At 41.8% G+C, this 72089-nt stretch overlaps 2 protein-coding genes and 1 long non-coding RNA gene across 5 annotated transcripts in view; 2 read left to right on the forward strand and 1 right to left on the reverse strand.

The window, feature by feature from the left end:
- Nucleotides 1-4942: 4942 nt before the first annotated feature.
- LOC109424461 (sodium- and chloride-dependent glycine transporter 1-like) lies at nucleotides 4943-35256 on the forward strand. The gene is made up of 7 exons (XM_019699594.3): nucleotides 4943-5362; nucleotides 5438-5678; nucleotides 23864-24281; nucleotides 24401-25139; nucleotides 34591-34800; nucleotides 34860-35033; nucleotides 35100-35256. The coding sequence occupies exons 1-7, from the start codon at nucleotides 5246-5248 to the stop codon at nucleotides 35193-35195; spliced, it is 1995 nt and encodes a 664-aa protein (XP_019555139.3). The 5' UTR covers nucleotides 4943-5245; the 3' UTR covers nucleotides 35196-35256.
- A 26178-nt stretch (nucleotides 35257-61434) lies between these two features.
- LOC109422366 (uncharacterized) overlaps nucleotides 61435-72089 on the reverse strand; it is a 144247-nt gene continuing 133592 nt past the window's right edge. For all 3 annotated transcript variants that reach the window (XM_029873717.2, XM_029860989.2, XM_062860377.1), the window contains 2 exons: nucleotides 63499-63880; nucleotides 61435-63156 (listed from right to left, as the gene is read on the reverse strand). In XM_029873717.2, the coding sequence (XP_029729577.2) occupies nucleotides 61896-63156; nucleotides 63499-63880 (1643 nt within the window). In that variant the 3' untranslated portion in view covers nucleotides 61435-61895. The remainder of the gene's footprint in view (nucleotides 63157-63498; nucleotides 63881-72089) is intronic.
- Nucleotides 63887-72089, forward strand: part of LOC134291925 (uncharacterized) — a 9399-nt gene continuing 1196 nt past the window's right edge. The window contains exons 1-2 of the long non-coding RNA XR_009999350.1: nucleotides 63887-70133; nucleotides 70513-72089. The exon at nucleotides 70513-72089 is cut by the window's right edge and continues 1196 nt beyond it. This is a non-coding gene — a long non-coding RNA (uncharacterized LOC134291925). The remainder of the gene's footprint in view (nucleotides 70134-70512) is intronic.

Here is a 72089-nt window from a genome sequence, read left to right on the forward strand (position 1 = left end):
TACAAATACCCTGTTGCAGCAAACATGCGAATTTCCAAAATTGTAACATGATGTCACTCGCGCCACTCTCCCTTCGATTCATTCTACTCTACGACATGATAAAAAACGTTCCGAAGTGACAACAATAATTTCTAAATCCGTATTAAAACATGAAACACTGACAAATTCAATTCTACCATCAACCTTCATATCACCTCAATATTTGGGGAATCGCGCTACTTGGGCGGTGGCTTCTATATTCGTCTGTTTTCCACTATAACTCAGTCAATCTTGAACCAATTGACACAATTCTTGGAATGCGGTGAGATAGGTATAGTATCTACCCGTGTACAAAATTTCAAGTCAATCGGTTCAAAATTGACCGAGTTACAGTGGAAAACAGACGAAAATAACAGACGAAGAAAACCACCGCCCAAGTAGCGCGATACCCTATAAACATGTATTACCGTGCATTCAGTCAAGTTTATCAAATTCGTACCGGCTGCGCCATGTCGTGTTCTCACGTTTTTTTAAACGGCAATGAAGATTCAGTACTATAGGTTCAGTACTATTCGTTCATAAACTGACTCGTCCGCAGTGCCAGTCACTTTCGCATCGTCATCGTCATTCGTCTTCTTCCCGTTCATCCTCGCCTTTCTTGTTCTTTCCACAATGAGGTCGAGCAGCCATCGCAGCGCGGATGAGCTTTTCGAATACGTCTTGATAGTGTGCGTAGTATTCACTCCGTCGAAGCCCAAAGCTCGTGATCGATAGGGCTGTGCAGTTTTTTTTACGGTACACTCAGATAAATAAGAGTGTGTAAATTAAGTGACTTTGAATCAAAACTTTTCAACACCTCATCCGTATCACTACAGGGACGTAGAGCCATAAAAGAAGAAGAAGAAGGTTGTTGGCCTAAGGTTCTATGTCCACCGTGGTGGGGCTGCCACCTTAAGCTAAGTTTCCGGATCCCAAGTAGAGCACTCAAGTAGAATTCCTTCTTTTTCTGCAAGTAATTTTGACAACTGATCTATATTGGGAGAAATGTCACTTTTCCTTACGGAATAATAACACGGTCTATCTGATTTGCACGGGAGGCGTTACGAGCGTTACACTTTATTCCTTACTTGCCAGCTGCGAACTGCTCAAGTAATTTCGATACGGATACTTGACCATTACTTGTCCTATCTTTTTACACAGCACGTATGATGTGCACACTAAGATCAGCTCGGTATTTTTCCCATCTTTTTACTGAGTTCTCAACAGCAGATTTAACTCGGTACGCTCGGTTGTTTCTTTTGCGGATATTCTGTAAATGAGTTACCGAGCTCAGATAATAAACTGTCAAAAGTTACTGATACACGGTAAATATCGTTACTGGTGAACGGTAAATACGATAACCGAGTGTACCGAGATAAATCTGCTGTTGAAAACTTAGTAAAAAGATGAAAAAAAACTGAACTCAGTGAAAAAAATACTGAGCTGGAACATCTAAATCTAAGTGTGTGGAAACTAGCCATTAGCTGTAGCTTCCGGTGGAGGAGCATTTCATACTCAGCCGCTGGATGCCAGAACTAACGCTGTTTGAGCCGCACCTCCTTGGTGAACAGACGCTTGGGTCGTACCTCCTCAATCTAGATGAAGTCAGAAGGACAACAGTGCCCTGGCTGCACTATCAACTAAGCACACAACTTTTAGCTGGGGGTCTTTGTCATCGCTTGAGCCGTGGAAGCATCAGGTAGGAACTTGTGATGACCAGAGCTATGTTGGACGCTCTCCTTATTGACTCACCGTTGCAGCCCCTATCATATAACGCCTACAAGTTATGCAACTAAGCGAACTGTGCCGCTTCTCCTTCAGAGTAATGAACACACAATCTATCACCTAAATATACCCCCAATCCATGGATTATATCACCGACCAAAGGTGACTCTCAGATCTCTCACATCTTACCCCACTTACTAGCAAATACCCCATCCGTGCTGGTTTTGGAGACGCAGAGTGCTCTCGGTCTCTAGTAGCAATAATCATCACACTCTAACAATCCTTTCCCTTTCCAACTGACTGTAAGGACTTGGCCGGCACCGGTATTGATCCAAAATGTATGAGCTGCTCGAGCTTCTTGAATTGCACTCTGAGAATAAGTGGATTCAGGGTGTCGAATACCTGGAAAAATCTGGAAAGTCAGGGAATGTCAGGGAATTTATTTTTGGACCTGGAAAATCAGGGAAAGTCAGGGAATTTTGTTGATGGTCAGGGAAAATTTTTCCCGATAATCATAAAACGATGTATTCGAGTTATACAACCTGTTTCAAACTGTAAAGTCCATGAATCTGATTTACGATCAAATCAATGTATGTATTAACTTCATCGTGATTTTTATAGCATTCAGTTGAAGTAATGCTATTCTGAATTTTATCATGAACCTTATTTCATAACAAAATTATAAATTCGGTTAATAAGCTAAAAACTATAAGTACATGACACTCAATGTAATGTTTGGCGAATTTTTGGTCCATCCTTTGGTGGTATCGTTTTGAGATGCCTGCATCTTGATGGGTTTCTAATGAATTTATTGGCGGGTAAAGTCTTGCGATGCCCAGAAGTTTGTTGTTCAATTCAGACCACTAGTGATTTTTATTATTTTCTGGAGATATCTTTGTTGAAACTTGAGTTATTATCCCGAGATTGTTGCGTAGTGCTTCGTCTGATTCATGCTAGATCTACGCTCCCAGTAGAGCTTGGTCTGCCTCTTCAACTTAGTGTTCTTTAAGCACTTCAAGGCAATTAAAACCTTATGCACTAGAGAACTGGATATCCAAGTTACTTCACACCTTTTTAATACATTTTTAACTCATGGTGATATTTGAACCCTAAAAACATCTAAAATATTTTACCCAGATTTTTGAAGTAGTCTTCTTTTGCAAAACACAAATACAATTTCTAATGAATTTTCTAAAACTATTTAGCAAACTTTCATTGACAAATCCTTACCAGACTTTTCGCATGTCTTTCACAAATTTTCTCAAGTTTTATTTTGTATCAAAACGTCATCTTTAATGGTATCCTAGCATAGTCCTTACAGGATTCAAATGATTTTTTTTTTAGATTACTCGTGACATGATTTGGTGACATCGTGAAACAGAATTCTTTAGTTTTTTTTTTCCAAAATTCATAATAGTTTTCTACCGTGTTCTCGAACAGAACACTATTTAAATTTATATAAATTTAAAATTTAGGTGAACTTTTGAAGTGTTTCTTGGTACGGCAAAATATCTGTGTTGATAACTCACGAATACATCTGATATTATCAATGATGCGTACCAGATTATATGCAGATCTAATTGTTTGATAAAAATACCTAAGTCTACAGTAAAAAATCCCTCGAGAATATGGAAAGAATCAAGTGACTAGTTTACCAAACATCTCAATAAAATTACAAGTTAATTAAGACTGAAGAAGATAAAAACACAATAAAACAAAAAAGACATTCTCTTTTATATGTTATATTCCTGAAAAGCATTTGAAAAGTTTCAGCTATTTCAAGATGATAACTATGTAACGAAGACAGAATAAGGCCTTGTCGATAAACTACGTAGACTCTGAGGAGGGGGAATTTTACATGGAAGGTGTTTTTGATAAATTAGGAAAGATTTCAAGTGCATTCAGAGGCGAAACTGGAAGCATTTCCTCACTTTTTGGTTTTTGATTTTTTATTAAATAACGAAGAAATATTTTCAAAATCGGTTTTCGTGCACATGTAGAGTAGGCCGTCCCTTATTTTGCAAAATTTAGAAATGTTATAAGTTCGTTAGTGGAAAATGATCGTTTTAGCTAAAAAATGATCGTGTCAAAATTTGAAGTCCGTATCTCAAGGCTAAGTGGTCCCTCAAGGGGCCTAAAGTTGTCAAAAATTGTATGGGACCAAAAAAACATGAAATTTTTTTCGACCAAACAAATACGCTATTCCACTAAAACCGGTGATTTTAGGACCCTTAAGGGCCAAAAATATGCTTAGATTTGCGATATCTCTACTCGTTTCTAAGATATTGACAAAAAAACAACTGAAAAATCAGCATTTTTGACCATTTTTTTAGATTCCGAAGGAAACTTACCCTATTTTGTTCAATAACTCAATAACGAGTAGAGATATCGCAAATCTAAGCACATTTTTGGCCCTTAAGGGTCCTAAAATCATCGGTTTTAATAGAATAGCGTATCTTTTTGTCGAAAAAAATTTCATGTTTTTTTTTGGTCCCATACAATTTTTGACAACTTTAGGCCCCTTGAGGGACCACTTAGCCTTGAGATACGGACTTCAAATTTTGACATGATCATTTTTTAGCTAAAACGATCATTTTCCACTAACGAACTTATAACATTTCTAAATTTTGCAAAATAAGGGACGGCCAAGGGGACGGCCTAATGTAGAGTATGGATCAAGGTATCTTCTGATTTTTTTTTTGTAGTGGAAAATGTTTTTCGATTTTGCAGAAACCATTTTTGAGCAAAATTTCACAAAAAATGGTTTCTGCAAAAATGGTAAACATTTTCCACCTCAAAAAAAATCAGAAGATACCTTGATCCATACTCTACATGTGCACGAAAACCGATTTTGAAAATATTGATTCGTTATTTAATAAAAAATCAAAAACCGAAAAAATGAGAAAATGCTTCCAGTTTCGCCTTAAGCTTAGATTTACATGACCTGGAATTTTCAGTGAACGTGACTGGAAAGTCAGGGAAAGTCAGGGAATTTGATTTTCAAAATTGAGTCGACACCCTGATTGTCCCAGCCCCTAATCCAGTTGGATATCAGCGCAATTAATCAGTTCAGGTCAATCACGAAGGAGCGAGCAACCATTGGCATGTGCAGTCAGTCTAAGCCTAAGGTCTAAGCTAAGCTTATTACTCCACTTTTGCAAGAAAATTGTATAGTACAGCTAGCTATCATGAAATCCTGAGAAAACACTTAACTGTAAAACAAGCTTTGTCACAGTGGGAAGTAATGCCAGCAAAGAAAAATGTACTCGACCCGATACAATCTGGAAAACGCAACACAGTGTTATTTTCCATGAACGAATATTACCACCTGATTGATAAATCTGCCTCGCGAGGAATGACGTCCTCCTACAACTTAAGCAAGGTATGGCCGATCGGTGAGCGCGGTGTATCTATAGACTCCATAAAGTAAACGAGGATCGGAAATTCATGCGCACATGTAAGATGTTTAACATGTGCTTGCCAAAAACACGCTTTTCCAACGATGCATCATCTCTCGGCTTACCGACCGCGATCTCATCAATCAGTAACAAGTCCGCAGTGTTCTTATTGTTCTCGGGCGAAGCATTGCAATCGACCAATGGATGATTCTCCATTCGAGGTAATTAATGTCCCAGAAAATTTCTTAACGCTTACGGAAATTAATACGCATGACTTCCTTAACTATTTATCATAGAGGAAACCACGTCGGATCAACACACTGACCGGATCTTGGCTGGACAACAGTGTGGCAGTGCAGCAAAGTCGCAACCGGATGGGAACGTATGAGGACGATTGCGAAGAAGAGCAGGACGAAGTGCTGACAAAACGTGGCTCCTGGACGGGGCGGTTCGATTTCTTGCTCTCGCTCCTGGGGTACTCAGTTGGGCTGGGCAATGTGTGGCGATTTCCATATTTGTGCTACAACAATGGAGGAGGTAGGTGGAAAATGGATTTACCTATGCAGTGAGAGTTTCAATGGATCAATGAAGCAAAGTTTGTTGGGTTTCGCCGCATAAAAAAAGGCGCCACCGTATGTGGACTTTGACATTGTGACAGCAACCGAGTTATGTCAAACACTCAAGGCTACCGTGGCGCTATCTATTCATTCCATAGCGGTCGTTTTAGTTATTTTAGTGATCCATTTATGTGATATGCTGCAGTGTATTTAATGGATTGATTCAACATATTTACTGATTCATTATGCCAGGAGTTTCCAAATCATGAATCAGAAAGGTGCTCCGTGGCACTTATTGGTGGTTTTGTTGGCCGCCACCTATAAATCTGAAAACTGAAGTGATTGATATACCAGTTCTGCCAAATCCTGCTTCCCACCTATAGTTCACAGTCATACGTATCTACAGGGGGTGGCCAAAATATTTGGGATAGGCAACTTTTTTTTCTCTCACGAAAAAGTTCAACATGCTATAACTTTTCATAGAGTGCATCAAAAAATCTTAAATTTTGACTGTTTGTCAACTTATTATAAGGTCTGTGTGCCATCAGTAATCTCATGCTCGGGATGCAGAACACTAAGTTGGAGCGAGACAGGCCAAGTTCCTGTGAGAACGTCGAGCCACAAAAAAGAAGAAGAAGGAGTTGATCTTACCCTCGGGCTTCTAGACGCGATAATCCTTCTGCATGAGGCCTTGTTTGCCGCGACGATGACACTTGCCGGGAAACTTCTTAGATTTCTTGCTTCCTCCTCCGACAAACGCAGCGCTTCGATCCTGACAAGAATCTTCCATCCGACTAGACCTCTTGGATTCTTCTGACAGCAATCGTTGCTTTTGTTGGAGCTAGTCCACCATGGCCACGCAGGCCATAGCGAGGCTAGCTCCGTCGATGCCTGTTTCTAAATTACAATGAAAATAAAACGCTAGACATCTTCCATCAAACTAGACGGCTGCCGACTGATACCTCAATCAACAACCGCCACACTCTTTATTCATTCCAGGTATATACAATTTGACTATCTTCTTTAATAACATCATACCTACGCCAACAAATCTACCTCGCTCCAACACTCCAAACTCGTACCTGAAGGTTCGACGCTACCCGAGCGCTCAACGCTACCTAACTTCCAACAGCTTTACGGTCTCAAACGTCAGGTCGTTTTCATCGATTTTCTCCAAAGCCGTTACAAAAGAGTCGTAGCCGTCGGGAAGGGCGCGGTGTACAGAAGGTGATATTTATATTCGCGAAATCTGACAGTTTTTTGATGACGTAATTCAAATCGTTCATAGGCGATCTAGTACTCCACACCAATTTATCAACGTGAAAGACGATAAGAACGACGTCACATGTTTACATCCAAAATAGATGTTTACATAGGGTACTAGCCTGCCTTGTGATTTTTATACCGTGGGGAAGGGTAAAAAATAACTGCGACACCGTATCGTTCTCCTCGAGTTTCGCGCCAGCGGTCTTGAGTTGCCGTACGATGTCGTCGAACTGCTGGAAATAATGCCGCATTGAAGTTCCCTCCTTCATCCGAAGTCTCGCCAGCTATTTTCATAGCAGTGTCTGCCCAAGTAACCACAAGCATTATATCATTGCACGAATTAGACTGAATATCAACATCTGCAATGCGAAATGCAGTAATTCCACACTTCTCATGCATTAATCCTTTAGATTGGCATTATCAATGTAATGATGCATTGCATTTTTCTTAACATTAGGGTTCAATAAAAGGTAATATAAGATAATTCAATAATTCAGCACTGCAAAAACTGAATAAATGAAATGTACGAACTAGCAAAGTTTGCTCTAAAAATACAATTATAAAAGCTTGACTCTAATGGTAAACAAATCAAATCAAAAAGATTCAACAACTTTACGGTCAACTCCATCAGTATTCAACATTTCTGATTCGACTCCCGACCAACTTAATCCCCATTTGAGCCACCGATCGACGACAGCAAAATCATTTTGTAGATGACCTTTTCTCTTTTCTGTAGGCTGCTATCACATGCCAATAATGATGGAAATCAAAATTAGCATATGAGCAGTGTGCGAAGGGTGTTTTAATTTTCTTATTGATTGAATATCTTCTAAAATGCATTATGTATTTATCAGTAATTTATCAGAATGTGATAAATTACCGTATTCTATTACATTTGACATAGTCGTTTTGGCTTCTACTGCAATGATGTCTCAATCAATCAAAGATCAGTTTCCTTTTAGTTAATGAAAAATCTGTTGTTATCACTGCAGCAGAAACGGTCCAAGGCGCCAGCGCGATGGAACTCATCTAGCGGTTTTCAACACTTCTGGTTCGACTCCCGACCCGGCGACAAAAAAATAATGGTTAAAACAGTCATGTGTGGGGGGGGGGGGGGGGGGTGGTCATCGTACCGTCGATAACGAAACGGTGCTAAAAATAGATTTTTGTTTTGGTTTTTCGTGTTGCACGTATTAAGCATGTGAAATGCAAATGTACAGCACATGCATTTATGTTACTTTAGCAATGGCTGTCAGCGTGCTGCAATATGTGGCACTAATTTGATTTTAGTGGGGCCCTTTTCGACTTTAATATTGCTTCAATGAGGGGTTTAAAGCAATGCAGCATTATATTCACAATTTTAATTATCAATATATGGCAAAATTGATGCACTTATATACGGCTTCGTGGTTACTTGGGTGACTTGCAACAGACTTCTTTGCGTAGATATCTTCAAGGGCATTCCACATATCGCGAGCCGTCTCCTTTTCCCGGACTATACCGAGACACTCCTTGGAAAGTGTGGTAGCCGCGTGTGATAAGCACAAGAGTGTATAACGAACTAAATCAAGCATAACTTTTCAATCCGACGTAACTCGAGAATGTAAACAAATCCGGGTTAACTGCTGCATGCATGATTCATAAAGCAAATTGAAGAATCCACATCACTGTTTGATGATTTATTGCTTAATTTGTTTAACTAAGCATATTATTCGAAACGACGTATCTAACTATTTTGATGTTTACAACTTTACTGATAGATACACCGTTTTGATATATGAGAAAACCAAACGACGTATCTAGCCAAAATCAAAAGTAACAGATACACCAAACTGGCACCATACAAAAGCGACGTATCTGGCATGACGTATCTCTAACCAACCCGGTGTATGTGTATTTTTATCAAAATTCATTGTGAAAATGATATGAAATGAGTAGGTTTTGTTTCTTACCTAGTGCGTGCTATATCCCTGGTGATGTTAAGCACGAAAAAACTTATGAAAAGTCTTTTTAAAAAAAACTATTTTAGTGAAAATGGTCGTCAACATTGACCATGAATTTACTCAGATCAGTGAAAAAGTTAGATACGTCGATTTGAAAAATTATGCTTGAAATGTTCGGCTGCTGCACAGCAGAGCGTGGACCGTCTGTCGCCACCGCACGGCTGCATGTATGTAGACGAATGCACTGTATAAATGTGAACGGATAAGACACTCGTCACCACATCCCCCTTTCTTTATTCTAAATTTGTCAATTAGTTCAAACTGTTTTCAAATGAATACGTATTTTAAAACTTAAGTGATCTGAACACGTTTCTGAATAACACAACGACATTTAGACTAATCAAAAATTGAATAGAATGATCCAACGCAATGTTGTAACAGTAGATGGTTGGTACTGTATGTACCACTCAGCACTTTATACTACTTATCCGGACAATTGTTAAGCATTCATTTACTTATGCTGTTACTGAGGTAACTCTCCTCCTACATATTTCCCAAAAAAAATCTCCATCATGTTCGGAGCACTGGACCTATGTTTTGATTATTCTTGTGGAGCTGCTGCATTGCAATCAGCCCAACGACTTGATATATAACCCAAGTGTGTTGAATTTGACAATAATACTTGCTCATCTCCACAGCATTCATGCAGGCATCCTTGCTGATGCATATTCTGGAATTTTATTTTCGTGCTATGTCTACAAAATCAGCATTCCTACAATCGTTTTTTTTTGAATTCGTAATATTGCTTGACATTGAAACGCCTTGCTTGTGACTAAGGAGAATGATTTTGAATACAAAACATTCGCATTTTGAGAAATGAACTTTTCATTCGACTTGAGACAAATTCACGCGATACCCCCTCTCAGTAAATCAATTTCTATTTCGTGCTTCAAATATTAATGAATACATTCGTCCGGACTTATACAATTTGAGTGATCTGCTTTTCACATCATTTTGTTATATACAGTGAAATCATTTACAGCACTTTCTGTATGCTTTCAGTATTCTTCATACTCTCAGCGAGTGAATTTAATCACAACTCATCTACGCTGCACGGATGAATACTTTTTCCCTTTTTTATCCATTCTCTCACCGGAAGCTGACCAGTCTCTCTTCCACTTAGTGTTCTAACCTTTCGAAACCGGATTATTTCGCCACTGCTGCCGCAGCCTCGCTTGTGTCGAGCATGTTTATTTTCATGCTTATTGTCAGGGTCGTATATGACCCTTCCGGTTCCAAAGGGCTAAACTTTGCCTGCCTGCATTTGTGTGTCCAGAACAATATTATACAATGTCCAGGATGATCCCACCATATTTGGATTGACAATTCAGAACCTCATCTACTAGGCTTCCGAGAGACCTCGGACATATACCCGAAGTATTTATGTTCCTTAGAAAAAATCTTTTTGGAACTCGTGACTAATGAAGAAGCTTTTTCATACCAAGCTTTGAAACTTATTTTTGTTTTACTCAACACTTAGTTTGCTCTGTATTTAAATTTGCATTACATGTTTCATTAATTCTAAAGGAATTACAATTTTTTTTGTCGTGAATAACACAATGCTCGACGCTTTTCGTCATAGTAGTGGTTGATATAAATACAAAACTTGGGAATGGAGTGAGTATATTTTTAAATGCTCAAAATTGCCTCATCAAATTTCAATACGAAAATACAGTTGTAATATGAAAAGCAAATTCGAGGCTGGCGTACAACTGCTCTATTTACTGCAAAATGAAATAAATAAAATTGTGAGAATTGGTAGGCTTCTTTAGAAACTTTTGTGAATAGTGGCATCACTATTATCTAACACAATATATTGTTGACGGAACCATCCCTATCTTATTTCTGTCTCCACGTAACAGTGAATTCAAACACAACCTTCTATATGTCCTCAGTGAATTTAATCACAGTTCGTGCAGTACCCTCTACGTAAGTACAATCACGCTCTTTTTTTCGCACTAGTATTCTTTCTCTGTGTTTAAGTGAATTTAATCACAACATTCTATGTACTCTATCAGTCAGACAGTTAATCAGTGAATTTAATCACAATTGCTTTCACGTACTTTCATTTATTTAATCAATTCCTTTTCACCATTAGTGAATTAAATCACTTGTATTCTTGTCCGTTTTAAGTGAATTTAATCACGTTATCTTCCACGTACTCTCAGTGAATTTAATCACAGCTCAATGTGCTCTCTGTGAATTTTTCACATTCTGTTCCTCGCATTATCGGCGAATTTAACCACATATTTAACCGTAGTTTCCAAGTGAGTTCAATTACAATACACTACAAGTGGCTTCGGTGTATAGTAGAAGTTCGATAACTGCAACATGTTTACGTTTTACTTCATGAATGCAATTTTGATAACTGCAACAACTGGCAGGCGTCAAAGGACTGCCAGTTTCTGTAAAATGCAACCAATGTTCGTTCACAAAACATCGCACTGCAACAACAGTGTATATGACAAACATCGCATCGCTATTTACAGATAGCGTTGTGATAACTGCGAAATTGTTGCACTTAGCGGACTTTCAGTTAAAACATTGCAGTTCAAGCATTTACACCGAGCGAACGTTTACTGTTACTGTTACTGTTACTGTTACTGTTTACTGTTACACGTCACAGCAGTCTACGTGAGCAGTGAATTTGATCACAGTCCAAACAAAATCCATTCTATGCACTGTTGAAGTTTCGAAATTCATCATAATGACTAACCAAACACCAGTACTATGTACAGGTCAATATGGCAAAATGAAAGTCGGTAAACTGGAAGGCGCGTCCAACATAGCTTTGGTCTTTACAAGTCCCTACTTCGAGTCAACACATAAAAATGATTACCCGCTAAGGGCTTCCTGGATACTTAGCTGATTGTGCAGCTTATCTTTAACAGTCCCACCAACATAGTGCCGTGAGGACTCGGTAACGTGGCTTACACATTTTTCAATTACCACGAAACAGATTGGAGAAACCCATTTTTTTTTTGTAACCAATTCAGATATGAAAGAAGGATTTTATTTTTGGAATCTCTCTCTAAGTCGGTAAATAAAATAACACAATACAACAGATCCTTTAAGAAGAATGTTTTAGGAATACCGTAAATATCAGGCCTCAAAACACCTCCTCATGTATGGCGTTAGACAATATTGACCTAAAGGCTTTGGAAAACGTGAATGAAACCGGTTTTACTTGGGCGCTAAAAGATTTAATTGTGCAACCATGGATACATTACCGCACAGCAACCAAATGACAAACTTTTGGGGAATTTTGACTGTTAACCCTAATTGATTAGCATTCCGAACAATGGAATTCGTTCGATGAAACAATACATTTAGCGGTTGTACGAATTATAATCTTCAGAAAAAAAAACAGCGATTCAAAAGAGGTTTTCAGTTAACCTAGCATCAAATGCGCTACATGCAACACAAATTTGTCAACGCTCGAAGTCAATACAAATAACTACCATATGCTTTTGACCATCTGGTATGCAAGAGATCGGCACGCTATCGCTGAGCGGCACGATGAACACAGCGTCCAGTAAACATCGAAACTGCTAGGATACATACAATGGCTTGAATAATCTGTGAGAACATTCGCAAACATTGCGAGTCAGTAGCAGTAATTATTAATCTACTTTCCAGCCAAGTTACTGATGTCATCAGTGAATTCAATCACAACACCTCACATTGACGTTTTTTTTTCTTTTCCTAAGTGAATTTAATCGCAATACGAAGCTATCTGACTACGTCACTAAGTCCATTGCAAATACAATCTGCATTTCTTTCATGGTGCAAAAATTAATAACCGCATAACAGAAATTCGCATTTCTAAAATTTTTAGTTTTTCAAAAACATTCCAAGCACATTTACTGCCGTGAATCGCATATCAGTCCCATCTTTGCTGGATTTCCTATGCAAATGGGACAGATATGCGATTCACGGTAGTTTATCTAATCTCGATGATTACTTTGGAAATCCAGCAGTAGTCAAATCAATCAATATTTAAATGGTTTTGCATACACTCACCTTTCCATTTACACATTGCCACATCGCTATCCTATTACATCACTTTGCCATTACCTGCAATCCACATATAACAAACATCCGCTTTTTCTCCGCTCACCGCCACACAATCACTATGAAACGCTTTCTTTCGGCACCGCAGAAAACAATGTGCAGTCAAGGTCGTCTCCTTCGCACAAAGCGCTCGCTTTTGCGCGGCGTCGCATCACCACCTTTTTTTCCGCTGTTCACTGTGAAACACATCAAAATCTTCTGTGTATTCAAATGATTGAGGTTTTCTCTCTTGTTCTATTCACATTTTTGCAACTGAAATCAATTACCAAGAGAAACATTCACCACCGCATTAACACCAGTAGGTACATCATTCTTCATTTATGCATTAGATTTTTTCCCGCTTCCATTTAACAAAACACAAAATATTACGAAAATAATTAAATTCACTTATGCATAGACCGTTACTTAAACGGAATCAAATCCACTTTATAAAATCTACTTTATTCGCAAATTATTAAACTTTTTTTTTTTTATCCTCGTCGCCACTTGTGGTAGCCGCGTGTGATAAGCACAAGAGTGTATAACGAACTAAATGTTCGGCTGCTGCACAGCAGAGCGTGGACCGTCTGTCGCCACCGCACGGCTGCATGTATGGGGCCGTCCATATACCACGTGGACAGAAAATTCATATTTTTTGACCCCCTCCCCCCTCCCCGTGGACAAGCGTGGACTTTTCATTGACCCCTACCCCCCTCCCCCAATGTCCACGTGGACATCCGAAAAAAGTTTTTTTCATATTTCTAAAATAAATGGAAAAAGTGGGCTTCGTGGCCGTGCGGCTAGAGGCGTCAGTCATCTAGACGTTTCGTAAGCCTCGGAGTGTGGGTTCGATTCCCGCTCCAGTCGGGGAAAACTTTTCGTCAAACGGAAAATTCTCCACTGGGCCACTGGGTGTTATGTGTGTTGTTCGTTGTCATATGTTAGTGCTTGTTCAGTCTGTACAACCTCTGGTTGAAGACGGTGTAGTGTCTTTTTTAAAAAAAGTGATTTTGCAAGGCTTTTTTTAATATTGTTTTTTTTTTTGTAAACAATGTCTTAAATATAATTGAAAACTTTATAAAATACAAATATTCTAGAGCTTTACGTAGAATACAAACAAGTAGCACAAAATAGGTACCTACAAGTTCAACAACGTTGTTTTTATTTCAGCTTAATGTTTTTGAGAGTGGGTTCGATTCTTGCTCCAGTTGGTGAAAAATTTCCGTCAAACGGAAAATTCTTCACTGGGTGTTTTTCGTGTGATGTCCATCGCTTAATTTTAGTGATTGTTCAATGTTTAGTCTGTACAACCTCTGGTTGAAGACGGTGTTTTTCAGAATGTTTGTTCAATCTATGATTGTCTGATTGTTTTGTGGAGATAAGGTAATTTTAAATCTTAGATTTTTGTTGAGATAAGACTTTATTTCTTAGACTCTTACAAAAAACAAGATTTACAGCAACTAAATTGTTCTGCTGAGGTTTAGACTTTAATATCCATTAGAAACATCTTAAATTTTAAAGGAACCTACAAAACGAAGTTTTTGAGATAAGCCTGCAAATCCCTACATGTATTTTGAAACTTTGAAGTAGTTTCAAAATTTGATATGAAACTTCGAAAAATCCATACAGAACTTCAATGAAAATTGTCTGACTGAAACACCAACATTTGCATGGTCTACACTCCATTTTAAATCTCCAGAATATTCCTCGATGAAGAAAACTAAGTAATTAAAAATTCTGATAATTTAAATCAAATTAGTCAGTTTATCAATACCAAGTATTTTTTTCCATGAACAAGTAACTTAAAATAAATTGCATGAAAGAACTGTTGAAGAGAATTTCATTAATAATGCGACATAATTTGTTTTGTTTGTAGATTCTTGTTTCCTAATTTATATGTCAATGTTGTCCACGTGGACAATTGACGAACCCCACCCCCCTCTCCGTGGACAAGCGTGGACTTTTCGCTAACCCCCTCCCCCCTCCAAGCTGTCCACGTGGAATATGGACGGCCCCTGTAGACGAATGCACTGTATAAATGTGAACGGATAAGACACTCGTCACCACAGAAAGGAATCCAACCAAGAGAGATTTCGCCTTCCGATCTGTCTGCAGGAACTTCGCGCTTCCAGCATCCGCTTCACTGGGGACTGGCTTCGTTGGGACATCCAAAACTTCCGCTGGATTCAGATAGAGTTGAACACGAAAACGCCAATTCTCGAAATTTGTTACATTCAGCTACGGAATTCCGGAACCTTCCTTCGTTGACGAGCCCATAACCTGAAGGAATACGGTGCACAGTGGGAAAAATCGACCCAAAAAACGGATCTTTTAACGCCGCTGGTTTCGGTACGTGAAGTTGACCATTTCTGACGTAAAAAAGTACGAGAAATCGATTGGCGCCAAATTCATTCACCGCACGGCACGGGAAGTGGTCCATTTTGCCCCATTTTGCCCTTTTTTCATACAAAAAGAGAATTAAAATGCACTTTCAAACAACCAACACGACTGTAGATTGCTGAAAATAGCTGTAGGTGTAATTAGAGGTTAATAGCAATCATAAGAATGCATGAAAGATCCTTGCAAATGCTTATTTTGCCCCATATGCCCCAACAACTGCTGGAAATTGTGAGTTTTACATAACTATGAATGGATTTTTAATGTTACAGATTTGAAGCTGATTTTTATAAAAAGCACTAGTTCTATTATCACCAGATTCATCTTCAGGAGTTGTCCAATTTAACCCATGTTGCCCTATTAACATAGAAAAATGAGATTTAAAAAAGTATTTATAAGAAACAGATACTGCTATGGAACGTTGAAATTAATTTCAGTTGCAATTGGAAGCTTACAGTAATCATGCGCGTGTGTGAAAGATCATTTCCCTATTTTACCCTACATGCCCCAAAAACTGCTGGATAATAACATTTTTTGTATTGTTTGTAATGTCACTGTTTGCAATACTTGAAGTCATATATACAACTACGGTTTATAGATTAGCATTAGAATCATTCGCAGGAGTGTGCAAACAGCTGTCCATTTTACCCCAATTTGCCCTGATTTTCGTCGCCTCATGAATAAATTGATTTCCCGTATTTGCTTATGTCAGAATTGATGGACTCTGGTACTGAAACCAATGTAATTGAAAGAACAGTTCAAATATATGACTTTTTCTAACTCCAGCTTTTGGTGGGGAATTCAGGGTAAATTAATCATTAATCTTAATCTAAATATTTGGCAAATATGCACACAAGTGATTAAATGAGGCATCTTAAATATATAATCTGGTGCTTTAAGACGCCCTATTTAATCAGTGTAGTGCATATTTGACATATTTTATAAAATGCCTATTATGCCCTTAATTTCCCACCAAAGGCTGAAATTATAGAAAAAGTTATATATAATATAGTCTTTATTTATATGTCTTTTTGATAACATTGTTTTCAGTACCAATGCAAATAAGGGAAATTGATTGATTCATTACCTGACAACTCAGGGCAAATTGGGGTAAAATGGACAGCTATTCATACCAATCCGAGAAAAAATCTGGTATTAATCGATAAACTGCATTTGTATACATCAAAAATGATCAACGGCTTCATGTTTTGCAACCAGCGACATATCAAAACCATACAAAATATGTTATTATCCAGCAGTTTTAGGGGCATATAGGGTAAAATAGGGAAAAGATCTTTCATATCTGCGTTGATAACGGTTAGCTTCAAATAAAACATAAAAATAATTTCAATGTTCCATAGCAGTATCTGTTTCTTATAAATACATTTTAAAAATAATTTTTCTATGAAAATAGGGCAAAATGGGGCAAATTGGACAACTCCTGAAGATGATTGTGGTGGTAATAGATCTAGCACTTTGTGTTAATGCCAAACAAATCAACTTCAAATCAGAAATTTTAAAAGGTCATTCATAATTAGGTAAAAGTGTGTATTTCCAGCATTTATTGGGGAATATGGGGCAAAATAAGCATTTACAAGGATCTTTCATGCATTCTTATGATTGCTATTAACCTCTAATTACACCTACAGCTATTTTCAGTCGTGTTGATTGTTTGAAAGTACATTTTGATTCTTTTTTTTGTATGAAAAAAGGGCAAAATGGGGCAAAATGGACCACTTCCCGTGCCGTGCGATGAATGAATTTGGCGCCAATCGATTTCTCGTACTTTTTTACGTCAGAAATGGTCAACTTCACGTACCGAAACCAGCGGCGTTAAAAGATCCGTTTTTTGGGTCGATTTTGCCCACTGTGCGGTGTGGGGAGAGCTGGATGGAATAAACAGACACGACTCAAACAACAACGAACAAGTTTTATTAAACGTAAAAAGCTTCTATACTGTATGCCCATAATCGCATAGTTGACGTAACCACCATTGACAATGATAGCACTCACTAGCTAATATCTATCAAATGTGCATAATTGTGACCAGTTTCATTCAATAGAGCACAAGATCTAATCACTAGCTAGATATCAACGTGAAAAAAATCATAAACTTTTCATAATTCATTGTGAAAATTTCTACAGTGGCGCTTACGTCAACTATGCGATTATGGGCAGTACACTTAATGTGGAATAAGGTTAAAAATTTTCAGGAGTGTCAAAGACAATTATCCAACGCCTACCTTGTTAACAATAATGATATGCAGAGGTTCTACGAAATTGTCAATGGCCATGGCGTGCGGAGAAAAACAGCATCTTCTCCCGTCATTTGCAATGACCAAAGACTGAAAGACAAAACAATGGTGGCTGGCAGGTGGAGAGAGCACTTCGAGGAATTGCTGAACGGTGGAAATGAAGATGAAGAATTGTCCACCAGTTGGTTGGATGGCCTCATATGCCCAATCTACAAGAAAGGGCACATACTGGAGTATGCCAATTACAGAGGGATTACCCTTTTAAATTCGGCGTATAAGATACTGTCGCGTGTCCTGTTCAACAGACTGCGACCTCTTGAGGATTCCTTCGTCGGCGAATACCAGGCTGGTTTTCGTGAGGGCCGATCAACGACGGATCAAATGTTTGTCCTGCGGATGATCCTAGATAAATTTCGGGAATATAACTTGCAGACTCACCATCTGTTCATTGATTTTAAAGCAGCGTACGATTCAGTGAAAAGAAATGATCTTTGGCAGATAATGTCAGAACATGGTTTTCCGGCGAAACTAATTAGACTGATACACGCAACGCTGGATGGATCAAAATCAAGTATTCGGATCGCGGACGAAGTGTCTACGTCGTTTGTGACCTTAGATGGATTGAAGCAGGGGGATGCTCTTTCAAATTTATTGTTCAACATTGCACTCGAAGGAGCGATTAGGAGGTCAGGCGTGCAGAGGAATGGCTCTATCATCACACGGTCGCACATGCTCCTCGGTTTTGCGGACGATATTGATCTCATCGGCATCGATCGTAGGGCAGTGGAGGAAGCTTATGCTCCTCTGAAGAGAGAGACAGCGAGGATAGGCTTGACGATTAACTCTACCAAGACGAAGTACATGAGAGCGGGTAGAGACAGAAGCAGGCCTAGTGGTGCTAGTGCTGAGGTAGTGATTGATGGGGAAGTGTTTGAAGTTGTTGAAGAATTTGTTTATCTTGGAACACTAGTGACATGTGACAATGACGTTTCCCGTGAAGTGAAAATGCGTATTGCAGCTGCGAATAGGGCCTTTTACGGATTGCGTAGCCAGCTTAGGTCCCGTAACTTGCAAACGCATACAAAATTCGCTCTGTATAAGACGCTGATTCTTCCGGTTGCCCTCTACGGTCACGAAGCGTGGACGTTAAAGGAGGTAGACCGAAAAGCTTTTGGAGTTTTTGAGCGCAAAGTGCTGCGGACAATTCTCGGTGGGAAACAAGAAAATGGAGTGTGGCGCAGACGCATGAATCACGAGTTGTACCAAGTGTACGAAGATGCGAATATTGTGAAACGTAAAAAATACGGCAGACTTCAGTGGGCTGGACACGTAGTGCGAATGTCGGAAGAAAGAATAGCGAAAACAATATTCAGCAGAGAACCCGGTAGAGGTAGGCGACTTTGTGGGCGGCCGCGAACTCCCTGGCTGCACGCGGTTGAAGAAGATCTACGATCCCTACACGTTCGGGGAAACTGGAGGAACATCGCCCAAGACCGACGAAGATGGTGCTCTACTATACGCTCGGCGTTGGAGTAAAGTTACTCTGTAGCCAACAAGGTAAGGTAGGAAATGGAATAACGAAAGATAGAACTCAAATCGACAACGACGGACTGGCTGTGGAACCTCCTATGCCAGACAAGCTGAAGACTGCTACTAGAGGGCTGAAGAACAATAAGGCTGCTGGGAAAGACGAACTCCCGGCCGAGCTTCTCAAGCACGTTAGTGAGAAGCTGTATCAACTCTTACACCGTATTATATTAAATACTAGCTGTCCCGGCAAACTCTGTCTTGCCAATCTTGTGGTGGTTTGACAGCTTTTGAGCTAATTTAAGCACCGCACTCTAGATTGGTTTGATTTCGGACATGTTGTTTTCTTCCCAGTTCATAAAAATCACTACTTTATTAATTTTCTAACTTTTGGAGTTGATTTTCGTAACTTTTTATACATATAAACACAGCCACCATGAATACGGATCGAAACGTGCAAGGGTCATGCTGATCGGTTCGGCCATTCGTGAGTTTTGTTGCCTCAAAGGGGTTGCAAACTCATTTTTATATATATAGATAGATAGATAGATAGATATGGTGAGATAAAAAACTGCCTGCTAGTTAGTTGAATGAACTCATTTGCCCTCTGGTTTTCCGGCGAAGCTGATTAGTGAACTGATTCGTGTGATGGATCGAAATAAAGTGTAGGGTATCGCGCCACTTGGGCGGTGGCTTCTATATCACAGCGCAACATTTTTTTGTCTCAAGAGCAAACTTATGTGTCTCCGAAGGATTTTGGGCCGCTGAATCCGAATCCGGGCTCAGATTTGCTCCAACACGTCACAATTTTGAGCTATACCTCAATTTATAGGGCAAAATATGCGATTTTGGGCTTTTTTGACTGCAAGCCATTAAGCAAGAAAATATTTTTTTTAAGCAATCAAAAGGTTAATTGGTCAATTAACATCTAAATTAACGACTCATGCAAAATATTTCGTTTTACCCAATCAAATTTGATAGATTTAAGCATTTTATGTTAGTATGAAAACTTGCATGCAACTTTTGGAGGGTGACTTGTATGGGAAATATCGTACCTAACATAAATCGCTTAAAACTATCAAATTCGATTTGGTAAAACGAAATATTTTGCAAAGGTCGGTAATTTAGATGTTAATTGACCAATTAACCTTTTGATTGCTTAAAAAAATATTTCCTTGCTTAATGGCTTGCAGTCAAAAAAGCCCAAAATCGCATATTTTGCCCTATAAATTGAGGTATAGCCAGAGCCGTAGCGTAGTCCCATGGCGCCCTTGGCAAGCATACAGATTGGCGCCCCACGACAATTGGTGAAGGTGGTTTTTTTAAAGGTCGTAGTTATTCATTTTTTTCGAAAATTTTTAAAAGTTGGGTTTTGGAGTTTCGAAAAAAAAAACAAATTGTCCCTCGATTTATTTTCCTTACGGTACTTTTCATTCGTGTTTTTTTTTTGAGTTCAATGGATGTTACCCAAATATTTTCCAAAATTTATTTCTCTTGTATGAATATAAGGGCAATATTTCAAGAATTTCACTACGACCAACACAATAATAAGAAATGACATAAATGATGAATACATTTCTTCAAGATATCTTACAGATTTTTTTCTTTTCTGGGTTTTTTGTTCTACTGAATATTGTTTGAAAAAATATACTCAATTGATTAACAGGGGTTTTCAGGAAAACTCATACGATTTATTTTACAAATTTTCGGCGATTAGCTCAATTGGTTTTACCAGAATTTTCCAATTACTTAACCAGAGGTTTCTTCTGAAATTTGATGAAAATTTTTCCCAGAAGATCTGTGAGAAACTTGTCGGTAATCATTAGACAAGCTATAGACTGAATAACCCAACAAACACTTTTGCTGTACTAGGGTGCAATATACCACTCTTAAGTAAGGTTTAGCTTAAGAAACTGCTATACAGCTGGTTCTGCTCTCAAGGTGTTCCCGAAGAAATTTCTATATGAGTTTTTGATGGAATTTGTGGAAGAACTCCTGCTGGAATTACTGAGCAAATTATGCAGGAATCTCTGAAGGAATTCTGTTGGATTATCCGGTTCATATGAAAATCCAGGAGACATTTCAGCAAGAATTTCCAATGGAATTCATGTAATAATTCTTACAGGAATTTCTGTAGTAGTTTGTGTATTACGAAGGAATTTGTGAAGAATTCCTGGAAAAATTTCTGGAAGACTGCTGAAATTTTTGAAGGAATCCCTGTAAAAGTTTCTTAAAGAATCTCTTGAGGATTTTCAAAAAAAAAATCCTTAGAAAATTTTATGAAGAGAAATTTTTGAAGGAATCCATGGAAGGCTTTCGATCGAATTCTTTAAAGAAATTTTGTTACAAATCAATGGTAGATTTTCCAACGGAAAACGTACAGATATTTCTGAAGAAGTTCTATAGTTATGGTTTTCTGAAGGAATTTATTATGTAATCCATAAAATGTTTTCTATAGAAATTCTAGCAGAAATGTATGGATCTCTAGTAAACATGGAATTTCTGAATATTTTAAAAGCTCTAATATCGTCGTTTTTTTTTCTAAAGGATTCTTAAAAACACTTTCTGAAAGAATATTTGGTCAAATTATTTACTAAAGAAATCTGGAATCTGCAGGATTTTCTATAGGAATTACTGAAGGGTTTCAAAGTTATCCTTATAGATATTTTTGTAGGAATCTTCTGAAGGAAGATTTCTAGAAAATTTCTAAAGAACCTTATTTAAGATTTTCCAGGAAAAAAATGTAAAATAGAAATATTGAGAGATAGAAGTATGAGGAATTATCGAAGAAAATCCTCGGAAGTAATCTCAAAACATCCCCAGTGAGAATGTTTAGGAATTTTTAAAAAGAAACTTGAATTTTGAAAATGGTTTCTCAAAATAAAATAGTAGATAAACTCCTTGCTAATATCATGGTAAATGCTCATAATAAACTAGAGGAATCTTATTTTTTGAGAATACTGAAAAATGAAACAAACATATTATCAATCTCAAATATAATAAATAGTGGAATCTTGATAACATTCCAGAAAACATAAGCATCATCCGATTGAACACGAATGTCAACTCATCTGGTAAAGTGTTCTTTATAAAACATAATAATTATAATTACCATCATCCAGTTTCCTTCTAGCCTTAGGCCTTTTCGGCGCCCCTCTGAGGTTGGCGCCCTTGGCGGGGGCCAACCTGGCCAACCCCACGCTACGGCTCTGGGTATAGCTCAAAATTGTGACGTGTTAGAGCAAATCTGAGCCCGGATTCGGATTCAGCGGCCCAAAATCCTTCGGAGACACATAAGTTTGCTCTTGAGACAGACAAAAAGTTAATTTTTGTTACGCTGTGTATTCGTCTGTTTTCCACTATAACTCAGTCAATTTTGAACCAATTGAATTGAAATGTTGTACACGGGTAGATACTAAACCTATCTCACCACATTCCAAAAGTTGTGTCAATTGATTCAAATTTGACTGAGTTATAGTGGAAAACAGACGAATATAGAAGCCACCGCCCAAGTGGCGCGATTCCCTATATGGGTTGCGAATGAAATTTCTTTATCGTTCGTAACCGTAGGCGGACTAAAGCAGGAGGGTACTCTTTCGAACTTACTGTTCAACATAGCACTGATTGAAAAGATCGATAGGGAGAGCTGATGTGCAAAGGAACGAAACCATTGTGATGCGGTGTTCGCGGATGATATCGACATCATCGGGATCGATCGTGGCCGTAGAAAAGGCGCTTATACCTTTTAAGAGGGGACTGCTTGACTCGAGAGACTGCGAGGATTGGACCAAGTACATGATTTCTCCGGCCGTGGCACAGGTGACGACGTGGTGCTAGGTGGTAAAAAGTTTGGTGTTGTGCACGAATTTGTTTATCTTGGTACTTTAAGTATTTACCAAGTACTAAGTACGAACGCTGCCCAAGCCACGACGTCAAGATCATCATAGGAGATCTAAACGCTCAGGCAGGCTAGGAGCAGGAATTCAGGCCAAATAACGTGGAGAATGTAGGGACGGGAGATCAACGAAATGGAGGAATCGACTATGTCAGTGCAGCGCAGGACAAAATGGATAACTCCCATATGCTAAGGGAAATTGAAGATGTCATTCGCCAGCTCAAAACCAACATGGTCTTAAATATTCTAGGTCATCCAAAAACTTCCGCGAGTGAAGGCCTTACGATCTACAAGAGTAATCCATGGGTTGCTGTTACATGCGGTGCAGCACCCTACAGGTCCATAGAGTATTGTGCTGGAAAGAACTGATTTCCAAGGATATTCTAGGTTCTCTAAGAATTAAATGCATTAAGATTTACAAGCATGATCAATGGATTGTTGTTACATTACTGATGCGATGCAACATTCTATAGGCATTGTTCTGTAAAGAACTAGTTTCCAAGGATGTTCTAGGTTTGAAAAAACCGTGCTAAAAAAGACCTTAGTGAACTAAACCGGTGGTGCACTGAGAAAAAAATTTATACTAAGAAGCGCATCACGAAGCAAATGATCTGAAAACCACTGCATAAGACAACTGAAATAAATTGCAGAATAAAGATATAATGCTTCAGCATTACTTGTTCTCGAAGTTCTATGTTGTGGAAATTATAATTAAAAAAAACTTACTACATACATACTTCTATTTGATAAATTAAATTCTCAATTGCAGGCGCCTTTCTCATTCCGTTCACCATTATGTTGGTGATTGCTGGGCTCCCGCTGATGTTCATGGAGCTTTCGATAGCGCAATACGCGGGTCTAGGACCAGCCGTACTATTCCGAAGATTTTCACCGTTATTTCAGGGCGTAGGTGTTGGCATGGTATTAATTGCCGGAATCGTCATGCTGTACTACAATGTCATCCTGGCGTGGACCTTGTATTACATGCTGGCCTCGTTCGAAGAACCTCTGCCTTGGAAAGGGTGCAATCATCCATGGAGCAGTAGCTATTGCTACTCGTACGAGGAAGAGAATCGATGCGTTAGCAGCAACGGAACGTACTACATGACGAAGTGCTATGCGAACGCGAACTTGATCGCAAACTTCACCAAGGTTCCGAAGAAACCTCCAGCGGAGGATTTTTTCAAGTAAGTGAACTTATTTTGCTTCTTTATCAAATGAGTAGTTTCTGAAAACAGACTACTTCAATTTTGTGACAATCAGCATAAAACCAAAATTTGGAATATTGAAATTATATATTTTGCAGAAACTACGTGCTACGAATTTCTCCAGGAATCGAGACGACCGGCAACATAAGTGTAACGTTAGCCCTATCCCTACTAGGAGCATGGCTGATCGTGTTCCTGTGCTTGTGCCGAGGCGTTAAATCTTCCGGAAAGGTCGTCTACTTCACGGCCTTGTTCCCGTACGTGGTGTTGGTAATGCTATTCGTTCGAGGAATTACCCTTCCCGGATCGTACAACGGAATCATGTACTATTTGGAACCGGATTGGGACAAACTGAAAAGTGCACAAATCTGGGGCGATGCGGCTGTCCAGATATTCTTCGCCCTAAGTCCGGCCTGGGGAGGCCTGCTGACCCTCGCATCGTACAACAAGTTTTCGAACAATTGCTATCGGGATGCAATAATCGTAGCCATTTCCAACATACTTACGTCGTTCTTTGCTGGATTTGTGATATTTTCTATCTTGGGCTTCTTGGCGCATGAATTGGATACCGATTTGGAAAGCGTGCTAGATAAGGGAGCAGGATTGGCGTTTGTCGTCTTTCCGGAAATGGTGACCAAGCTGCAGATGCCCATGTTCTGGTCGGTGCTGTTCTTCTTTATGCTTCTGACGCTGGGCCTAGATTCTCAGTTCACGCTTATGGAGACAGTTGTGACAGGGATTTTGGACACATTCCCTAAGTTGAGGCAATGGAAGATGCGGGTCGTGTTTGGAGTGGCCGTCGCCGGGTACATTGGAGGACTGGTGTTCATCACGAATGTAAGTAGAGTGACCCCGGGTACTTCCAGCCCATTTTTACCACCAAGAAGTTTTCTTTCAGCATTTTCTGCCAGGATTTTTTCATGAACTCATTCAAGAATTTATCTATTCATTCCGAATATTTACGAACGTCTATTCAGCCCGGAAGTCAAGAACAGACTTGTTAGAATCCCAAAATGGCCGCCACAATGACTGACTTTGGCACCTACTCACGATTTTGAGGGCACAAATCTCTTCGTAAACAATACTAGCGCACCTGAGTTTCTTATTTTAAGCTTATTACAAGTGAGCAAGAACAGAATAATAGAACGCATTGTTGTTTGAAGCTTGCTTCTTGAGATTTGTGCGTCTAAAATTTTCATGCGCTGTTGAAGCGGGATTTCAAGACGTTTGTCCTTAAACTAGGAATTCTTTCAGCATTCCTGTAGGCATGGGCGAAGCCAGAGGGAGGCAGGGGAGCGTGGTCCTCCCCTGGCCGCCAGATTTAAACAAACGTTGTGTTAAGGCGAAACTGGAAGCATTTTCTCATTTTTTCGGTTTTTTCTTTTAAATAACGAAGCAATATTTTCAAAATCGGTTTTCGTGCACATGTAGAGTATGGATCAAGGTATCTTCTGAATTTTTTTGAGGTGGAAAATGTTTTCCATTTTTGCAGAAACCATTTTTTTCGAGAATTTTTGATCAAAAATGGTTTCTGCAAAAACGAAAAACATTTTCCACTCAAAAAAAAAAGAAGATACCTTGATCCATACTCTACATGTGCACGAAACCCGTTTTTGAAAATATTGGTTCGTTATTTAATAAAAAATCAAAAACCAAAAAGTGAGGAAATGCTTCCAGTGTCGCCTTAAGAGCAAAATACCTTGGGTTCCTTTAGGAGTTCTTTCAAGGAACTTTCAGAAATTCCTTTTCCTTCCTTCAGAAACTTTTCAGGGATTTTTTTTCAGAAATTCCAAAAGGGAGTTCTCCAGGAGTTTCTTCTTCGTGAATTCTTTCATCGGCATCTTGCATGGTTCCGATAGTAATGGTTTCAGGGTTTGGTCCAAGAAATGCTTCAAGAATTCAGCCCACGATTCCTTCAAAAAATTTTACAAATACGTCTGCAAGGATGCATCGACGAATTCCTCCATTTTTCAAGAATTTCTCTATGGGTTTCACCGGTTTCACCAGACATTCTCCCGGAAATTTCTCCTGGGATATCTATAGAAGTTCCTCCAGTAATTGTTCCAGTGCTTTTTTCGATAATTCCTCCAGGAATTTCTCCAGGGATTCCCGTCAGCAAAAATTCTTTTAGGTATTTTTGTAAGTGTTCAGAGATTTCTGCAGGGATTTATCTATATTAGACTGGGTCAACAAAGTCGATTTTTCGGAACAAGGCTTTTTCGATTCATTTTAGCGTCCAAAGTAACTGTGCAAAATTTGGGAGCGATTGGTTGCTTCCCCGTATTCCGCATTGGGATTGAAATTTGTATGGAATTTAGTATGGGAAAACGTGCTTTTTCGCATTTTTCTCATAAATTGAATTTTTTCGTCTAAAACAGTCTAACCAATGATTAGACTTGGTTAGACTGTTTTAGACGAAAAATTTCAATTTATGAGAAAAATGCAAAAAAGTACATTTTCCCATACTAACTTCCATACAAATTTCAATTGCAAAGCGGAATACGGGGATGCAATCAATCGCTCCCAAATTTTGCACAGTTGTTTTGGACGCTAATATAGATTGAAAAAGCTTTGTTACGGGTTGATACGATCAAATTTAAACTTTCTCCATACAACGTTGACCCACTCTAATCTATATATTCCTTTAAGAACTCCACTAGTGTTTGCTTCAATAATCTAATCTGGAATAATTCGAAGTATTTCAGCAGGAGTACCAGAATTTTACCAGAGATTAGCTAAAAATTAATCCAAGACTTCCTTCAGTACAAAACATTTGGGAGTCCATCCAAAGATTTTTTCCAAAATTCGTCCAAAAATTATTGCAGACATGGATTACATTTTTTTTCCTACAGAAATTCTACAGAGTTTGTTAAGAAAGCTTTACTGGGATTTCCTAAGGATTTTCTCATAGGATTGCTTCCGGGATTTCTCATGGGATTTTTTTCAGAAATTCCTCCAGGTTTTTCCTTCAAGAATTCCTCCAGGGATGCATCCGGGAATTTTTTCTGTGTTTCTTTCAGGAACAACTCCAGGGATTATTTTAAAAATTCATTCAAGGATTCCCCCAGGAACACTTTTTAGAATTCCTTCGGGAGTTCCTCTTGGAATTCTGTCAGGGACTCCTCCAGGAATTACTAATTAATCCAGTACATCCTACAGGGACTGTTTAGGGATTCTCTTAGCAGGAATACCTCTACGAATCGCTTCTGCAATTTCTTCAGAAAGTCTTCCTGGGATTCCTCCAGGAATTTTTGAAGGGATTCTTCCACGAATTTCTTCAGAGATTCCACCAGGAATTATTCCAGGGATTCCTCTGTGAATTGTTGCAGGGATTCCTCTTAAAACTCATCCAGGGATTCCTTCAGAAATGCCTCTAGAGATTCCTCCAGGAAATGTTATAGAGATTCCTTCAGTAGTATTTCTAGAGATCCCTCCGATAATCCCTAAAGGCATTCCCCTAGGATAACCTTCATGGATTCCTCCAAGAAATTCTGCAGGTCTTAACTCGGGAATTACTTCTGTGATTCTTTCTGGAACAACTTAATTTAAAAACTCCTTCAAAGATTCTCCCAGGAACTCTTCTTAGGATTCCTTCGGGAATTCCTCCTTATATTCGTTAAGGAGCTCCTCCAGGAATTAATCAGTACTTCCCCCAGGAATTGTTTAGAGACCTTAGGTATTCCTGGTATTCCTCACTAGATGAATCCACGCTTTTTTTCATGATTTCTTGTAGGATTTTTTCCAGAGATTCCTCTGAGAATTCCTGCAGGGATTTCTCTTAAAACTCCTCCAGGAATTCATCTAGAGATTCCCCCATAAATTCCGCCAGAAATACCTCTAGAGATTTCTCCAGAGGTTCCTGTGGAGATTCCTTCAGGAATTCCTACAGGCAATTCTCTAGGATATCCTCCAAGGATCCCATGAAGAATTGCTACAAGATTTTTTTTCAGAGACTCCTCCAAAAATTCCATCAGGGTTTCCTCAATGCATTCCTTCAGGACTTCCTCCATGCATTCCTCCAGAGAATCCACCAGTAATTTCTTCCGAGATTTTTCCAAGAATTTCACCAGGAATTCCTACAGAAATTTATCCACGAAATCCTTAAGGGATACCTCCAAGGATTTTTTTCAGAGACTACTACGGGAATTTCTCCAAAGATTTTCCAAGAATTACTTCAGAGAATCCTCCAGGAATTCCACCAGATATTCCCCCAGGAATTGCTCCAGAGACTCCTCTAAAAATTCTTCCTTATTCTTCCAGGAGATTCCTTCAGAAATCCATGCAGGCATTCCGCCAGAATTTCATCCAGGAACTTCTCCAGGGTCTCCTCGAGAAATTTCTCCAGGATTTTTTTTTTAGAAATTTCTCCCAGGATTCATTTAGATTAGATTAGAGATTCCCCTAGCAATCCACCCAGTAATTGTTGCAAGAATTCCTCCAAAGATTCCTCCAGGAATTCCCAAAGGAAAACCACCAGGAATTCCTTCAGGCATTCCCCCAAGATTTTATCCAGGAATTTCTCCAGGAACTCCTCTAGGAAATTCTCCAGGAATAACGCCAAGAATTTCTTCAGGAATTCTTCCAACAATTTATCTAGGAATTGTTCCAGAAATTGCTCTTGGACATCCTTCAGAAATTATGTCAGCAATTTCTCTAGGATTTTTTTCCAGAAAATCATCTGGGGATATTTTCAGAAATCCTTCCAGGAAATTCTCCAGGATTACCCTCAAGAGTTTTTAACGGATTCTTCCAGGCATTTATCTAGGAATTTCTCCTGAGATTCCTTCATCAGTTGCTTCAGGGATTTCTCCACGATTTCTTCCAAGGGTTTTCCCATGGATTTCTCCAGGAAATCCTTCAAAAATTCCACCAGGAAATCCTCCAGAAGTTCCTCCAAGGATTGTTCCAGGAAATTCTCTATGGATTTCTTCAGAAATTCTTCCAGGAAGTTCTCAAGGATTACCTTCATGAATTTATCATGGGTTCCCTTAGGTATTCCTTCAGTGATTTCTCCACAAATTTCTTCAAGTATTCCCCCAGGGATTCCTTCAGGAATTCCTTCGAGGATTGCACCAGGAATTTCTCTAGAAATACTCCCAGAAACTTCTCAGTAGATTTTATTCAGAAATAGAAAAATAAATTGAAATCTCCCAGAATTCCTCTGGAGATTCCTCTAGAAATTCATCCAGAAATTCTTCGAAGAATTCCTCTAGAGATTCTTCCAGCAATTCCCACAGGAATATCTCTAGGAATTCCTCCAGGCATTCATCCAGGATTTTATCCAGGAATTTCTCCAGGAAATACACCAGGAATTTCATCAAAAATTCCTCCAGGAATTGCTCCTGGACATCCTTCAAAAATTATGTCAATAATTCCTCCAGGAATTTCTTCAGGAAATCCTCTAAGGGTTTCTTCAAAGATTCTTCCACAAAATTCTCCAGGAATACTTTCAGGAATTTCTCAGGCTTTCCTCCAGACATTCCTCCAGAGATTCGTCCAGGATTTGCTTCAGAGATTCCTCCAGGGATTTTCCACGAATTTCTTCAGGGATATTCCCAGAGATTCCTCCAGGGAATCCTCCAGAAATTCCTCCAAGGGTTCTTCCAGGAAATTCTAGTGGAATTTCTCAAGGGATTTTTTCAGAAATATCCCCAGCAATTGCTCCCAGAATTGCTTGGAGATTTCTCCAGGATTTTTTTCCAGGGATTGCTCCAAGAATTCATCCAAGAAATTTCTCCATGAATTTTTGCTAGGTCTCATCCAAGAATTCTTCCAGGAATTACGCCAGGAATTTGTTCAGAAGTTTCTCCAGGCATTCCATCAGGATTCTCTCTCGAGATTTTCCCAGGAATTGTTACAGGGATTCCTCCAGGAATTTCTTCAGGGATTTCTTCAATAATTCCTCCAAGCATTTCTTCAGAAATTTCTCTAATATTTCCTCAAGAGATTTCGTTTGAAATTTATCTAAGGATACCTCTCAGAATTCCTCCAGGAATTTCTCCAAAATATCCTACAAGGAATCCTCCAGAAATTAATCTAGGATTTCCTCATGAGATCTCTTCAGATATTTCTCTAGATATTCCTCCCATAATTTATACAGGAATTCCTCCAGGTTTCTTCCAGGGATTCCTCCGGGAATTCCTCTGGGAATTTCTCCAGGGATTCTACAGGGCTTTCTCCAGGCATTCCTGTAGGAATTGCTCCAGGAATTCATCCGGGTGTTTCATCAGGGATTTATCCAGAAAGTCTTCCAGAGATTGACCCGGGAATTCTTCCAGGCTCCATGAATTCCTCAAATAATTTCTTCAGAAATTTCTCTCAGCTTTTCTTTAAGAATTCGTTTAGGAATTCCTTCGAAAAATTTCCGAAAGCCTCCTATCATCTTTTCCACCTTACCTGATGATTTTTTTCAATCATTTCAAGAGAAGAGTTTTTCCATCGAATAGTATTGTAAGCTAGATTGTAAGATAATTTCAAAAGAATTCATAGAGGAACTAGGAAATTCTTTGTAAGTCCTCAAAAGAGTAGCTACAATTTCTCATGAATGTTTTGTAGATATTACCGAAAAAAAATTTGAGCAAAATAATGCAGGAGTAAATAAAAATCTTTAGTCTTCCAGGAATTGGTCACCGCTTCCAGAAACACGTTGATTTATGTGAATCTTTTTAAACGTTTTGTAAAAAAAATCAACAGAGTGACTGCTGATGCTGAAGGGTTAAATAATGCTTTTAGAATATAATGTTATTATATTCAATTTCATGGCACGGTAAAGGCTGGGTATGCTGCGCAATTCAGATCCCATTGTGATCCACTAGCCTCTGCCCAGCAACTTCTATCCCTACCTCCTCGCGGTACCGGCCGGAAACTATGAGAAACCTTAGGGAAGATCGGGTAACCAACCCCGGTGGGAACTTTGGTCGTAGGCTGACAGGGAAGGGGGGGTTTGCTTCGGCAAACCTGAGCGCCTGTTCTCCAGGAGGAGCGGCTCACAACAGCGTCTGATCCCCATGTTAGGGGCGGCTGATCTGCGTCCGAGTGCCAGGGAAGGACTCTAAGCTCAACTGTGCACTATGGTCCTCCGGAAAGTAGGGGGTTTGTGTCAGGCCCTACGAGCCAGCAGTAAAAACCATTGTAACGGAAAATCAGCAACAGAATAACCGAGACCAACGGCAACGACCCCAGCGAACAAAAAGGACTTGCGATTGGAAACTCGGTACGTGGAACTGCCGATCTCTCAACTTCATTGGGAGCACCCGCATACTCGCCGATCTACTGAAGGACCGCGGGTTCGGCATCGTAGCGCTGCAGGAGGTGTGTTGGACAGGATCCATGGTGCGAACGTTTAGAGGTAATTATACCATCTACCAGAGCTGCAGCAACACACGCGAGCTGGGAACAGCTTTCATCGTGATGGGTAATATGCAGAGGCGCGTGATCGGTTGGTGGCCGATCGACGAAAGAATGTGCAGGTTAAGGATCAAGGGCCGATTCTTCAACTTCAGCATAATAAACGTGCATAGCCTACACTCCGGAAGCACTGATGATGACAAGGACGCATTTTACGCGCAGCTCGAACGCGAGTACGATCGCTGCCCAAGCCACGACGTCAAGATCATCATAGGAGATTTGAATGTTCAGGTAAGCCTGCAGGAGGAATTCAGACCGACGATTGGTAAGTTCAGCGCCCACCAGCAAACGAACGGAAACGGCCTACGACTCATTGATTTCGCCGCCTCCAAAAATATGGCCATTCGCAGCACCTTTTTCCAACACAGCCTCCCTTATCGTTACACCTGGAGATCACCACAGCAGACGGAATCTCAAATCGACCACGTTCTGATTGACGGACGGCACTTCTCCGACATTATCGACGTCAGGACCTATCGTGGCGCCAACATCGACTCCGACCACTATCTGGTGATGATCAAACTGCGCCCAAAACTCTCCGTCATCAACAATGTACGGTACCGGCGACCGCCACGGTACAATCTAGAGCGACTGAAACAACCGGATGTCGCCTCAGCATATGCGCAGAATCTCGAGGCCGCGTTGCCAGACGAGGGCGAGCTCGATGACGCCCCTCTAGAGGACTGCTGGAGTAAAGTGAAAGCAGCCATCAACGACGCAGCCGAGAACACCATCGGGTACGTGGAATGGAATCGACGGAACGAATGGTTTGACGAAGAGTGCAGAACGGTTTTGGAGGAGAAGAACGCAGCGAGGGTGGTAATGCTGCAGCAAGGGACTCGACAGAACGTGGAACGTTATAAACAGAAGCGGAAACAGCAGACCCGCCTCTTTCGGGGGAAAACGCGCTGCCTGGAAGAAGCGGAGTGTGAAGAAATGGAACTGCTGTGCCGTTCCCAAGAAACACGGAAGTTCTATCAGAAGCTCAACGCATCCCGCAACGGCTTCGTGTCGCGAGCCGAAATATGCAGGGATAAAGACGGAGGCCTCTTGACGGACGGACGTGAGGTGATCGAAAGGTGGAAGCAGCACTTCGATCAGCACCTGAACGGCGTGGAGAACGTAGGCACGGGAGCCCACGGCAACGGAACAAACGACGACGTCAGTGCAGCGGAGGGCGGAAATGAACCAACTCCCACGCTGAGGGAAGTTAAGGATGCCATTCACCAGCTTGGTAAGGATGGTATCGCAGCTGAACTCATCAAGATGGGCCCAGAAAAGTTGACCAACTGTCTGCATCGGCTGATAGTCAGGATCTGGGAAACCGAACAGCTACCGGAGGAGTGGAAGGAAGGGGTAATCTGCCCCATTCACAAGAAAGGCGACCATTTGGAATGTGAGAACTTCGGGGCGATCACTATTTTGAATGCTGCCTACAAAGTGCTATCCCAGATCATCTTCCGTCGTCTGTCACCTAAAACGAATGAGTTCGTGGGAAGTTATCAAGCCGGCTTCATCGACGGCCGGTCGACAACGGACCAGATCTTTACCGTATGGCAAATTCTCCAGAAATGCCGTGAATACCAGGTCCCAACGCATCACCAATTGATCGACTTCAAAGCGGCATACGACAGTATCGACCGCGTAGAGCTATGGAGAATCATGGACGAAAACGGCTTTCCTGGGAAGCTGACTAGACTGATTAAAGCAACGATGGACGGTGTGCAAAACTGCGTAAGGGTTTCGGGTGAACTATCCAGTTCATTCGTATCTCGCCGGGGACTGCGACAAGGTGATGGACTTTTATGCCTACTCTTCAACATCGCCCTGGAAGGTGTGATGCGACGAGCCGGGCTCAACAGCCGGGGAACGATTTTCACAAAATCCGGTCAATTTGTGTGCTTTGCGGACGACATGGACATTATTGCCAGAACATTTGGAACGGTGGCAGAGCTGTACAGGTACACCCGCCTGAAACGCGAAGCAGCAAAGGTCGGACTGGTGGTGAATGCCTCATAAACAAAGTACATGCTGGTAGGCAGAACCGAACACGACCGGATCCGTCTGGGTAGTAATGTTACAATAGACGGGGATACTTTCGAGGTGGTGGAGGAATACGTCTACCTCGGATCCCTACTGACGGCTGACAACAACGTGAGCCGTGAAATTCGGAGGCGCATCATCAGCGGAAGTCGGGCCTATTATGGGCTCCAGAAGAAACTGCGGTCGAAAAAGATTCTCCCACACACCAAATGCACCATGTACAAAACACTAATAAGACCGGTGATCCTCTACGGGAACGAGACATGGACCATGCTAGAGGAGGACCTGCAAGCACTCGGAGTGTTTGAGCGACGCGTGCTAAGGACGATCTTCGGCGGTGTGCAGGAGATCGGTGTGTGGCGGAGAAGTATGAACCACGAGCTCGCTGCACTTTACGGCGAACCCAGCATCCAGAAGGTGGCCAAAGCCGGAAGGATACGGTGGGCAGGACATGTTGCAAGAATACCGGACAACAACCCTGCAAAGCTGGTGTTTGCAACTGATCCGGTTGGCACAAGAAGGCGTGGAGCGCAGAGAGCACGATTGGCGGACCAGGTGAAACGTGACCTGGCGAGCATTGGGCGCGACCGAGGATGGAGAGCGGCAGCCACAAACCGAGTACACCCTTGCCTGTAGGAATTCTTTCTTGGATTTTACCCGGGGTTCTCCTCCTTCGGATATTACTTCATGGATTCTTTCCATGATACCATATCCCACAGGGACTGATGAAGTTGAAGATATTTGGAGAATGGAATAAAGGCGATACTTAGCTTCCAAATTTCGAACTGGATTATGAAAAACGTATTCATACCTGCTTATTAATCATTTTATCTTCCAGAGTGGTATGTATTGGTTCCAACTGGTTGATAAGTATGCCGCCAACTGGTCCGTATTGCTGATTGCCATCATCGAGTGCATCCTGATCGCGTGGATCTATGGTTCGGAAAGATTCATCGGTAACATTGAGGAAATGATTGGGAAACGATCGTTGTGTTTCCACTACTTTTGGACCATGGCTTGGAAATTTGTTACACCCATCACGTTATTGGTGAGTCGATTGATCCTTTTTTTATAGGAACCTTGAAAAATGACTTCGTTATTTTATAGTTCATCTTATGCTTCAACTGGATCCAATACAAGCCCGTGTCCTACGGGAAGTACGTTTATCCGGATTGGGCGGATATTGTCGGCTGGATCATTGGATTGCTACCCATGATGGTAATAGTCGTAACGGCTCTATACAAGATAGTTTCCGACACATCTGTACAATCCACCGTGCAGGTTAGATCCTTTCGGTTCTGTTCAAGTACATTTTTGTGCTAATTTCGTCTCAAATCCGCATTCCAGATCATAGGAAACCTTTTGAAGCCGACAGTCGAATGGAAACCGTCAAGATCTCCGCTTTATCGCTTCGAGTACGATGGTAATGGCATTGAGATATAAGAAAGTTCCTTACAGATGATCAAATAAAGATTAATTGGTGGCGCGTAGACGTAAGTACATACACCTACCAACTGCATATTTACAAGATTCATGAAAGAACGGCCACGTTATCACCGCATGCCCCCAACAACGGCTTTATCGTTCACTGACTCAAATATTTGAAGTTCAGTTCCATGGTGTTCATTTCGCTTAGGCCCGTTTTCGCATCCGTGTGGGGAGTAGATTACTTCGGCACACTTCAACCATTTTATTTGGATAATATATGTGGGCTATCATTTGGTAGGCCAATATGCAAAGACTGAAGATAAATATTTTGTACTTACTTGGAACTGTTTCCGTTACGGTACATATGAGATTTTTTTTTATCATTTCCACATATTGACTGCTGTTAAATAAAAAGATAATTGTTTTTATGAAATATATTATTCCGGATCCGGGTTCATGTTTTTCTCAAGTGAAATAAGTTTTAATAATAGGCGAAACTCCAAGAATATGTATTCAGTCCTTACCTCTTATTACACGGCAGGACGGCCTAAAGCAGGGTACCCCCACCAATATTCAGATTTCTGATGGAATGAATTTATAAAATGAATAAATTTTGCAATATTTAAAAAAAACAACCAATGTTGTTGTAGTGGCGATAGATTTGGAAAGAGAGAGAATTGCATTGCTCACGATTTTACGTAGTTGCAAAAGTGACGTCACTAATAGGTATTTTTTTTTTCTGATCACATAAGTTTCTTGGTAGTACTTACTACACGAATTTTATAACACTTACATTCCTTAGGTCCTCCTCAACTGCGAAAAGCTAACGAGTGCGCCATCTAGTTTTGGCTTGTCGTTTCTCCGGTAAACGAGCTGCGTGTCCAGCCCACCGCAGCCTGCCTTGTTTTCTTCGCTTCACTAAATATATTCATCCTTATATAATTGGCACAATTCGTAGTTCGTACGACGCTGCCAGATGCTGTCCTCCACTTTACCGTCAAGTATTGTTTGCAGCAAATTACGTTCGAAGACTCCAAAGACTCTCCGATCAACTTCTCTCAACGTCCACGATTCATAGCCGTAGCGACCGCAAGAATCAGAGTCTTGTACAACGCGAATTTTGTCTTCGTTTGCAGCCTACGGGACTTCAGCTGGTTTCACAAACCGAAAAAGGCCTGTTTCACAGCCGCAATTCGTCTTATCTCTTGGCGGGTAACATCATTATCGCACTTCCCTACCGTTCCAAGATATAAACAAATTCGTCTACAACATCAAACTTTTCACCACAGACAAACAGACGTACCACTAAGAAGAAATTCCTTAAACAATCATCGTGCAGTTGCACTAGCACGAGCTGGTGGCGATGTTGCGCGAAGCACTGACCTTTGCAATATCGCCAACAGCAGGTGCTAGTGTGAAACGTCAAACGCGAACAAAAACGATGCGCGCGCCTCTGGTTGTGAAAGTAACAACTGCGGAGATTTAAATGATCGTTAAAACCGTTCATTTCCAGGGCTATGTTGCACAATAAGTTCGAAAGAGTATCGCCCTGCTTCAGTACGTCTAAGATTACGAACGATAATGAGATTTTATCCGCAACCCGTACATTTTATTTTGATCCGTCAAACGTTGCACGAATCAGTCTAATCAGCTTCACCGGAAAACCATGTTCCACCAGAATCAGCCATAACTCTTTTTTTCACTGAATCGTACGCCACCTTGAAATAAAACAGAAAACAGATGATGGGTCTGCAAATTATACTCTCGAAATTTCACGAGAATCTGCCACAGGGTGAACTTCTGCTCCATCGTTGATGGGCCATTAAGAAGACCCGTCTGATGTTCGCCGACGAAGGACTCCACATTGGGCCTCAGCCTAAATTCCGGATAAAATTTTGTGTGTTGAATTGAGAAGTGTGCACTCTAGTCGATGCCCTTTCTTGGCTTTTTTCTTCTTCTTTATGGCTCGACGTTCACATTGGAACTTGGCCTGCCTCTCTTCAACTAAATGTTCTTAGAGCACTCCCACAGTTTATACTTGAAGGGCTTTCGTTGCCTGCCATTGCATGAATTTGGACATTGTGTAGCAAGTACAATGATACATTATGACCAGGGAGTCAAGAAAATTTTCCAGACCAGAACAGGAATTGAACCCGCTGATTCCGGATTGGCGATCAGTAGCCTTAACCACTAAGCTAACTTGAGACCCCTTTCTTGTATAGAGGGAAATTGAGACCATCCAACCACCATAATACGGTGTAAGAGATGATACAGCTGCTCACTACCGTACTTTAGAAGCTCTGCCGGAAAAACGTCCGTACCAGCAGCATTTTTATTCTTCAGCCCTGTAATGGATACCTTGACCTCGTCTAGCGTTGGGAGTTCCGCAACCTGTCCGTCGTCATCGATCTGAATTCTGCCAATCGCTCTTCCATTCCCATCATTCAACAATTCTTCGAAGTGCTATTTCCTCCTGGGAGCCACCATTGGTTTGTCTGTTCGTGAGTTTCCATCACGGTCGTTGCACATGACGGGAGACGGCGCTGTTTTTCTACGCACACCATTGACAGTTTCGTAAAACCTTCGTATATCATTCTGCGACTGAGCAATCATATTTCCTTCGCACTTTCTTTTCTTTTTGCGGGGGATTCATTGTTCGGCTACTTTTGCTTCCCTGTCCTTCCGTGTCCTCGTCACCAGCCTCCGGCTCTGGCAACTTTCTTTTCGTCCGTTACCCTCTGGCACTTCTCCTCGAACCACCCGTTCCTAGGTCGTCTCTGAGCAGTACCTATCACCTCCCGCGCTGCCGTATTCATCGCTCCATGGATAAACTCTTACAAAGTGTTGAGATTATCTTTTTTATCCGCTTATCCAGCTTCTGGTGATAGTCAGCTACCGAACTGTCTGCTGAAAAATGCTGGATGTGAAAACGCATCGATCGTCGGTTCGTAGAGTCCGACACGGTTCATAACCGAACTCGAATCGTACTAGCTACGAGATAGTGATCTGTGTCGATGTTGAGGTCTACAATAAGTACAATATATTTCAGAACTTTATATGATAAAAAAAAACAATAAGAAGACTGCCCATAACCCTTTAGAGCCTTGTTCATATATGACCCCAACATAAAAACGGCTGTATGAATTCACCCATTCGATAAAACATAATACTGTCTTCGGCAAAGTTGATGTAAATTGAGTCCTTTAATAGAGGAAAATGGGATTATTTGTATTTGGGATTTAATTGATATCCTAGAACGTCCTGAACAGCATGAAATTTGGAAAAACGAAATAATTGACATACCAGTTGTTCTAAAAGCTGAACTTGGATGTGGGTTACGTTTATATGTATTCATTTAGCCTTCGTCAAGAATATCAAAAGGTGTTTTATATTCTGGGATGTTCTAAGTGTTCCAAACTGTCCTATAGTGAAGTCTTTCAAATCTACAAGAATAATTTTCTATATTTTCGCCTCAAATAATAGCATTGCAGAACCCGCTGGGATCCGTGAAGCTCATGACATCTACAATATCATTCATAGACACTATAGGGATATTCCAGGTCAGCCAAGCTACTTTGGAGTTCAGAACTTCAGGTCTACACACGTAACAGTAGCCATATCTGTTATACTGAGTAACGTTACATAATCAACCGCAGTTACTGGAGCAACCTGAAGTCCACTAAAGGGTGAGTCGTTATTTATTGTGCCACCCTACCATCTACTGATTCTCAAATTGTCTAAAGTTAACGAAATGAAACCAATTTTTTACAATAGTTCACTATACATATGAATTTCAACTTTTTGGTATCGCTTCAAACTTAGGATGCGTTTTAGTTAAAATTCACGACATTTTCGATTGACGTCCTCCATGTGGATATGTTCAGGTGCCACTTGAAACAAATAACTAAAGCTCTCTGGTTTGTTTATGCGCAGCGTGCCTGGTTTTCACTCAGCTCCCAGCTTATGTTTCACTGACAACCGTTCCTAAAACCCAATGACGAACATTAAGGCAAAACTGGAAGCAATTTCTCATTTTTTTGGTTTTTGATTTTTTATTCAATAACGAAGCAATATTTCCAAAATCTGTTTTCGTGCACATGTAGAGTATGGATCAAGGTATCTTCAGAATTTTTTTGAGGTGGAAAATGTTTTCCGTTTTTGCAGAAACCATTTTTTTGTGGAATTTTGTTCAAAAATGGTTTCCGCAAAAACGAAAAATATTTTCCACTACAAAAAAAAATTCGAAAGATACCTTGATCCATACTCTACGAAAACCGATTTTGAAAATATTGCTTCATTATTTATTAAAAAATCAAAAACCAAAAAGTGAGGAAATGCTTCCAGTTTCGCCTTAAGATGATCCGTTAATGTATAATCATTAATTGTTCCAAGGCGCGATACCATAATATTAGGTTTTAGCATGCAATTGTACAACATCTTTTTGAGAACTGTTAACTAAATTTATTCTATATCCACCGGAATCTCTTTGATAACTGCTCAATTAAGCATATGTAAATAACAAACTATAAGGAGAAACTGTGCAAAATTTAATTGATTTCGGTGAAGTAGGAAAAAAGTTACGATAGTTTGAAAATGGCACAATAATTATCGACTCATCCTTTAGCTTGTAACGTTTTTTTTTCCCGATGGGACCACAGAAACCTCCAGCAAATTAACGAATGCCCGAATTGCAGCAAAATCTCGTTGGAAAAATTCCAGCTTAAGCGCCAATCCAAAAGTTGGATTGCCGGAACCTCAATTTAGGTTGTCCGCTAGCTGTCGGCCAGTCGTAGGTCCGACCACACTTGATTCTATGGAGAAGCTGTTCAAAACACTGTTTCACAAAATAATTAAACTAAAATCAATAATCACAAAAAAAAACTACTGTATTAATCAAAGTGTTCTCACCCACATTAAACTACTGCGTATATTGGCCAATTTTTAAAGAACTAATTCACATTTAGAGCTTACAATTCTACGTGATACTCTAACTACGCGCAAACCATTTGCCAGAAACTAAAAAATTTCGTGCACGATTACTGGCTTTTCACTTTTTGTTTCATGCATGCATGCCACTTATCTGGTTTTCCGCGACGACCTATTCACGCGAGGCAGGAACAGACAGCAATAACGATCTGCACTGGTCCGCCGATCAGTCGGGTCTTCCAGGATACAATGAAAACCGACTGCGTTTCAGGGCACTATACGAGAAGGTCGCAAATACTACACAGCTTTGGTTCACACACACAGGATGACTTACGTCGGTTTGTTGTCACGTGCACAAATCTTCTCCTTCATTCGCAAATAGCTCAGGATATCTGCAGCTTGCTGTACAAAATCGATGTAACCAAAAACTCACACGTGTTGGTGGACACAGGTGGGGTGGCAAAATTTGAGAAACCAAGCCCTCAGCGAGTTGAACTCCACCTCGGTGCCGCCGGCTTCGTTGGGGTTGCAGGTAGGGGAAGATTCAAATATTACGTCCATCGTTTTTCGGGATTTATAGACCCCCCCTCCCCCCTCTGTCACGCACTTTTCCTATACCCAATACACGTACCGTCACACTTTTCTAGACCCCCCCCCCCCCTCCCCCAAATCATGGACGTAATTTTTGAACGTTCCCTAGGCTGGTTGCTGCTCGTCTGGACTGGGTCCCTCGTCGGCTTCAGCACGGACACCCAACCACTTGTGCTCTGCTCTGCAGGTACACGGTCAGGAAATTCACTCATTTTCGAGCTAAAGTGGGACAACTCAAAATTGAGTAAATTTTTTTTCCAGCGATAGCGCTGGCCCAAGTGCGAAAATCTCATAAGTTTAAGCCGTATAATATTCTTGATGATGCGAAAAATATTATACGGCTTAAGCCAGTTGGATTTTTGCACTTGGGCCAGCGCTATCGGTGGAAATGCAATTTACTCATTTTTTGAGCTGTTCCAGTTTAGCTCAGTTTTGTGTGAATCTTACTCATTTTAGAGTAACATTTTCTTAGCGTGTAGGACGTGCTCTGCTAGCTGCTCTGGAGCCTGGACTTTACTTCGTTACAGGTTTGCACACAATGATCTCGGTTTGCGTTATGAGGCCTCTATTTATATCATTTTCGCGGAGGCTTTCCTACCTACTTTGAGACGCAAAAGTTTGTGGTTGGCGGGAACACTTACATTTTAATAACCAATCAGAGGCAAGCAGATTTTGCGCACAGTGCTTGGAACAATTATCGTTACAACCTTTGGGACATTGAGGGTCGTCCAAACTGTTGGGGCAGCAGGGACGGATGTCCTGGGGCCTGACGCACCCCCCCGCTTGCGAGTCAGCCGCGTAGTTGCCGGCTAAGAATAGGACTACTAACCCCAATTCAAGGTGTCAAGCGACCCGTGCCGAGGAATGAGTGATCGAGGGGGTGAAAAAGATGCTCGATCTTTAACGGAGCCTGTGGGGTACCTGGGCACCCCCCACAGTATGCTGTCCCTTACCGCGTTAATGCAGAGCTCTGGCGTGGTGGACATTATTTCTCGTGCAACTCGTGGGAATCAAATATGAGTAAAAATCTTAAAAATCCAAATACAGGTGGAAGTAGCGGTGCGATCAACCCCTTCGCAAGAAGCGGGTTGATGAGGTCTCCTACAAGGAGAAGCGAGGAGTCAGGTGCTGGAAGCTGCTTACGCAGCTCAAGCGTGGGAGCTCCTGTCCACTCCACGGCAAGCCAGCCGGCGGAGGTCATGGACGGAGCATGGTTGCTGAGGGCCATCAGCCAAGTTGCAGAAAAAGGACGGCCCGCATTTGAGGTGGCTGAGCAGCAGCTCGGCAAAATTATCGACTTTGCGACAACTAAGTCGAATATAAGCAAGGACCTGAAAACGGCCTTGCTTCGACTTAGGGCGTCTGTCGATAATGCCAAGCAGGAGCACGCGGTTGCGTTGCTGGCTGCAGCAGCGGCGGAACCCGCAAAGGAGAAAGCGTCTAAGTTTACGCAAACGGAGGCCTTCTCCTTCGCGGGTAGTCCGAAGAGAGTGGAAGCGAATGCTCGCGACAAAAGCGACAAGCATTCGCAGAAGCGGGCGAGGCAGCCGTCAGGTGAGGAGCTGTCTGGCGGCGCCCGCAAGGCCAAGCGTATAATAACCCCGAAAGCCGGTGGTAACGCTGGAAAGTCGGACCCCAGCCAGGGTTCCCGGAAAGCTGGGAAGGGTGGGCCAGAAAAGGCCGGCCCGTCCCGGAATGATGGGAACAAGGGGTTGTGACCAATGGTGGGCCCTCAGCAGCCACAGAGCAGGGCGATCCAAGGAGAGGACCCTCCTTGGACAAGGGTAGAGCGGAAGAGGAAGAAGAAGGGGAATCCGCAGGTAGAAGTGCAGGTCGCCAAGCCAAGGCGTAGGAAGGCAGGTGCCAGGCGCGAAAAAGGTGACGCTATCGTCATCAAGACCGAACAGTCGAAATACTCGGACGTCTTGAAGGCGATGAGGTGCGACGCCAAGCTCGAGGGTCTGGGAGCCGACGTACGCAGTATCAGACGTACTCGTACGGGCGAAATGATCCTGGAGCTTAAGCGCCAGAAGGATCACAAGGGCGCCGCCTACAAGAGGCTGGCAGAAGAGGTCCTTGGAGATGGAGTGGAGGTGAGGGCTCTTACGCATGAGGCGACTCTGAAGGTCAAAGACCTAGACGAGATCACCGAAGCGGAAGAGCTCGTCACGGCACTGCGGCAACAGTGCGATGTTCAGGTGGCCGCCACAGCCGTCAGGCTGCGGAAGGGGCCAGCAGGGACACAGATAGCTCTGGTTCAGCTACCTGTGGCGGATGTTAAAAAGTCCGTTAAAGTAGGGAGTATTAAGGTGGGCTGGTGTGTTTGTCACCTGACATTCCACGAGCCACCTGAGGTTTGCTTCAGGTGTCTGGAACCAGGACACAAGTCGTGGGACTGCAAAGGCCCCGACAGGCGCAAACTGTGTAGGCGATGCGGCGCTGAAGGTCATAAGGCCCAAAGCTGCTCGAGTCCGCCCATCTGCATGATCTGTACCGGGAAAACCTCGAAAAACAGACATGCGATGGGTGGTCCAGGGTGCCCGGCCTTTAAGAAAGCCGCAGTAAGCAACAAATCACAGTGCAGGTAACGCAGCTGAACCTGAACCACTGTGATGCGGCTCAGCAACTGCTTTGTCAGGCGGTTTCTGAGTGGGAGACGGATATCGCCATCATTTCGGACCCATACCGAGTACCCGCCGGCAACGGCAACTGGGCCTCGGATGGGACCAGGAAAATGGCGGCGATATGGACGACGGGTAAATACCCCGTGCAGGAGTTGGTGTCTACTACCTATGAGGGCTTCGTGGTCGCCAAAGTAAACGGTGTCTTCTTCTGTAGCTGTTATGCGCCTCCGCGGTGGCCGATCGAGCGGTTCACGCAAATGCTGGACCGCTTAACGACCGTGCTAACAGGGCGAAGGCCGGTGGTAATAGCGGGTGACTTTAATGCCTGGGCTGTGGAATGGGGAAGCCGTTTCACGAACCAGCGGGGTCAGATCCTGCTAGAAACACTGGCCATCTTAGATGTCGACTTGGCTAACGTCGGTACCAAGAGTACCTATAGTCGAAACGGAGCGGAGTCAATTATTGACGTGACCTTTTGTAGTCCTGGCCTAACAAGTAGTTCGAACTGGAGAGTAGATGATGGCTACACTCACAGCGACCACCTGGCGGTTCGCTACAGTATCGACTACAACAACAGCAGACAGCGGATAGAAGAAGAGGCGGCTAGGCCAAGGCCAAGCCCTCGTAGGTGGAAGACATCATACTTCGACGAAGAGGTATTTAGGGAAGCGCTCCGCCGTGAGCGAAACTTACTCGGTTTAGACGGCGACGAGCTGGTAGCGGTGCTCTCACGTGCGTGTGATGCGACCATGCCTAGGAGAGTCCACCCTAGAAATGGGAGGCCACCGGCTTACTGGTGGACCGACGCGATTGCGGACCTGCGCCGCGCCTGCCTACGGGCTAGGCGGCGGATGCAGCGAGCACGATCAGAGGAAGAGCGAAACGGACGGCGGGTGGTGTTCGCCGCTGCAAAAGCCGCGCTCAAGACCGAGATAAGAGCAAGCAAGAAGGCCTGCTTTGAGGGTCTCTGTCAGAGTGCCAATACGAACCCGTGGGGTGATGCCTACAGGATCGTTATGGCCAAGACGAGAGGTGTGATGGCTCCTACAGAGCAATCTCCAGAGATGTTGGAGGGGATCATTGGAGGACTTTTTCCGCGTCATGATCCTAGTCCTTGGCCTCCTTTCGTAGGACAGCCGGGGACTGGGGCTGGCGATGAGGAAATGGTCACCGATGTGGAACTTGCGGGGATAGCTAAGTCCCTTAGCGTAGGTAAGGCCCCAGGTCCGGACGGAGTTCCGAACCTGGCCTTAAAAGTAGCTATTGCAGAAGCTCCCGAGATGTTCAGGTCTGCTATGCAGAAATGCCTGGACGAGGGAGTTTTCCCAGAAGCTTGGAAGAGGCAGAGCCTGGTACTATTGCCAAAGGCGGGGAAACCACCCGGAGACCCGTCGGCATATAGACCAATATGCTTGATTGACACGGCGGGGAAGGTGCTCGAAAAGATCATCCTCAATAGAATGTTGAAGTTCACTGAGGGCGTAAATGGTCTCTCGAGCAACCAGTATGGCTTCCGGAAGGGGAGGTCCACCGTAGACGCTATCTTGTCGGTTACAAAAACCGCCGAGAAAGCACTCGAGCCTAAGAGGAGGGGAATTCGCTTCTGCGGGGTAGTGACTCTGGATGTAAGGAATGCATGTAATAGCGCCAGTTGGGCTGCTATTGCCGATGCGCTCTTGCGTCTGGGGATACCGGAGTACTTGTACAAAATTCTCGGAAGCTACTTCCAGAATCGCGTACTAGTATACGACACGGAGGTGGGTCGGAAGTGCTTTCACATAACCTTAGGAGTCCCGCAAGGTTCCATCCTGGGTCCGGTGTTATGGAATGTCATGTACGACGAGGTGTTGAGGTTAGAGTACCCAGTGGGAGTGGTGATTGTCGGATTTGCCGACGATATTACGCTCGAAGTCTACGGTGAAACGATCGAGCAGGTGAAGTTGACTACCGACCACTCGATCAAGGTTGTGGAGGCGTGGATGCGGTCCAGAAAACTGGAGCTGGCTCACCACAAGACAGAGGTGACGGTTGTTAACAACATGCTGTCGGCGCAGCAGACGGAGATCAGTGTAGGAGAATGCAGTATCCTGTCGAAGCGCTCTGTCAAGCACTTGGGCGTGATGATCGACGATAAGCTTACCTTCGGTAGCCACGTCGATTATGCCTGTAAAAGAGCCTCCACAGCTATTGCGGCACTGTCCCGGATGATGTCCAATAGCTCAGCGGTGTACGCCAGTAAGCGCAAGCTTCTGGCTAGTGTTGCTACGTCCATACTTAGGTATGGCGGCCCGGCGTGGGGTACCGCGCTAAGTACTGAATGCTACCGACGGAAGCTGGAAAGTACTTACAGGCTTATGTGCCTGAGGGTTGCAAGCGCGTACACGACGCTCTCTGTGTCATTACTGGTATGGTGCCTATCAGCATTCTTATCAGTGAGGACATGGAGTGCTTCGAAATGCGCGGCACAAGAGGCATACGCAAAACTGTCAGGATGGCCTCTATGGTCAAATGGCAGCGCGCGTGGGACAGTTCCACCAAAGGAAGGTGGACCCATAGGTTGATACCGAGGGTAGATAGTTGGATTAATAGGCGCCATGGGGAAGTTTCATTCCACCTGACACAGGTCCTTACAGGCCATGGTTGCTTCCGACAGTATCTACACCGTTTCGGGCATGCGGATTCTCCCGAATGCCCAGTGTGCAATGGTTTAGAGGAAACGGCGGAACACGTGTTGTTCGTGTGCCCGCGTTTTCGCACAATGCGTGACCGCATGCTTGCCACATGCGGGGAGGACACAACTCCGGACAACTTGGTCCAGAGAATGTGTAGGGATGAGATTAGCTGGAATGCCGTTTCAACGGCTATCACCCATATCGTCTGGGAGCTACAGAGGAGGTGGCGCGTGGACTCGGAGAATGGCTAGTCCAGATGCAGTACAAGAGGTGGTCCAGGGGTTCGAAGTCGGCTTCGTAGGTCATACCGGTGCCCTGCGGTCGAGATCGACCCTTACAGCGATTAAGTGGCCGCGGAGAGGAAGTCCCGGTAGCGGTGCTGTCGTGGCGTCGGTCTACTGGGTTGGATCTGAGCCCGCGGTTGGAAAGGGGTCCCCGGCAAGGGTCGGGGTAGGTGAGATCCTGCTGTCTGCAACCTACGGGTGCATCTGATAGGGCCTGAAGGGTAGTGATACCCTTCCTTTGCGGGCAGGTCAGATCGGGTTGCACGTGGGCATCAGTTCTTGATGTCCGCTCAGCAGTAGGGCGCGGGCGGGGTTGACCCTGCCCGCCTTCCGAGGACAAAGGGAGTGGCGAGGACCACTCGGGAAACTGGCTAAGCGCCAGCATGCTATCGTGATGGACTCTCCAGAGCGAGTCATCGATGTTCGTTGCTGCTAGGCTACGGCAGCTAACCTTGAGGGTGCGATATGCACTAGCCCCTCTCTGAAGCAATACCTTCTTGGTGGTTCCGGAGAGACGTAGGGTTTGGCGACCATAGGAATGTGTTTTAGTGGGTCGAGGAGAGAGTAGTCCTGGCTTCTACCGGCATTGTAGAAGACGGCCTCATCCCCACACTACCCTAACCTTCCTGTTAGGGTGTCTGATGAGCAGATTTATACCCCTATGGTTTAGAAGGAAAAAAAAAACTGTTCTATAATGAAGTCCTTCAAATCTACAAGACAAACTTTTTGTATTTTCACCATAAATAATAGCATAGCATAATCTGCTGAAATCCGTGAAGCTCTTGAAATTTCAAATGTCAATTGGAGACACTATGGGAATGTTCCAGGTCAGCCAAACTACCTTTGAGTTCAGAACTTCAGGTCTTCTCTCGTAACATCAGCTATATCTGATATACTGAGTAACGATTCATAATCAATCGCGGTGACTGGATCAACATGTAGTCTACTATATATTATTATGAACCTTTGGGATATTGAAAGTCGTCCAAACTATCCTGAAGGTCCACACTTGTGATAACAGATTTTGCCACTACGTAAAGTAGTGTTACATAATCCACTGTACTTACCAAAGCAGCTAGAGAAACCATAAGCGTTGTTATATATTTTTTGGAATATTATGGGCTTCCTTACTGCTATAAAGCTTAGTTGATAAAAACAACCACTCTAACTTTCAGAAGACTTACTGGAGGACATGGTAGATTACTATCGTAGCTTTCAATGAAAGAAATTACCGTTACACCCGAAGACTTTAGGAACCAAATTCAAGAACAGTTTGGATGACCTAGAATATCGCGACTGATCTGATACTGTCTAATAACCTTTCAGAAGAATTACTGGACATGATAGATTTAAAATCGTAGCTTTGTATAATGAAAGAAGTTAACGTTACACCCGTAGATTTTGGGGTCTTAACTAAAGAACAGTTTGGATGACCTAGGATATCTAGAAAAAATATTCTGCATAATATTCTACCGTTTCTATGCTATTGACTACCAAAACTACAGAAACACGTAGAAAAAACTTCATAATAACGCTTGGAAAAATTCCGACTTCAAACGGTTAAAACTCAAGAGAATCACCCAAACATTCTAGAGTTCGTTGGGGATTCTGTAGATTTAACGTAACTCTGCATGGCAAAAAAAAGTTATCTTTACGATTTTAGATTGAGAATTACAGTACAATTAAAATAATCTAGAATAACTCAAGCACTCACGATAGTGCAGTGAGCCGCATCGAAAGTTCTCCATCCTGGGAGATCACCCACCATCGCCTGGTGTGGCCAGATCGAATCCCTGTCGACTTCCTCTATTTCCTTGTTGAGGCCCTAAATTACATAGGTACCTAAAGCTCTAGGCTGGTCTACTCAATAGACTTTCAATGCTGCTAGAAATATTGAAGGTCATTCGAGCACATATCATAGAGTCATAGACTGTATATGACCTTAGATCCTGCAACTTCTTTTTATTCTTTTGGAGGACATAAAACTAGAGCGAATATTTGACTGTTTTCGTTCCCATTGTTACCAACAACAACCGACGAAAGCCTAATATTAACAGCTGACCTGGCTATCTATCTACAATCGTCATAATAGCCATCTTTAAGATAGCACCTGTCGAGAAATCCCTTGCGGTTATCACAATCTCCAACCGATCGTAAAGCCACTATCTAAGACCCAAATAATGCTCTCCACCCAGACGAGGCCTCCCCGATAAGATAACCGCAGACAGAAGAAACAATAATAAATCAAATGCACACGAATCGAGTCAAGAAGTTGGAATCAGATCCTACGACCGGGTACCTAATTGAAAACATGGACGTCATCATTTCTGCAATCATCACAAATTCGGTCGAGTAATTTTTCACTGTTTATTATTTATTTCACTGCTGTCGTCGCTCTCTTCCGTACAAATAAATATCGGATTTTTTTCTTGTTGTCTTATTCTTGATTATATGTTTGTATCTGATTTTCAATTACCTTCAAAAAATGGACACTACCAATTGTTGTTTTTTGACAAATGTTCACCAAATTTTACCCGAAAAGATTTCATCAAATTTTGTAGTAACACTTTTTTTTTCTAAATCTTCAATGTTTTTTGTCACTAAACAATCTCAAACAAGCTACGCTTTGAACCGTTTTTACTTGATTCATGTTTTATTTTTTCATCCAACCATCTCAACGGAAATTCGTAATTTTCCAGAATTGTCGATCACCTATTGTTTTGTAACACGTGTTTGTTTTTTCTATCCTTTTTTAAAGTTTTAGCGAGAGGAGTTCTGAGAACGGAAATGTCATTTCTTTAATGTACATTTTTGTATTCTTACTTTTACTTATACGGACCAAAGGCGAGGAAAAACGGATGGCTATACGCGTTAACGTTTGTGTGTGTGGTATTGTTATTCTGTTTGAATTCGGGGAAACAATAGTCAAAATGTAATGCACTACTGTTAGTTATGTGAATTCCGCTGTTCGGTTCGTAAGGATGCTAAAATTCGCTAGAGAAAGAAAATGTACAACGTTTTTTTATACAAAATTAATTAATAAATATCGTAGCAGTAAAAGTGTTTGTCATTTTTTGAGTTTTTCCTGTTTTTTTTCTACTTTTTAATAGTATTAATTATACGACGATTTGTGGGGTGTTTTCTTTTATTGGCATTCCGTTTCGCATTTGGAAATGATTTATCCCATTTAATTTGATCGACTGTTTATTTTCGTTTAGTTTCTCCACTATGATCAGTTTCTAAGGTGAAAGTTCAGGTCTTTATGATTTCTTCGTAAGCTGATATTCGTAACACAAACTAGGCTTCATCTTTTACCTAAGTGATGTTGTATGAGCGCAAACGTTGTATTGAAAGCAGGTGCATATTTATGAAACATAAATTAAATTAACAGTAATAATACTGATAATTGAATTCTATTTCAAGATGGCGCCAGGTATCTGCAACAGGTGAGTTTTTCTGTTTGGGTTGAACACTATAAAATTACAAAACTGATATTTACTACACGAAGAAAGGGGAAATGACTTTTTCGACAGTTTTTAATGTATTATATTGTATTATATTCTGGGGACAAATAATAAAGAGGTCTAGTCTAGTCTAATATGGCCTATGCAGTAAGCGCATCATAAGTGAATTTCATAAGTGGTTGGTCATGGGTTCGGCCCCAGCCCCGGCACTTGCAATTTTTCGTCAGTTGCTCTTCTCCCTGAGAGCGGCTGGCACCTGATCCTCTTCAGAGCATATGCTCCAACGGACCCGGAAACCTGGATATCGGATAAACGGCAACTCATAATGAACCCCCAATCGGACTGGAAAAGGAACAGGAGCCACACATCAACATCCTCGTGCTCATTATTCTACCATGGACAGGGTAGAAAAGTGACAACAGCGCAAAGGCAACTAGTTCGATATAGTAGAATTAGAATAGAATACATTTAGGCGCTGTACAACGTGTAAGTGCGGTTGCCAATCGGAATCGCTCACGCAGTGCCCTAGTGGACAAAAAGAACTGTAACTTAGGTTAAGGTGAAGGTTGCTTGGGAGCACAACAATAAGTTTGGCTCCCGCTCTAATCACCCTCTCAACCTCGGTTTACAAGGAAAAGCAAAGAGAGGTTACAGAGGCCTTTCAAGGGATCCCAAGGGTCAGCGGAGTCAGGAAACCTCAGGGGGGTATTAGGAGGTCTGAGGGGTTTTCGAAAGCATTGCAGAGTTTCAGAGGATTTTCAACGGGTATGGGAGGCGTTACAAGTACGTTTTCGGTGGTTTCCGAGGGTCTCACGTGCGTTACTTTGGGCCGGAGTGGGTCTTCAGGGGGTTTCGGAGGTATTTCTGGTAGTCTCAGAGCATTTTAGGCTGGTTTCAGAGGCGTTACTGAGGCGTTTTTGGAGGTTTCGAACATGTTTCTCATGTACGTTACATGGGGTCCGTTTCAAGCGTTTTCAAGCGTTTTGGAGAGCCTCGTGTGCGTTACATGGGGACCTAGGGAATTTGGAGGTATTTCAGGATGTTTCAGAGCATCTTCGGCGGAATTAAGAGGCGTTACGGAGAAGTTTTCGGAGGTTTCAGAACGTCACAAGTGCGTTACATGGGATTCGAGGGGGTTTCAGTGGGATCTTGAAGGCATTTCAGGAAGTTTCAGATATCTTTTGGGTCTTCCCTAAAGTGCAATATCTTTTGGATCTTCCCTGAAATGCCCTTTGATTTAAAGGTGTTCTTGAAACCCCTGATGACTCTGACCTGAAATGTCTCGAAACGCCCCAGAAACCTCCGTAATCCCATTGAAACGCCCCTTTGGACACCTTTAAGGACGAACGTCTTGACATCCCGCTTTAACAGTGCATCAGAACTTTAAACGCACAAATCTCAAGAAGCGAGCTTCACACAAATAAGCATTTTATTATTCTGTTCTTGCTCACTTGTAATAAGCTTAAAATAAGAAGATCAGGTGCGCTGGTTTTGTTTACGAGGACATTTGTGCCCTCGAAATCGTGAGTAGATGATAAAGTCGGCCATTGTGGCGGCTATTTTGGGATTCTAACAAATCTGTCCTTAATACACTGAAAGAAGGCTTGCGGTTGAAATTACTATTCTGCAGGGTCAAATTAAATACACAACGCCACAAAATTTGTGCAGACTGAGTTTTGTTTCAATTGAACAGATTAGTGTTTTCAATTTTACCATGGATCCGATTTACAACTGCAAAAAAAAATTCTGTTAGCAACCGGTTTCGAATCAAGAACCTTGAGATCACCAGGCCCGCACGCTACCACTAAACTATCGGACCGGTTGATATAAGAGGAAACAAAACGCACATGAGAAGCGATTGTGTGTCGATAATCACATTTTGCCATGGTAAATTTGAAAACATTTTTATTCGAATGAGTGTAATCAGTTTTGTACCTTTTAACTCCGCCCTAAATTGCGTATCTTTCAATGGATAAGCAATTTAGAGCGGAATTAAAGGGTACAAAACTGATTACACTCATTCGAAGAGGGTATTCTGCTTAGAGTTTTCAAAAAGTCGGTACAAGAACATTTTTATGCTTGTCACCGCAAGCCGTCTTTCAGTGTAGGCTCTACAAACCCCTTAAACGCACCTGAAATGCTATCAATCGCCCCTAAAACGTTTAGGAACGCCCTTAACCGTTATGTGTCCGACAAACTTTTTGCTTTTTTCTACACCGTGATTTTTAAATGGGCGCTGGGTACCCGGGTACCCTGTCGGCCACATAAGGGTTAAAATGTTAATGAAAGACCCTGAAACTCACTGAAATGTAACTCATTGCAACGCCCTTTAAAGGCTGCTGAGATCCTCTGGATTGCACTTAAAACACCTTGAAACGTCCCTAAAGCCCCCTTAATACAATTGAAAGGCCCCCTGAACTCTCCGTCATCCCATTAAAACGTCAACAAATCTTGACAGAAAACCCTTAAAAGGCTCCTCAAATCCCCTGAAACAACCCCCTGAAGCTCCTTGGACCCCTCGTTTTTGGACTTTCTGGAAACTCCCAGAAACGAAGCCCCATCTTAAATGCCCAGGAGCAAGACTTCTTCTTGTGAACAAGATTCCCTCATTAAAGCCCAAACTTAGTTTATGCATAAATCCCTCTTTTTATGTCTTTTCAATTCATGCCATGTGCATAAAAAAAAGGTTCCAGTGTATTCGAATTTAAAAGACAATCATTATGTAAAGGCAATACAGCACGGAGTATGCTAATTGATTTATAGTTAGCACAATAAAAAGAGCAAATTTATTGATAAAGAATGATAGGGGGTAGCAGTATAAAACGAGCTCACCAACAGACGACATATGCAACAAAAAAAATGTTTTTGTCAAAAATTCAGAGAGTGTCTATAAATGACGTAGCATTCCAATGGGATCTAGCCAAGTTGGGAGCATAGATTAGTGCAAAACCTTACGAAAACTATTCTTGCAGCTCTATTAAGATTCCCTCGAAAAAAAAACCCAATAATGTTTCTATTGGCCTCCTAAAGTGAGGTTAAGTTTTGTGAAATCCCGTTTCGTATTTTAGTGATTGAGTCGTTTCAGATAAAATTTAATGTGGGATCGGGGTAGAAAAAAATCATTTTATCGATAAATTTACCAAAAAAATAATGTTTAAACTGATGGGGAACTGGTATTTCCCTTTCAAACTTCCAAATTTTCACGACATAACCTCAACTTTTAATCGCCAATTGTAGATTTTATGCTTAAGGGATGTTTTCAGTTCAGAAAGAATTTCTCAGCCTATCTCGATACATGGGAAATTCCTTGCCTGAATCGCTCAAGAAATCTTTTTTTTTTCTTCAAACGCAGTACGCAGCTGCGAAGAAATAACAGTTCAAATGGCAGTCACCTTAGAAAATTTCTGCCAGGAATCGCTCAAGAAGTTTCTTGTGCAATTCCTTTCGAACACGAAACTGGGCTGATCGAAATTTGTGAATGAATGATCAAAAATGTTCCCATGTCTTTATTCCTACTAGCATTTTGAACACAAATGTCTCAGATGGTTATCCAAATCCTTAGTTGTTACGACATCTGTTCACACACGCGGAATTAGCGGAACACCCATCACGATCCAGGGACGGATTATCATCCAGGACATCTGGCGCAATCAAACCCAGTAGTGGGACGACGAGATCGATGACGCTATCCGCAAGCGCTGTTTCCAGTGGTAAAATTGTTCGAGGAGGTCGGCTAGATGAGGCTCCACAGATCCTACTTTTAGGCTTATTTTGCGCGGCGTGTGAGGTGAGACGAGTCGAATGGAGTGACAAAAGTCGACTCGCTCCATTTGATTTACATTAGTCGTCTCACGTCACGTGAGACGAAACCGTCCGTCTCACCTCACACGCCGCGCAGAATAAGCCTGTTTATAAGACCAAGGGACCCATTCCCTATGGCCAAACAGGCCAAAGCAGGTGACGAACGACGAGCTCATCGCAATAGCGAAGTCGCATAAGTTGAACAAGGCTACAGGTCCGGACGGTATCTCGACAGTAGCCATTAAAACTGCCATCTAGGCTAGCCCTGGCATGTTCAGAATGGCTACGTAGATGTGCCTAGACTAGGGGGATGACGAAGGGCTAGAATCATCTATTCAATTCAACATGGCGTCCAATATTTTTGTTTTGATTGCTTAATTCATGGAAAAAATGCGCTGGAAACATCTACACTGCTTCGCTGCTACATATAATATCGTGCAAAGTGATAAGGAAAGAGAAACTATCATCAAAAACAACGTTTTCGTTTGAAATGTGTAATTTCTGAAATAAGCACTAGCAACACACGAGCCACACACCCGAAAATCAGGAGCAAGTTAGGGTAAACCGACCAGAAAGTGGGTACCAAAACGCGCCGTACCAAAAATGATGTTGGGTGGAGCGGCGATGTACCGAGTTTAACAGCCGTGTCACCCCACTGGCCTAGACAGAGGCGAATTTCCGGAGAGGTGGAAAAGGCAAAGATTGGTTCTATTGCCCAAACCCGGGAAGCTACTTGGCGACCCGTTGGCATACAGACCTATCCGGCTTCTGGACAACGCCAGGAAGCATTTGGAATGGATCAATCTGGTCAGAGCAGATGCGTCTATACCGAGAAACCAGATTACTCTAGGCTCTCGGATAAGCTGTTCGGCGTTTAACGTGAAGAACGCGTTTAACAGTCTCAGCTGGGCCGCCATTTAGTGCGGATACTGGAGAGCTACTTCCAGAATAGGGCGCTAATCTGCGGAAGACGAGATCAGCTACAACATTATCTCAGGGTTCCATCCATCCTGGACCCAGTACTATAAAACGTGGCGTTTTGAGGCTCACACTTCCATCGGCTGTAAAGCTGGCCGGCTTCGACGATGACATTATCTTCATGTATACGGTAAGTTGATAGAGGAAGCGGAACTGACAGCAATTCACGCATTCAGCTTATTGGAGGATTGGATGAAGTCCAGACATACTGCGGTATGGCGCCGCGGCATGGTCGAGTGCACTAAGGACTGTTATAAAACGGACAACTTCAAAAGGCTATAAAAAGAAAACGCGTGGTTCAAATTTAACCACCCTTGCTTCGTTGTACAGATCATCATTTTTTATTAAAGTAATCATTTTAGAATCGAATAAAAATAGTCTTATTTTATAGAAAATCGGCCAGGTGTTAAATGAGGTGAATTTTTCGATTGCTGAAAATTTAAAATATATATAAAATTACTGTTCACATATGGTACATCGTTTTAAATACCAGAAAAATATGTGCCATGCTGAAGCAGCATGACTAATAAACATTCTGGCAAAATTTAAACTCATTTGGAAAATTAAGTGTTGAGATATTAAAGTCTCAAGTGAGATACATTTTTTGGATAAAATTTAATTGTAAAGCAAAAAGGGCATGAAAATACTAAATAATCAATTTGTTTATGTATCCTGTCGAAAGTGGGAATAATGTGGTTTTAAATGCAGAAAACTACTTTTTAATAGCATAACTGGTTTGGTTACTGTGCGCCATTACAGACACAGTAATCAAAACAGTTTCGTTCTTTGAAGGTTCTTCCAAATAACAATGCAACCTAATGTAAATTTTACACAGGAATGATGTTGGAAATAAAAACTTTGCATCCGATTATTATTAAATAAGATGTACAATAACATAGGACCAACTTTGTTGAAAATAAATAATAACAAGATTCGCTAGAGTCGAAAATCTGCATCAATGGAGCAAAAAGTATGAAATTTTTTAATATGTCCATCTTCATGGAATCAATTTTTGATGAAAAATGCAATTAAAAGTAAATTTTTCTTATAAATCATTCAGAGAGCAATATTCTACTACTATGGACAAACTTTTAGCCAATTCCGTAATGCTATTGCAACACAAGACTTAAATGAACATTTTTTAATAATTTATATGAAAACACGGCAACTCACTATATCAAGCTGGAGACTGCTTAGTGCATTATTATTGACCAACTATTGAGCTTTACCTTCAGTAGAATAGTATAAGATTCCAATTTCTAATACATAAAAAACTTCATGAAAATGTGCATGTTAGGTATATGGAAAGTTATGTCGAATTTTGAGAAATTGAGTTTTATTGATGTTTTACGAAAATCGCTTCAGTTACGCAATAAAGAACATTTTGCTTAATGTTATATTTTTCCTACATTTGAGAATAGCTATAGAAAGTTATACAAAAAACTGATAATGATTTTATTGAAAAATAAAAATGATATCGCACAAGCAAGTTGTCCGTTTTTTTTTAATTGAACAGTCCTTAGTGGTCAACCGAAAGGTAAAGCGTCTCGAGAGTACCAACAAGCTGATATGACTTAGGGTGGTCAGCGCATACCGCACGGTCTCAAAGGACGGGGTATGCGTGTTAGCGGGCATGATGCCCCTAGCACTAGTGGTGGCAAATGACAGAGAGTGCTTCGAGCGACGCGGCATAAGAGGCACGAGACGGATCGGATTCTTCCAGAAAGGGTAGATGGACACTCAGGCTCATACCGAGCATGTCTAAATGAACGAGCAGGCCCCATGGCGAGGTGAACTTTCACTTGCTGAATATCTGTCAGGCCATGGATGCACAGATTTGGACATACAGGCTCACCCGCATGTCCGGAATACACAGGCTTATATATGTTTTGAGAATTTGAGTTTTTACCAGCACTGGAGAGAATGAGGTTTTAGTGGCTCGACCCCCACATAACCCGAGGATCCACCTTTTGGGTATCTGAGGGGGGTATTCTGGGTATTCTTCATTTGATAAAAAAAAAAAAAACAAAAAGACCCTACTTTGCTGGTTTCACTGCTGCAGAGATCGGCTCTGTAGTGCTCCTTAATTTCACGGATGCCTGTGAAGAAGCGTTCGCTTGCGCAACCTACTTTCGAGACTGATAATGGGAAGGGTGCTCGTTAAAATGGTGATGGCCAAGGCGAAAGTAGCACCATTGAAATCGGTACCACGTCTGGAGTTGATAGGCGCTTTGTTGGGAGCGCGGTTAAGACCGTGAAGGAGTACCATACGTTCTCGATCGGTCGTTGTGCAATGTAGACAGACTCAAAAACTACTTTGGCATGAGTCCAATCGCAACATCGTCGCTATCGAACGTTCGTGGCGAGAAACCCGCGTCGAAGACGTTTACCAGATCATCAAGTTTTCTTAAGATCGGTAGCATACGTCCATCGCACCAGGAGAAGCTACGGAATGCAGGCATTCCGTGCAGGCAATCGCATACCCATATGAAGTAGCCGTGTTGAAACAAAGAGAAGGGAACCCTAAGAGTCGCATTGAAAGGACTGGTACCGTCTACAAACTGTGAGGTACCTTTCTATGACGAGCACGGTGTGTGGATGAACAGTCGTATTGGCACAGCTTCATATGTGGCGTACGACTTCAAGTTTCCAATTACAATTGTCTCGTCACCATCACCTTACTAAGCTGGTCTTTGAATGGTTTCACCGTCGATATCTTCACACTAATAACGCGACGGTGTGTACAGACAAATTTTACATCTGTGTACCGTAATACGGCAGGTTACTAAGGCATGACAGACTTGCAAGGTCTACAACACAGTTTTGGTAGCACCAAAGATGGCGCCTCACCCGGAGCCTCGGCCATTGTGTGACGTTTCTCATACGTTGGGCTCAACTACTTCGGGCCAGTCCAGGTTCGATTCTGGCAGAGAATCTCCGAATCGAGCGTAGCTGTGCTAAACGATGGGTGGCCTTGTTCACGTGCCCCACCGTGAGAGCCATACATTTGGAGGTCGTCCATTTCCTCTACAGAGGCGTGCAAGATGGCAGTCTACCGGTTTGTGACGCGCAGCGGGTCTCCATTTGAAGTACATTCAGACAATGACACAAAATTCCAGGCAGCAAATCGAGAACTACGTGATCAAATTGAAGGTATCGGTAAAGATCTGACTGAATTATTCACGAATTCGATTTCGAGTCGAGTGGTTCTTCAACCCACCTTCGGCACCACAATTTAGTGGATCATGGGAGCGTCTATTGAGGTCCGTCAAAGTTGCAGTTGGCTTGTTATGTTGCGATCGGAATCCGAACGATGAGACTCTGATCACTGGCGTAGCCACGGGGGGGTTAGGGTTAAAACCCCCCCCCCAGGGCCAAAATTTGTGGAACAAATTTTCAGTATAAAGCGCTTTGCGACGAAAAAATTATCGGCTGCGCCGCTATTTTTAAACTACGAATACAATTGCTCATTACATTTTACAAAATGTAAATATCTAATCAAAAAAGGTATCACTGACCGTTGAAAACCCCTCCCAGAGACAATTTCTGGCTACGCCACTGACTCTGATGATAGTCATAGTGGAGGCTGAATCGGACAGTTAATCGTATGCCGCTCATCACCATTCCGCTTAAGCACAACGAGCAAAACGTACTAACCCCAAGCCACTTCATCCTTTTATGTTCAAACGGGGTCAAATAACCTCTTTCAGCGCTGATGGAGCCAACGAATTGAAATATGACCAGACAACTGGTGGACTAGTTTTGGCGACGGTGGGTTAGCGAATACCTGCCCACAACTGCCATGAAGACCAAATGGTTTGACGAGGCAGGAGAACGATCTGGTTCTTATTGTAGACGAAGGTCAACGCAACGGATGGACGAAACCAATGAGGGAATGTACTGGCATCAGGTTAACAAATTAGCAGTACAACAGGTGCAAGGTTAGAGTAATGCAAAGACGACATCGGAGTTACGGCAGCATTACGAGTCGGAGGGTTGGACATGGGTCGAGATTTTATCAAGATAATGTGTCGACTTATGTCCAGTCACTACTCTCTGGGCTCTCATTTCTATCGAGTAGAGCTCATAGATAGCAATCGCTGTAGCTGGGGTGCAGGTTATCAAGATATCAACCATATTGAATGGGAATGCCTCGAATACGGTATTGCCAGATCCAATTTATGTACATCCCTCAGGGCCCGAGGGAAACCAGAAAAGGAAGACATTAAAGATGTGTTGGGTAAATTTGATCTTGAGTACATGAAACTTGTCTATGACTACTTGAAACAAGCCGAAATCATCGTTTCATTCCCCCGTCTTGTTGTTCCACTTGTCCACTTCGTATCCCTTTGAAAATCGTTTGTTTTTATCGTTACAGGATATTTGTCCACTCTACGTTTGATCAACAGCAACGACGTCACGTCGTGCTGCAGAGATTTAAGGAAAACTTCATTATCTCATCCCTTTCTCAAACATTATTGTTCCCCCTAAACTCGACCAAATTACTCGTTTTACGATTCCCCAAAGCTAACCTAGTAAATAAGTCACATGAAGTTGCAAACAAAGTTTCAAAATTAATTCGGCTCCGTAATGCCAGAGGGCGCATGAGCCTTGAATAAACGATTAAGTGAAAATAAGAAGCCTTCAGGTTGCAATAGAGTAACATATTTCGATCGTAAGTTTATATCCAATGTCCTTGTTATAAATTGAACCATTGTATAAAGGACTTAAAATTACATTATAGTCTATTTTACGAAACGACAACAGTGTTGATATTGATATTCACACTCACGGGCTTGGACGCGACCTCCTGTCCTGTCAAATTTTCAATTATGAAGTCAGCGATCAGCTGATCCGAAACGTCTCGTAAAATGACTCATTCTAATCTAGGGTATTATTTGAACCTTTACACCTTACCTACATTACCTTACATTGAAAATTATGGCTATTTATAACGTTAACTAGAAAGTCATAACAAAGTCAAATGTGACTGTTATGCGAGTGGGAGACGTTATGTATATTATAAAGACGTGATATTTCAATAAACCATAAAAATCATATCTTACAGATTATCGTTCTGAAGTTTCCGAGAACAGCACTTCCCAGTAGAACTGTAACTTTCAAGATTTCCCTGGTCTAGTCTAGTTCAGGTGGACTAGACTACCAACTCAGTTTTATAGAGAGCAATGAGAACATCGGTGAGACTGACGATTGAGGAAGGATAATGTTACCTCTTGGTCATTAGCATCCTGGGTTTTTTTTCACCGGCCGCGCAAATTTCGATTTTTGGCATTCTAAATTAAACGTGTAGCGGAAAATTTTCTCGAGTTATTCGAAATTCTCGAGATTAGTTGACTAATCACTCTGCATAAACGCTGCAAATCAGCAAACACCCAATTTCCCCAGATGAACTAGCCTCGGGCTAGAAAAAAAACTCATTTAAAGATAAAATAATACCTATTTGCAATTGAAAATGGTTCGGATTGGTTCATGCGTTCCGGAGATATGGTCTGGAACCAGCATCGACTTAGGTACGTGACCAAATATCGTACTAAGCCAAACCCTGTCGTGCGACACACCAAACTGCGCCGACTTTTGTATCCTTGTTCGTAGCCAACGATTTTTTTTTCGGAGTCCATAAATGGCGACCAGAAAATCCAAGATGGCGTTTTTTTATGGAATTATTATACTGCCCCCACTCGCATTACTGTCCCATTTGACTTTTCATCACTTTTGAGTTAACGTTATGAATAGTCATCATTTTCGATGTACTTCCAAAAACAATAATAAAAATTATGAATTTTTATGTCAATATGTGAAAAAAATACCAAGTCATGAGCGTCCCATATCAAAAGTACCCGCATAACAGTCCCATCATGGATTTTTGTGTCACGTAACACAAAACTGAACAACTTTGTAGTGATTGTAATATTTTTTACAGCTATATATACATGTGCAAAGAAATCTGTGAAAGTTTCGAGATGATCGAAATATTCTTCAAAGTCTGGCGATTTTTCAAAGTTTTATATGGAAACAAGTTTTCAAACTTCAAATGCTGTTTTCTCAATTCCTACTTTTTGCAAATGGGACTGTTATGCGAGTGGGGGCAGTATAGGCTCTAAGCTAAAATCATTGGGCAGCTACCTCGGCACAGGCATTTCAAAAGTGCGTAACTGCTATTGCAACCAATACCTTATCACAAAGCTGTAGATCATATCACAATTGTATTAATCCACAGCTTTACGAGGAGGCGTTGGTTGGAAAAGCAGTTACGCCCTTTTGAAATGTTTTTGACTCTACTTCTCTATTACGTACTTTGTTATCTGACCATTTTGTATTCTTTACAATAGTCTGATTGCAAAAACTTACCGTTTGCAGTATGCCTAGACGCCATTGTCGTTAGATGAGATACTTACTTTACGAATAGGAGAAACGATCATTAAAAATAAAAACTAAACTTCCTCACACGATCGCGAACACACCGAAAGAAACACTTTTTATGCGCAAGTAGTAATATTTTCGACATTAAAGTAGCACCTTCAATCACCTAATTGTACAATATCACTAAATTTACTATTCAATTTGCAAACGGAACTTTCCGGAACTCAATCTTCGAAACGGAGGTGAAACGAAACAGTCGAAAAACGAAAAACGATAAGGGAGCGTCCATAAATTACGTCACGCAAAAATTGCCCATTTTCAACCCCCCCCTCCCCCCTATGTCACACTTTTTGTATGAGACCTCTGAAATTTGTGTATGGGTTGTCACACTTTACTCAACCCCCCCTCCCCCCTAAAAGCGTGACGTAATTTATGGACGTTCCCTAAGACAGTCGAAAATCGCACACTCGTGTTTTAGGTCCGATTGCTATCAAAGGAATTTTCTTCTAAAAGTGAATTTTTTTTTCTGCAGATATTTGTAATTGTAACTTTTCTTTGTTTTCCTCTCGTATTAAATATATACTTTAATATATGTACTTGGATGAAAAAATGCTTCAGTATCACAATATTTCACAAAATAAACGGGTGTTTCCTCGTTTCGACAAAACACGCACTTTTACACCGGAAGGACTGCTTGCTGCATGCTGCAGGCCGCCTGCTGTTCCGCTGCTCCACTCCGGATTCAATCAAAGTCCCGCTGCGCTGGAAGAGCCGTTCGCACAGCTGCTACTCAGTGTCATCCCCACGATGGGGATGAACGCTCCGAGAATGAGACCGAGATAGAGAGATAGAGTCTAGGGATGCACGTGCCCCGTCGCGGCACGTGCCAGTTCTCTAAGGTATCCTAGGGTTATGCACTTAAATACACACAGGAAGGAAGAACCAACGACGGTATATAGTACAGAAGGAGATCGGTTTGGCTCGTCTCTCACTCTCAGTGCTCGTCGCAGATTTCGGTCAGGATGCGTTTGAGGCTGTCCAGACCTCGCAGGAAACCGCTGTCCGGTCCGTGGTGCACCTTGGTATTGGTACTGCACATCGAGGTTCCGTTCTTGATCTCGAAGGTGGTGTGCGCGAAATCGATCATTCGCACATCGGCGAGCCCTTGCGTGCTGGAACCGGTGCTGCCTCCGCTGATCGACGTAGACTTGGACTTGGAGCTGAGCTTTCTCCGGAGGGTCTGCTGTACTTTGGATGCCGCCCGGCGCTCGGCCGATTCCTTGCCGCGGTGTCGCTTCGATGTCACCAGATGTCCTTCGTCGTCCTCGTCATCGTCGTCGTCCACGGCGCCTTCTTCGTCGTCATCGAGATCGTCCCTTTCTTCATCCTCGTGGTAACCGGCGTCGGACTGGTCGTAAGCCTTACCACAACTACTGCTACTATTGTTATTGTTTACAACACTAATACTGCCACAACAGTGCGAGGCCGACGGCGCCGTCGCTGTAGTGGTCGTCACCGTCGTAGTCATAGCCATAGAAGCTGGAACTGTCGACGTGAGAGATGAGGACCGCTCGCGAATCCGTTCAACGGCTTCGACGTTGCTGAGTTTCCGACTCGGCGGAACGACCCGACCGCTGAAACCTCCGTCAAAGTCCGAGCTGGCGTCGGCTTCGGCGTTTTGTACATGGGTCGGCACCACGAAGGCCGTTGCGTAGTCATCGCTACTGCTATTGCTACTGTAGTTCATCCACGAGTCCATCGAGTGCGGACTGGAACTGGTCACGTTCTGTGTCGTTCCCATGGGAACGTTCATCGTCACATCGCACACTCCGGGGTACACCGTTTCTTCCGATATCGGAACGAACGGTGCCTTGCCCTTACTGCCGGCACTGCCGCTTACCGAGGAGCAGCTGCCTCCACTGGAGGCCCCGCTGGACGTGGCCGATGTAGATAAACTGGTGACCGCCGATGCTGCTGCCTTGGCAGCTGCAGCAGCCGTAGCCACCGTTGCCATCGAGGCGTTGAGCCGTTGGTGAGCCGAAGAAGTGGTGTTGGACGACCCGGTATCATCCGGCTGGTCGTCGTGCGAGGAGGACATGTTGAACTGCTCGATGGAACTGTTCGAAGCGTCCGCATCGTAGCAGTAGGAGTTGGATTCCGTCTCCAGGATGTGGTAGTCCGGTTCCGATGGAAACGAGCTACTGGCCGGCGTCGTCGGAGGTTCTTCGTAGCCTTCGTACACGATGAGCAGGGAACTAGGGGGAAGAGAACGAGAGAAGATAGGAGTTTCATGAGTGAAAATCGATATTTGAAGCTATGATTTAAGGAAAGAGAATCTTTGTGGTGAGATTTGTTGCCTCTGCGGTAATTATCTTCCAAATCTGGACTGCAAATGTTAATATTCGGGAAGGAGCATCCAACATAACGCTGGCCCTCACATGTTCCTACCTCATGATTCCATGGGTCAGTCGATGGCAATGACTTCCAGCTAGATTCAGGAGGTATGCACCGAGCGGCAGTTCTCCAAGAATGCCAAAAGATTTGCTAAAGCTATGATTTTCTACAGACTTGAAAACATTACATCCCAAAAAACTTACCACGAGTAGAACCGATAGCTGGACTGCTTCTCGATGACGCGCCGCATCTGCTCGAGCTTGTCCAGCACCTTGCCGATCACCTTGGTCCGTAATCGGAACCCGTTGTGGAAAAAGTTGTGCAGCGCCCCTTTGAAGCCGTCCTCGTTCAGCTCCCGGCCCCAGTATTTGTCCTTCTTCATGTAGTGGTCGATGTCCGCCTGGTAGACCTGCATACCGCACAGGCGGACGCCGAGCGAAGCCGATGTACTAGCGGCACACTTGGCCATCTGCTTGCTGCGCTTTTCCGCCGAGGCATCGTCCCCGTGCTGGCGGGTGCCCATCTTCAGATCCAGGATGCACGGCTGCCGATAGCAGGAGGTGATGTTTTCCAGCATTAGGAAATCTACGGTGGGGTGGAAGGTGGGTGGAAACAGAAGAAGACACAGAAAAAAAGATCCCATTAGTATGCTTCGAAGTTTGGGGGCCTGTTTGCGCGATATGCAAATTGAAAGAGTCAAGAGTCACACATTTCGTCGCCAATGCGCCTCTCTGGAATGGTTCGTGGTTGGTGCTCGTGTTTTTTGGTGAGATGCTCGCTCGCGTGTTCATGGATGGATGGTAAAGGACGGCCACATACGAGATACTACAGCTAATAGGCGATGGTTGTGGTGTGATCCACGGATATCTAAAATCCAGTCTGCGTAGAAAATGTGACCTAATCGGTGAATCGAGCATTACCGTTCCAGAACGGGTTGTTTCTTTTTGGCAAATGAAAACAAACCAAATCCGGTTCGGAAACCAGTTTCACGGTTGGTTAATATTCGGGTGTGAAATTAGATGATAAAAATGGGTAAAAATAGAAACACGGAAACAACAGAAACAAAACAAAAGTTTTAGATTTATATGGTGATATCAGAAGCAGCGAACGAGCGGACAAAGATGAGCGACTGACGCTAGTATATAATAGTTATTTATGTGACGAGTTGCAATAAGTGTATTTTTTCAGCACGAGTTGTACATTTATCCAACGAGGCTTGCCGAGTTGGATAAATACAAAGAGTGCTGAAAAAACGAGTTTTGCAACGAGTTCCATACAAAATTTTATGCAATGATTTTTTCATAATGCAACCCATTTGAGTTGCATAATGTTCATAATGCAACTCAAATGAGTTGCATTATGAACATTATACAACTATTTTTCATTATGCAACTCATTTTAGTTGCATAATGAACCAGTTCGAAAAAATGGCCATTATGATATCAAAATGAGTTAAATAAAATATAAATTATGATACTGAATTGCATAAAATGCTATTTGATATGGACAGTGGTTCTCGATTGGGTTTCAGGAGCGTCGTTTTAACTTATGAAACATTAATATGTGATTGCATTCCGTTACATCACCCAATTCCAATCATTTTTTTTTTTGAACGGAAGCGGGAATCGAAAAGTGATTAAAATTATTTCCATTTGATTCTAATTTTTCTATTTGGGATTGTTGTTTAAGCTCACAATTTTACAATACTATAAAGAAAAGAAGACGAAAATAGCAAAAAGCACGCTTATCACTAGAGAAATCCTGGACGAAAACCCTAGAACGATCCCTGAAGAATCTCGAGAACAGGAATTCCAAAACTATTTCTTGGTGAAATCCCTAGAAAATCCATAAAGAATCTCTTGAGAAATGCCCAGAGAAATCCCTGGAGGATTTATGGGAAAATCCTTAGAGATATATTCCTGGAATAATTTCACCGGAGGAGTTTTTGAATAATCCATCGAGAATTCTCTAGATAAATTCCTTGAGGAATCTCTCGAAAAAAAAAATCCCCAGAGGAATTTCCTGATGAATGTATGGAGAAATTTCTAGAGAAATCCCAGAAGATATCCAAAGGAGGAATCCCTAGAAATATTCTTGAATAAATCCCAGTGGATTACTGAATGAATACCGCAATGAATTCTTACTGGAAACCCAGCAGGATTCCTTGGAAAAAGCCCCGAATGGAAATCATTGGAAAATCAAAGGAGGACTCTCTGGAGGTACACTAGCAGGAATACCTGGAGGAATCTTAACTGGAATTCTCAGATGACATTGTAACATTTTTGGAGGAACCCCAGTCAGAATTTGAAGAGATATTACAAGAGGAATCCTTCGAAGGAATTCCTTAAAAAACGTCTTCGGACGAATTCCTTAAGTGGTCACATACCTTGTGGGGATAAAAAAAACTAACTCTTTTATTGCATAATCTGAAAATATACTAGCTAGACAATATACATTCCAAATTGAAATTTCATAAATATTGGAGCACTAGAACCAAAGTTACAGTTCATTGTAGCGCACACCCTTCACAAGGTAAAGTTTCGCGCTATAAGAAAAGTTTACCGTTCAATACAAAGAATTCGACACTGATTTTTCATTTGGGTCTAACTGACATTTTCGAGTTCTCTTCATCGATCCTCTCTTTGTGTTATCACAGAATGTGTGTTGAGTTTTCCAAAGTTTTTTTGGTTCGCATTTGAAGAAGACGACTACATGTTGCTATAGAAACAAAAAGAAAAATGATTTTGTTTGTTTTGATTAAGTTATTAGCGAAAGAGAGAGTCGACGAAGAGAAATCGATCAAGTCAGTTAGGCCCTTATGAAAAACCATTGTCGAATTGAGTTTTTAAGATATCGTGATCACCATAACGGCACCTTTATAAAAACACCATTTCGAGATAAACGCGTGTAAAGGTTTGCGCTTTGCCTTATCCTTATGGATGGTGCGCGCTACAATGGCCTGTAGATTTGGTGCTAGTGCTCCAATATTTATGAATTTTTTACCCCTTAACAAATTCGTCCGGAGACTTTTTTTTTAGAAATTCCTTCCAAGGATTCCTCTGTAATATCACTTGAAATTCTGACTAGGGTTCCTCCAAAAGTTTTCATCTGAGAATTCCTGCTAGGTGCTCTTGGAGCAACTCCTGGAAGAATCACAGAAGGACCGTATCTGGAGGAATTCCATCAGGAACAACTGGGCAAATCCCAGCAGTGATAACTAGAAGAATCTCAGTGGGAGTTTATGAAGCAATTCTAGCTGGCATTCTTGGAGGAATTCTAGTAAGAATATCTGAAAGAATCTTAGTGGCAATTTCTGAACGTTTCAAAGAATTAATCCTCGAAAAAAAAAATCTTTGAGGGAATTCCTTAAGAAACCTCGGAGAAACCCCTTGAAAATCACTGGAGGAATCACTGAGGGAATGATATCAGCAGTAACATCTCAGCAGGCAGGACGAGAACTTCTGAAGGGATTCCAGCCAACACTTCCTTGAAAATCCCTGCAGAAATTACTAGAGTATTGCAGATCAAGAATTCCTGGAGGAATCCTAGCAGGTTTTTCTCGGAGGAATTACAAAATAGAGGAGAAATTTCTATTGCCTAGAGGAATTCTATCAAGTATTGGATGAATCCCAGTCAGAATTTCAATAGGAATCACAAGAGGAATCCATAGAAAAAATCTCAGAGGAATTTCTGAAGAAATCCTGTTACTGGTATCATACCACAACACGGTCGCATGGCCCATCTATATAGATGTTTGACGCGATCAGGATTTATACTAATATTGAGGGAATGTGTACGGTGGACTATCGGTTTAATAAAACGAAACCAGAAAACGAAAAGAGGCAAAGTCCCATCAAATTGCGGGAAAGAGAGTGGTTTCCGAAAGGAAACAGACACTTTTAATAACCACGCTTGTGGTAGCAGCAAAAGCCGATAGTCCACTGCACACAGACACCCTAGGTTAAGGTTGCTGCCATCACGGTTGGAGAGCGGAGAGCAGAGTCTCGTTGGACGAACCGCTGCACCGAACCCATATACCGAACCCAAGTGTGAGTCCCGTGTATCCATGCGTACGATCGAGAGGTACAAAAATCCGTGTGTCGAGTGCTCTACGCAGTTTTCGAGAAAGCTGGAAATAGTTATACAGATAGCGCCCAAGAACGATTGGAGTGTCTGCAGTGAAAATTGCAAATATTGCGGCCAATATAGACCAGTTTCCATGACGGTTCCCAAGTTTCGGGGAAGTATTATCGGTGGTCGGGCCAAGAAACTCGAAGAACGCCCAGTTAAGGTCCGAAGTGATGGGAACGTGGATGACCGTAGTGAGTGGGAAGTTGCGCCACGTGGACCCACAGGGCGGTCCCGTTTAGTGGATCAGTAGTTTTGGAATTCGAGTTCTAGAGCGAGTCCGAAGGACCACGGTAGAAAACGTTAAGTGCATGGTGGGATTAAGTAGCGGGCGTCTACAGACCCGTTCTTGAGCAGTAGCAGTGTTCCCGGTCGGATAGAGGTGAGCCGGATCAAGTGACATTCGCCCGTGGAAGAGGTGTGGCCCAGGTGCATGGGGGCCCGAGGAAGCTAAATCGAATAGCGGAGTGGTGAGCTGGAAGATTAGAAGATTGGAAGTGAAAAGTGTGATGGAGAGTCGTGGCAGCATTAGTTGGGTTCGGTGAAGAGCGGTATCAGCGATAACGGAGGCGAGACACGGCGTGGTAGCAGGTGGCCCCAACGTGAACGCGTGTGCACAAACTACAGGGGATGGCCAAAATGTTTGGGATAGGCAACTTTTTTTCTCCCACAAAAAAATTCAACATGCTATAACTTTTTATTGAGTGCATCAAAAAATCCCAAATTTGACTCTTTGTCAACCTATTATATGTGCATCATTGGTACAAATTTGGACTCGATTGATTAATATTTCGCAAAGTTAGAACCGTTCGGGTAAAACACTATTTTTTAGACAACCAATTTTTGAAATGTCATATCTCGGAAACCAGTGAACCGAATTGAATGAATTTTTTAACGTTTATCAACAATATATTGATAATTAATACGACGTTATAAAATGTAATATTTTCGCACGGCGAATTAAGTTATACCGGGTTGAAATGTTTACCCATATATAGGAAAATAAGTCAAATTTACAATACCACACAAAAATTATTTAATGTGTTCTCCCTTAAACCTAAATAGGTTCTAATATATCTGATTAGAGGTTATTTGAGAACAGAAGTGGAAAATCTTTGGATATCAACACTAAAATTTATTGACATTAATGTAAAAAAATTACATTTTTTTGAGAAAATCCAAAAAGTGTCAATCTATGATAACCTTTTTCAACGTTTAAAAATTACCTATGTTTTAATAGTTTGCGAAGCATTTACATATTGTTAGTGTACGTTCAAAATTTTATTCAATTCGGTTCACTGGTTTCCGAGATATGACAGCTCAAAAATTGGTTGTCTAAAAAATAGTGTTTTACCCGAACGTTTCTAACTTCGCGAAATATTAATCAATCGAGCCCAAATTTGTACCAATGATGCATATATAATAGGTTGACTAACAGTCAAAATTTGAGATTTTTTGATGCGCTCTATGAAAAGTTATAGCATGTTGAACTTTTTTGTGAGAGAAAAAAAAGTTGCCTATCCCAAACATTTTGGCCATCCCCTGTATATTGTAAATGGGGGGGGGGGGGGGGGGAATTGGAAATAAAAGCATGCTTGCCAAGATATCGTTAGAAGAGTCAAGAAAGTGGTCTAGTTTTGGAGAAAGAAGTTTTATATCCGTTACAGGTCCAACCCACAAGAGTCAGAAGAGAGCATTCGATAAGTGGAAGTTTGATCCATACTGTAATTCTTATTTATCGGTTCAGTAGTAATTTCGAATGGTAACAATCCTAGCAGGAACAATCTCAGGACAATTTTTTTTTTAAGAATTCCATGGGATATTCCAGTTGAAACCCCATGGTAGAATCTTCGGTAAAATCAAAGAAGGAACTGGAAGAAGCTCAGTAATCATATCTGGAATTCTTGGAAAAAAATACTTGAAGGAACTCCTGAAGAAATCCTTGGTTAAATCCCTTGAAAATTCCAAGAGGAATACTAGCAGGAATTCCTTCAAAATCCCTGGAAAAATCTCTGGATGAATTCCCTAAGGAAGCTTTGAAGAAGTTAAAGGATTTTCGGGAAAAATTCCAACCACAAATTTTCGAATCAATTCCAGCAAGCATTCCTATAGGAATCTTAAAAAAATCTCAGTAGGAGTTTCTAGATAAATAACAGAAGATATCTTTGTAAAAAAAAAGAATTAAATCCTTTGGAATCGTTGGTAAGATCCTTTGGAAACCCCAGGAGGAATACTAGCAGGAATTCTAGGAGGAATTCCTGGGAAATCCCAGGAAAAGCCTCTGGAGAAATTCCCTCCTAAGGAATCTTTGAAGAAGTTACAGGATTTTTATACATACCAATGCCTAAAAAAATCCATAACGAATTTTCAAATCAAATACAGCAATCATTTCTGAAGGAACCTTGGTAGAAATAACTGAAAGAATCCCAGTAGAAGTTTCCAGATAAATAACTGAAGGAACACTAGAGAAAAACTTTTGGGTGAATTCCTGGAGAAATTACACAAGGTATTTCTGCCCAGCAGGAAGTCCATCAGAAACTTCTACGTAAATCCCAGCTGACATTCCTGGGTGAATCTCACCATCTCACCAGACTCTCCACTAGGCTGCGGCTTATTTTTGAAAAGTTGTTGAAACCTGGAATTCATAAGCTGTTTTGGATGCAAATGACATAAAAAGAGAAGCCGCTGCGTTTGAGCCAAAAATATTAATGTCGTTTTCGTTTTTGATTCAGTTCCAACCTGGGTTGGAACTGGATGAGATCACAGTTTCAACCCCAACCCGACTTCGGTTTCGCTAATAGAGTTAATAAACTATAGAGGGCGAATGTCGCTGCTGTTCCCTTTGTTCTCGTTCGCAAACATGCCGGGTATCTATCTGTCAAACTGCATACTTTTGCGCTTTGACACTTATATCCCTCCCTATCTCCGCCAGCAAAAGATGTTGCGGCGGCGACGCCAGCGACATTTCTCCTCTATAGTTTATTAACTCTATTGTTTCGCTTGTACTAAAGTTTGTTTGACGTTTGTTTGTTTACACATTTTCCGCCAATCCAGTTCCAACCCAGGTTCAAAAACGAATTCGACATAAGGGTACCGTTATAGTTACGCGTGAGAGTGGGAGTGCGCGTGTGCGAAGCCGAACAGAAAAATATCAACAATAGCAAATCCACGAAAATCTTATGGACGCGCACTCTCACTCTCACTTTGAAGCGGCACTATGGCAGCGCGGTAAGATTTAGAGGTGGCACAATCGCCTCAAAGCTGAATTTTCGAATTATAAAAATATTCAGCCGATTTTCATTTTTTTATGAATCTCTCGCAAATAAAATTTCGAATAAACTTATAGAACATTATTTTTTCCAAAGTCCCGCAAAATATGAGTTTTTAAAGATTTAATTTATTGTTTTCTTCTTTTAACATAAAAAATTACTTTTGGGCTCGATAACTTCAGTTTGATAGACTGGAACCAATTTGTGATTGAGGGCGACTTCTGGGGGATCGGATTAAAATAAATTGTCGGGAGTCGGGTACGTGAAGGTTAACCGATAGTATACGCAAAAATAGACCATTTGGTGATAAAAAAAGTCAAATTCGTCAAAAAATAACATTGGACAATTATGCTGCATATGGCAGATTAGGGTTCATTCAAATATTACGTAACGCAAAATTTAACTATTTTAGACCCCCTCCCTCCCCCACGTAACAACTTTTGTATGGGAAATTTTTAAATTTTGTATGAAGCGTAACACAGCGCTAGACCCCCTCCCTCCCCTATTAGCGTTACGTAATATTTGAACGAACCCTTATGGCAACAAACTTTTTTTTTTGTTTGTTTAGAAACATGTATTCTTTGAAAGCTAAATAAAACTTCAACCGGTGAGGATGTTCAAACTATGAATCAACGGGATACCTTTTGACGCCTTTGAAAATATCGTATCCAATAGGCTAGAGGAACAGGTTCACCTAACGTGAATGAGGATGAAGCATCTGTCAAATTTAGCACTTTTTCTATATGAAGATCTACTTTTTCTCTGGTGGTCAATTCATCTACATTCATCCAGTTCCCCTAGCCTATTAACGCCGTGTTACCATATGACTCTCATAACTATTTTTGTTTGTCTTTATTAAAGAGATTATTAGCCTTTTTTGCTTTGAACACTTAGCACGGAGATGAACCAGCCTAGGGTTGAAAATTTCTTTTATTCATTCATTGGTAGGCGTGAACTTGGCTTTGAGCAAAAATTGATGTTGACATAAACATTTTATTTTAAAAAAGCATATTTTTATGGGAGTCAGATGATTTTCAAAGAAATTGCCTACCATTAGGCGTTATATGAGAGTAAATTCGTAATTTATCGAACATTATTTTACTGTTTACAGCTGTGCTCATAAAAAAGCAATGAAAGCCGTTTTCATACAAAATGGCCAACTTTGGCATGATGTAACTTTGTTCTCCTATGACCGATTGAACTGAAAATTTGACAACGAACTACAAATATGGTGAATATTGATTTTGATATAAGAGAATTTTTGAAGCACGTAGAAAAAAAGTTGAACACTATGTGAAATTGATCAAAATAATAGCAGATTTTTTTCATTCAGCAAATCTTTTCAAAATTTTTAAATGTTAACATCAACTTGTAACCAAGGCGAAAACTGTTTAAAT

The sequence above is a fragment of the Aedes albopictus genome, chromosome 3 (genome assembly GCF_035046485.1).
Source record: "Aedes albopictus strain Foshan chromosome 3, AalbF5, whole genome shotgun sequence".
In the NCBI taxonomy this organism is placed as follows: Eukaryota; Metazoa; Arthropoda; class Insecta; order Diptera; family Culicidae; genus Aedes; species Aedes albopictus.

Excerpts from the sequence above, each read along its gene's own strand:
- LOC109424461 (XM_019699594.3), top strand. The coding sequence starts at position 5,246 with ATGCATCATCTCTCGGCTTACCGACCGCGATCTCATCAATCAGTAACA. Across the intron at positions 5,679-23,863 it reads GTGCTACAACAATGGAGGAG|GCGCCTTTCTCATTCCGTTC; the intron begins GTAGGTGGAAAA and ends TCTCAATTGCAG. Across the intron at positions 34,801-34,859 it reads TTACACCCATCACGTTATTG|TTCATCTTATGCTTCAACTG; the intron begins GTGAGTCGATTG and ends GTTATTTTATAG.